This window comes from Vanessa tameamea, chromosome 24 (assembly GCF_037043105.1).
Source record: "Vanessa tameamea isolate UH-Manoa-2023 chromosome 24, ilVanTame1 primary haplotype, whole genome shotgun sequence".
Lineage (NCBI taxonomy): Eukaryota > Metazoa > Arthropoda > Insecta > Lepidoptera > Nymphalidae > Vanessa > Vanessa tameamea.
In genome coordinates, this window is record NC_087332.1 from 6044881 (window position 1) to 6105828 (window position 60948).

The 60948-nt window shown below is 31.8% G+C and overlaps 3 protein-coding genes and 1 long non-coding RNA gene across 10 annotated transcripts in view; 2 read left to right on the forward strand and 2 right to left on the reverse strand.

Annotated features, from left to right (window-relative positions):
• The window catches only part of LOC113402668 (uncharacterized), an 8706-nt gene extending 4066 nt beyond the window's left edge, over positions 1-4640 (forward strand). Inside the window, exon 2 of the long non-coding RNA XR_003369240.2 lies at positions 3799-4640. This is a non-coding gene — a long non-coding RNA (uncharacterized LOC113402668). The remainder of the gene's footprint in view (positions 1-3798) is intronic.
• Positions 4641-37546: 32906 nt separating this feature from the next.
• Positions 37547-45673, reverse strand: LOC113402637 (leucine-rich repeat-containing protein 15-like). Of its 6 annotated transcripts, none has more exons than XM_026642933.2 (3): positions 45550-45637; positions 42246-42320; positions 37547-39148 (listed from the first exon to the last, which is right to left on the reverse strand). In XM_026642933.2, exon 3 carries the CDS (start codon positions 39146-39148, stop codon positions 37856-37858), a length of 1293 nt encoding a protein of 430 aa, XP_026498718.2. In that variant the 5' UTR covers positions 42246-42320; positions 45550-45637; the 3' UTR covers positions 37547-37855. The 6 variants fall into 6 exon arrangements, with proteins under 6 accessions (XP_026498718.2, XP_026498716.2, XP_026498715.2 ...); XM_026642931.2 differs by lacking the exon at positions 45550-45637 and adding an exon at positions 45211-45460; XM_026642930.2 differs by lacking the exon at positions 45550-45637 and adding an exon at positions 42589-42832.
• Positions 45674-46427: 754 nt separating this feature from the next.
• Positions 46428-47564, reverse strand: LOC113402638 (uncharacterized). The gene has a single exon (XM_026642935.2). The coding sequence runs from the start codon at positions 47297-47299 to the stop codon at positions 46526-46528; it is 774 nt and encodes a 257-aa protein (XP_026498720.2). The 5' UTR covers positions 47300-47564; the 3' UTR covers positions 46428-46525.
• A 4067-nt stretch (positions 47565-51631) lies between these two features.
• On the forward strand, positions 51632-53082 carry LOC113402639 (uncharacterized). 2 transcript variants are annotated; one of them, XM_026642936.2, is made up of 3 exons: positions 51632-51914; positions 51987-52397; positions 52660-53082. In XM_026642936.2, exons 1-3 carry the CDS (start codon positions 51702-51704, stop codon positions 52801-52803), a joined length of 768 nt encoding a protein of 255 aa, XP_026498721.1. In that variant the 5' UTR covers positions 51632-51701; the 3' UTR covers positions 52804-53082. The 2 variants fall into 2 exon arrangements, with proteins under 2 accessions (XP_026498721.1, XP_026498723.1); XM_026642938.2 differs by having other exon boundaries at positions 51633-51914; positions 52669-53078.
• The last annotated feature ends 7866 nt before the right edge of the window (positions 53083-60948 follow it).

The following is a 60948-nucleotide window of genomic DNA, read 5'->3' on the forward strand; positions in this document are numbered from 1 at the left end:
AATTATTATAGCAATTATGACAAAATAAATATACCTACATGACACTAGTCGATTGGTATTCGCGAGGCATTTAATACAATGCTGCAGGCCTATTGAAAACTTTTACTACTTGTGTAATTATTTTAGTATGAAAATATTTAAAACCTTTAAAATTAATTCAATCTAAAGTATGCGCTATGTATATCAAAAACTCAAAACAGTAAAACTGGCAATCATTACGATTTCAGTTTTAAAAACTATATTTTTATCGCTTCCATTTTTAAATTTATATTTATACTAAAATAAAACTGAACTCCTTTCAGTTTATCGGTGCATATTGTTTAACTCTTTTATATGGAAATAAATTAAATCGAAATCTAATTTCGTAATATAAAAACAAATCTAATTTATATACGATCTCCTCGATAATCAACCCTATCTTGAATCTATGTAATGTTTTTCTCTCGGTGTATTCGTCATCTATCAAGTCATTGACACCACTGCACCAGCGATACCGCGAGATGATGAGAACGTAAGCGGTTCAATCAACTCTGCACCTACCTAATCAGAGTAATTCACCCATGCGGACTACCACGATCGGTGCACTAATAAAAAACTTGTTAAGAAACTAGTCTATAGGTTGTAAAAAAACGTCTACTATTTTAAATAATTGCATAAGAAATTGCTATAAAATACTTTTGTATACTAAACTATAATCAGTAATCACTAAAAAGGTACGCTATAAAGATGTTAAACTAATTCAGTTCTCATCTCTATCGATCTATGTTTTCCTAGTACCTGAAACATAGCAGCGACTTACAAACAACACATCAGATACACTTTCGTATGTGAAAATAATACACAGAGACAAATCGCGTACATACACTACGGGTCGCAGATTCTCATTCGTATTTTCGGGCTGTTCGTGTACGTTGTGGAAAATCTTTCCTCTTCGTATCTACTAACTAGACGCTCGTAGTAACTACATGCTAGTGGTAGTATCTCATACCAAAGGAACGTTAGCGTTAGCGAAGCTGTTTCCGCATAGGCAGTTCTAAGAGGCAACGAACACGTCAAGCGTGCCCCCGTGTGAGCACGAGATCGTCAACCTTACAATTTAGAAAAAAGTCGCTTTACGTCGTTCGTATCGTCACTTCTTAAAATATATCGTTCACATATTTGAATACAAAAACATAAAAAATATGATAATTTAGCTAAAATAAAACAATATTGGGATAATAAATCTTATCAAAACAGGTGACAAGATCGTCGCAAATGACAAAAAGTGTTGTGATGGAAATGGAATGCGTCAAAATGTCGTCAGTTGCTGTGATTGTGACGCGCCTACATGCGCTAACACACACCTCTGTACTTGTTCACAAACGCACATTTACACTGTATATAACTACATTGATACTCAGTACGTCATATGGTGGCCTCTCGCGTTATCTGCGAGCCTGGTACCTCGTCTCCCCGTAATAAGCTGAAGATAACTCGCTTTTCTTGATCTTAAAAGAACGACATTATTTATTTATTAACTTCCGCGTATCATTTCGCGCTTATTATATAAAAATAAAATAAGAATTTCTTAAGTATTTAAAATGTTTAATTAAATAACAAATAGAAAAACATATAAAAAATTATACTTTTGGCAAAACATAGGAAAACAATATTTTTTAACAGTTTTGTCTTCATTACTCGGCATTGACAGGAGGTCAAGGAAACCTGTCAGTATTTTTATGTAACTCTCTGACTCATTGACTGCCACTTGCCTAGAAAGAAGTAAATAAAACTACAACATGTCTATGATCTCCTGGTATAATGTGTTCTAGTTGACGATCCTAGCGATCACGAGATGAGGATGAAGAAGAGTGTATTAATTATAAAAACTTACCTTTTTGAATTCAAATTAAAAAAGCAAACTATTCTCCGACAGGTCAGTCAGTCAGTCATGTTTTTAAGAAAATTAACATTATTTTTTTCCAAAAGAGAAAATGTGCAACGTCGTGCAGCGCCATCTGTTATCGACTAGTTGAAAAATAAATTATTAATGTGGGGTTAAAAATATCTTGTGTATTGTCAGTGTGGCTTTCAAGATACATTATATTTGAGGCACATGTCGCCAGGTTTAATCGAACAGGTGCACAGAACCTACTAAGCCAAGGATGACCAGAGCCCGGTGCACTCTTGAACATGTGGTGTGCGCTTACAAGTTTTTAGCCACAATACATGCACTTCTATTATAATTAGTATCTATCAGACGTCTGTAATTGGCAAATTTAAATATATTAAAGATCTTTTGATATACAAATAATTATTTCTATTATACCAAATAATAAAAGTTACTTACATAATGGTATATTCTATAACATACATAAAAACAATACTTTTAGTTCATAATGACGGCAATTGCAAGAATTTATGTAATAAATACGTAACTGGCTATGAACTTCCTTTTCACATAGGCTAAGTGGAGTCTTTATGTCATCGGTCGACCGAGCTTACATCGAGCTTGTTACGTCCTATAAAAAAGAGACGGAGAGATTTTTTTTAATTACTGTGAGCTATTTCATAACATCGCCCTTTAAAGGGACCGCGTTCTAAAAAAACAATAGTTTGTTTATGGTTATCCAAAAATGTTGCGCAAACAGAAAAAAAAATGTTTCAAACAAATGAACACTTTTTGCAACTTTATGATAAATATTGATGCAAAAAAATTAAGTACAACCAAGTAATAAAACGTGGTCCGTACGCAATAGATATGTACTTTTTAACACAGATCTATTATTTGTGAATAAGTACCTTATTGTTTAAAAGTTTGCAAAGAATGCCGACACAATGAGAGAGATTCACACAATTGTATTCATTAATTTTTGTATCGAACAAAATTGCACATTCAAAAATCGTTTATCTAGACCCAACAGTTCAAACAAAATGCACATCTAAAAACTTACCTTAAAAAAAATAAACATGATAAGAAAAATAAATAAACACTAGAATATATCCCTTTATAAAAAAATAATATTTAAAATTATTATTTTTATTTTACAACCTAGTTTATAAACTCTTAAAATTTTACTCTTGCAATTATAGTCAGAAAAAAAAAACTGACAACTATTTCAATGTATAAAATATCAGCTGTTTAAGTAGATCACATTAAAAATGAATAAAAAGTAAAGTTATCCACCTGACAAGCTATAACAAGGTAATAAAAACCGGACGGGTTTAGACGGTGTTATTTACAAATTACAATATGTTCGTAAAACAGGACCTATGATGGATCAATGACTATGAAATGAATTATTCTCCATATATAGGCCAAATACATAGCCATGCATTTTTTATTTTTTACTCGTTTTTATTTTATGCCAGAGAATGAGATAAGAATTTAAAGACGATACATGCAAATAATATACATTAATCTATTAAAGATTACGGAAAAATGTATCGTAATATTCATTTAGTATAGACAAACTTTAAACATTTTACACAATTATTATTACGATTAAACGAAACTAGTGACATACATACATATTTACTTATCGTTGGGCTTTTTGCAAGCTCGTCTAGGCAGGTATCATCAGTTACTCTGCCGCTAAACAACATTTTTTTAGTATAGTTGTATTCCGGTCAGGCATATGAGACATAACTTGTCACTTCAGTTCCCAAGGTTGTTAGCGCAGGGACGATTTAAGGAATGGGTAATATTTCCTAAAGCGCCAATGTCTATGACCATAGGGTAACCTGTATATCAATCTACCTAGGTTACAAATAATTTAAAAATAAAATCCCTAATATTCTTTTTCTTTTCTTTTCCAGATATATTCCCGCTTCGCTCAGCAGCTTTCGTCTTTACTATCTCAAAAGAACTCCATAAAATGTTCGATCAATACTCACTAGTTTTAAGTGCTATTTGACTGAATAAATGATTCTTTTTCGAGAACTAACATATCTTTCATGCATTTGTATTTTATATAAATTATTGTATTTAAAAATATATATAAATATAAGTTGATGCGGCTTTGTTGACAGTTGTAAAAGAGGTTGTTGTTGGTAGGTAAGAGATTTATTTTTTTCTAAATATACATTAGACATATTTAAGGTACAGATAATATACGACAATCTATATTTTCTGTCAATAAAGTAGCATCGAATTGTAGATCTTAAGGTGATTAAGGACAAGCAAAAAGAGGCAAAGGGTTTTTTGAATGGTTTTCTTTTTCTGACTGTATATTTTATGAGAAACCTTCAAAAATTACCATATATAAAAATTATATGTAGTTATTAGTTAAATACTTAGGTTTCTGCTACTTATTACTTTCCGCATAATTCGAGTTACCAATTTGATTTTGCTTAAACAAAATGTAAATAAAATAACGCTTACTTCTGCTTCTATTTGTGTTTTTTTTAAATATAATATGATTAAAAAACCATTTAACTGATAAGACTGCGTCTAGCCGTCTGACAAAATTTTAATTCAGTGTTGCCATTTAAGACTGAAAAAAAATTAAATTAATTTTATTGGAAGGATGTCTATCACCTTTTTTATGATAAAAAAAGTCCAGAAAGGATCCCACCCTAGCGTACATAAATTATATACCTTTGTAATAATTATCGTATAGTTTTAGGGAACAATAAAGATGTTATATATTATTTCTAAATATGTTTTTTATTATGCCTAAGTTACACCTTTATAAAAAGTATTTATTCGTAAAAAATATAATTGAATAGCATGTAGTGTACTATAAAGTATAAAAAATGGCTTATACGTATAATGATTTTTTTATAATAAGTAACATTAACATATATTTAAGAAAAAGGATGAGAAAATTCCATAATATTATCAAAATAGTAACAAATTGTTGATTTCATAAATCCTTTAAAATAATAGACATTCATATAAGAAGACCGAAATTAAAACATTTCACAGTTAATATTAAATATTTATAACATTAAAATAATAATGTTTATTTACATGAGAACTATTTACATTAAGGCCTTGTTTGTGTATACAAAAAATAATGAAAAGTAGCTACTGTAGAAACCATGACCGCGTGGAATAGTGGCAAGAATGTTAGCATATCAATAATATTATACTTGTATATTTTTGTAATCATAATAAAACTTCACACTACGACATCCATTTATCCTCTTTAAAGTCGATATTTCAATATTTTTTTGAAACGAACATCAGGGAAAACTCTTTTATAAGAACACATTACCACAATAACTAATTATATATGATCACCGTAAATTGTAATTGATATCGAAATAATATATATTGTATGTATTATCTGTACTTCCTCGTGTAAAGTAAAATGTCTCTCACTTATACATTACAGACATCTCTCAGTAATAGTAAGATATCCAACGTTTTTAGTATACATATGAAATACATAAAAAAAAAATACTTCTTGATCGATTTCATGGCTGGTCTGATAAAAAAAAAACAAAAATATTTTTCAATGTAGAAAGATAACTTTGCCCTCATTATATACTACATACAAGTAATAAATTAAGTTAGTCTTGAAATAATTCATTATTAAAAATAGTCGGAACTATTTAATCACAGAATTATAAAGACTGATCGATGTTCCATCGGTACTACAAATTACTATATAAGTACATATACAATAAGCTATTAAAATAAAAGGGCCTGCAGACTATAAATATGTAAGCTTAAAATCAAATACTGTTAAAGAATTTTTATGAAGAAACATTTATGCAAAAAATAATTTTAACAATCTCGCAACGAGTGCACATAATATAGTAACAAACTTTACGAAAGAGCGAATGTCAATAATTAAATGTTAGTATTTTGAAATGTACAAAAATAACTCCGCAAGACAACCGATGTGATCCCGATTCCGAGTACGTGAATCATAAACAAAATATTCTAGATCTATCTATTGTAGATTATAATTCATTTCCTGATCGGAAGTAAATAATAAAATTGTCAGGAAAATCTACCAGATGTGTATCAACCAAGCTGCATGTGTCCAACATGGTGGAATAAGTTCCTAATATTCTCCTCAAAATGAAAAGAGACTTTAGCCCAACAATGGAACTATAACAGAATGTTACTTTACTTTTTCTATACAATAAGAACCCACGAATCAACTTTTAATAAAAATCATACCTCGATCATTTTATTGTTATTTATTTTTTATCTGTGGTCTGCGTCATATTACGTAACGAAAATTTAGTGTATAAACTATAAGTATAATTAACAATTTTCTAACGTAAGCACTATTAACAATTGGAGCTTTAAAAAAATATCCAGGAAATTCCAAAGACGTAACAAAGTTTCTTTTTTTAATTTATGAACATAATTAAACGTATACTGAGAATACATATAGTTATAGATAATTGAAGTTGTAATATGACAACATTCGTTCACTGAACAACAATTACCATTGAATAACATTATGCCACAATCATCAGCGCCTACCTCAACGAAGTAATACGCACAGTTCCTTATACTGCAACATATTATGTGTCTCATATAATGTGATGGTTATATTAATATATATATATATATATATATATATATATATATATACGTAAAATAATAATGTAATTCACATTTGTCAATACCCTAAGGCGAAACTGCGAAGCGCAACTACTTATTTAATAACATGATCTACTAAAACGCAATGCATCTGTTGGTGTAGTTATATCTTAATAGTTTTTTATTTATTGGTACTGATATTATGTGTATAATAGTCTATGTTATTTCACAGCCTTTTCTATTTAAAAAAAATACCAAGATGTTTATTGGTAGGTAAATTTTTCTTTGCATTTTTCTAGACTAATAATTAATAATAAATAAATATTAAATTAATATTAATTTCATTAAATATATGCCTTTTTACAATGGCTACCTTAATCAAGCATGAACTCGTGTATGCACAACGTGCCGCTTAAGCACTCTGTATATTTTGTTATCTGTGTCATCTTGGCTTATAATGAAAATAGAATATTTACAGATCAGAACTATGTTAACTATATATTATTATTTAGTCATAAAATAATCATTCAAAGCTGTAATTTTTTTATTACTTCAAATATCAATGTTTGTGGCACTTTTCTTTTAAATTTTATGTCCATCTGATACATGGAGATCTTTTTTTTTTTAATTATCAAAGACTCTTATTTAAATATGACCAAAGTTATCTGCATCTAATACAATAAATAAAAAATCATCATTGTCTTACCAAACCCAAAAAGATGCTAAGCAATATTAAAATCTACTAATATTTAGTCTGTTTTTATTTATCCTTATATTATAACAAAACAAAATTATACTGTAAGAGTTTAATATTCTGACAAGTAAAGAACTTAAGGTTTACTCAAACCAACCAACACGATTCTGCATTCTATCCTTATCTAACATAATTGGAAGGTTTGATCAAAAAGGAATACACGAATACTGTTTATAATTAATTATACATTATTTTATATAGCGGCATCACTTTTACCGGAAATTTATACTGGGCCAGGTGTTCTGGCTTATTTTATTATAAAATATATATTTTTTTATTTAAATACAATACATATTTTATAATGGAAACCCCAATAATATTATCCTATTATAAATAAATGAACATTAGAAAAACTATAGATATTACCCGTTTTTTGCTAACGACTTTAGCTCATTTATGTATGTTTGTTATAATTATTTTTAATTCATTACACAATCAATTGCTAATTGCTCAATACGAGATAGGCTTACGTCTATATCAAGTACCAGAGTACCATAAATCTTAAGAGGATAACATACACCATAAAGAACTGTACCGTTACCACCTACATTCCAAGCCTATATGGCGTAATCGCGACATACATATAGATTTAATAAGATACTACCGAAGCACTAACATTTGATGTATCGCCTAGCGGTACCTATGTAAGCTAGCCAGCTATGTAGGGCTGGAGACCCGTTAAACATTCTACTAGTGACGTGACATTCATTTCTACTAATTTTATCGATACATTTCGTTTTGTTAAGATATATTATATAAATTTTAATTGAATAAGTGAATTAAACAAGCTTTGCATGCAATATTTTAATTGTAATTTAATCCACCGTAACCTACATCAGTATAAGTCCATGAATGATACATTTTTTTACCATATTTAATACATTTTAAGAGCATTACTTAATTAAAAACACACGTATTGAATGCCACGAATAGCAACGCATTACTTGGTCACCTTTCGAAAGTTAAGATACAAAGAATGCAAGGTTTTATCTGTTTACATATCAACCGCAAACTTTATCGCTTACACAATGTCAAAACTCACCGAAAAAGGACAAGTAACGCCACCTGGTGTTGAATAAATAGGCTGTCATAGACTATTTCGTATTACATGACGGCTGTATAAGAGTATTCAACTTGTCCATGTATTTTATTGCAACGATACGACAAAGACAAAAAGGACGAATGTAATATATTTCGATGAAGTACTCTCCAGGTGTTCGCTTAGCATCTGTTTTTTAACTTAAATTGACTCGAAAACAGGGATATGCTATTGTGTCAAATTAAATGCATTATAAATCTACAGTGGGAATAAAATAATCAGCATCGTACTGACGTGTGACGTATGGATCAATTATTTAAAATATTATATAATTGGTTTACATTCTTTTATCATAAATTACAAAATACACGTTTTTATTGATACAAGTTAAGCTGAATCCTGCTTAAAAAACTTTATTATTATCTCTAATTTATATTCAGGATGAATAAAATGTATATATACTTTCGAATACATACGTGTTAAAAGCGGATTGTAACCACTTAACACTATCTATATAAAAGGAAACACATCTTGCATCCCTTCTGCATCCTCAACAATTTTACTATGAATCAGATTCGACTTGTGAGAAAACTATTTTTTTAAAAAAGAGTTTGTCCAAGGAACTTAACTACACAGCTTAATTTTTTTATATTGATCAGCCCTTAAATATATCGTAGATATCAACAATCTAATAACTTTTATTATTATATGTTAATAAAGGTCACATATTCCAATATTATTAACAATTATATTTATGCGTTTATGTATACTAAACACCATATTTACATTTAATTACTGATTTTATCGCCTGATAACGATTTAAATAGCTTTAGAATGTTGCATTAAAATCTAGTATACTTTACCTATATTCAATTATTTTTGTCACAAGATTTAATCCGATAATATAATTAAATTACTAAAGTATAATGTGCAAATGTATACATAAAGTCATTTAATCTGAAAATTGTTCCAACCAATTGAATCGTATCGATTAAATAAAATACAGGTAAATACTAACGCGTAGCACTAAAGCGTATTATATGCGTCTATATATTTTCTATCGACTAGTATCGACTCGCGCACAGCCCGCGGCAGGATCAGGGATACGCGGGCAGTGGCTCAGTGGGTCGCCGGCCGGCAGGAATGCGGAAACTCATCCGAGCTACACCACGCGCTACACGGGTTTATCTTGAGATTTGTCTATGCATCGATACATGTTTCACTTTGTTTGATGTTTGGTTAGATTCTGTATGTGTATTTGAGCAGTGTAAGTATGTGTTCGACTTATAAATGTATCCTTAAGAGTGATTTATTTGCTCTTTCCATAAAAGCGTACAAGTTTTTAGTACTAAAAATAATATTATATTTTGATATTCGTTATTTATCAATGATTCTTAATAAAATTAGATTAAAAAATGTTTTCATTTAAAAAAAAAATCGTTTATAAATTTATTGATCTCAAATTTCATAATATCTCAAGATGAATCCCCGTGTCATACCATCGTCTGTATTCATATTTAACGGTACCCATATAACTAAAAATCTGGCGTAGAGTTCGATAAAAAATGGAGCTCTGTTTAAAAAAACTTTAGATCCTGTTACTTATGGGGTACTGACCTTAAGGGTGGAATGACCTATTTAGTTTGAATGATCTCATTATCTGAGGCGATATTTCAAACTTATTGTATTTCGAAGGACCATTACGTAACGTTTCATATTACGAAGAATTTTTCTATCAATATTTCTCTTCTTTATCGAATACATGGAAATGTACTTTGTTGTTAAGGACACTGTCTAGACAACTGTATTTTTATCTAAATATATTCTCGTTTACGTATATAAAATTTATTTTTAAGTCAGTAGTAATGTTCGTATATTTATATAAATTTCGACATGACAAAATACGGAATTTGTTCAATTCACAAGACAAAATATTGTGCGTAAATTACACTTATTTAAAAATAACATCAATGAGCTCATTCACATACATATAAATCGATTATAATAATTTAAAAAAAAACTAATAAAATATATTTTTATAATGGTCAACACTAACATTAACTAATTCATATGCGACGCAGACATCTTAATAAATTATTAAGTATGATTACGGTTATTGAATAAAAAACTGAAATAAAAACAAATTATGTATTTGTTCTAATAAATTAGTTAAATATAATTAATTCGTGCAACTAAACTTTTATAACTTTCAATGTATATAAAGAACGTTTGTTTTTAAATAAAATAAAACAAACAAGATAGTATATTAAAAATAAAAATATTAATAAATAAATAATAATATTTATTAATACACTTAATTATTAAACAAAATAAGAATTACATCACGCTTTAATTTTAATTTTGTTTTGTTTTTGGTCATAATGGACTTACGTATTTATATTGTTTAAAGAAGTGGCACATACTGCATAGTGACTTAAACCTTTGGATCAAAAGGAAAATTGCAGCCCATTGCTGCATACCAGCACCAGTTATTGGAGAACTGTGGAATTTATATTACATTTTCTTTTCTAAATCATCTCTAATATATCAAATGCGTGTAATATAAAATAGCACTACAAATTATTTTTTCTCTGCCCTTTGAGTCAAGGTCCAATGAGACTTAACCGATGATTGCGGGCTCAAGCCGGAGCAAACACCACATTTATATTTTCTTAATCGGATGGAATCAGCTCCACTAGACGAGACCTTTGCCTATCGAGGGATATTTTCAGGCTATGACATTACTTTTTACTTTACTATGGTATAATATAATATGAACCAAGAAATCTGTAGGGGTTCTAAAATAATTATATTATAATTTTAAACGATTATTTTGCTCAGCTAGTTGCTAGGCTATTCAGCGTGTGGATTAATTTTAATTATTAAAAAATATATATATAATTAGTTTTTTTACACAATGTTTAAACTAGAGTATTGTGCTTAGATATCGTATTAATAATGAAGTTGTTAATTTAAAAAAAATGATAGATCGTAAACTGAAATTAATAAAAATCAACATTCAATTGTTTTTGATTCATTTAAAAAAAAACAAAACACTTTTGTTTTTAAATTTAATCAGAGCAATGATAAGCGAAGACGAACTATATAGAGCTTTAATCATTTTCGGTTTGAACTTAAATTATATCCATTGAATGCCGCTTCGCTAGTTCAATCAAAGACTTTAAATCCTTTACCGGTCTAATAAAAACTCCTATTAATTGCGTAAGCGTTAGTAATAAACTTTGGATCGGTAAAAATAACCAAACCAACGCACCACCCGACAGCCCGGGTATAAATTCTTAAAAAACATAAACTTCACAGACTGATATCGAGTATAAAATGACATAAATGTAAAATGAAGAATGATAAACTTCAAACAAATTCCGATCTTATAAGAGTCAAATTGGAATTGGCGACGAAACTGACGTGCGTCGTTTTCGTTCGGAAATCACTGAAATCTATGATTAGAAGTGGATTCTAAGACACAAAAAATAAAGTTTAATATAGACGCTGGGCGTCGACGCTTCGATCTTTACTCCGCGCCTCGATTCCGGCTAGGATATAGGTCATTGCTCCCCTAAACCTGCGGAGTAGTCAGGGCAGTTCATAAGTACTTCCATGTTTAAATTGCCCACTCGTATGTACTCTCAGTACAGGATACTCGGACATTGCGTACCCGTGACAGCCCGACAAATAACCGTCTTGCTGTGATACCGACGGGTTTTGAACGATCCTTCTGTAACGAACTATTATTACGAGAGCCCATTATCTTGTTACTTACTTCAACGAAAATATTTAAATAACCTTCTCAATTTATTTGAAGTATGTACGCAACTTAAGAACATACTTTGAGTTATACGATACTTTAGAACTTTGCTATGGTAACTGAGATTAAATAGTTTTGATTAAAACATCGCGGATTTACATTTCGTATCGTGGTATAATTTATTTGACATTTAAAATGCAAATCTGTAGCAAATAACTAGGAATAAAATCACCAATAACTCATTGATACATAAATGGCGCCTAGTTTACAATATCTACACATAATTAATTATGTACAAAATATCGACTCACAGACCAACGATTATAAACATTATAATGAGAGATCAAGACGATTAATCGAACATAACACATTCGAAATTAGAAGATCAAAGTCAAAGACAAACATCAAACACGGCTCGTTTTCTTTTTTACACACCGTAACATATTGCATTTTAAACTTAGAACAAAATTTATTTTATCATAGACAAAGGTAATATCATACGATATTGAACCTTCTCTCTCGGTTTTTGGAGATATTGTTATATTTAAAGTTCATTTTGTTTTAGTAGCAAAAACATTTGATGTATTTCCGGGTGTGAAATGTGGCCGGTCCATTTAGTTTGGATGCATTTGGCGTTGGAAAAAAATGTATTTCGTAACATCATAAGCGTTTCCGTGTAGCGTAGCGGTATATTTGGTTTTTGCTTTAGTATTTCACATGTTTATAGTCTGGGGAATCGTGCGTGAGAATAGAATATCTATGCATCTTGTATTCTAATAAGGTACGGCATGTCGAAGCCTTGCTCATAGAAACCGACATTTGTTATCTGTGTACTAAATCACGATGTATCCTTTTATAAATTCTGCTTGCGTAACTTGGCGTCATTTTATTATATAATATTCAATAAATACAGAAACATAAGTATCATGTTACTTAATGTGTGTATAACGCGACACGTGAACGCAGTCAATAAAGTTAATTTGTTTTCTATGAAATTCTGAATTTTTAGTTCAACTCCTAGATGTTACGAATAGTAATCTGGCCGAATACCGAATATTCCGGTACGCTCTTCACCGCGCGTTTTACATGCCTAACAATAAAATTATAATATTACAAAATGAGGTTACAAAAAAATATACTATTTGAAATTTGTTCGCGTAAAAAGGACTACGAATGGACTTAACAAAAATCGATCAATAGTTTTATATGAAATTGAGTTATTGACAACATTGCGTGCATTTATAATGTCAATTCGTCATGTCGTCACCTAATAAATAAATACGAGTACAGTGACAGTTTTAAAGATAAAAGTATTATGATAAAAAGTACAATCAACGTTGACAAAAAGTACAGAAACATTTTTCATTGATCAAAACTCAGTGATTTTAAGTATCAAATGTATAATAATTATTGAAATAGATATAATTTTGACTAACATTTAATTATTAGGCATTCGATATTTGATCGAATACTATGAATAGGTATTAAATATGGCCGACTAATTTCCGGCATAGCGAAATATTAATTGTGGCATCGCCATTGCCAACGGAGCTGTGGTAGCGAGGATTCAATGCAACAATCGGTATATAGCTATGATATCCGATCGAGACAGATTGCTCTTTTATCTAAGTATAAAATTAAATGTCTTGACATTCCTGTTACACTACACTAATATATTAGTGGAGTATAAAATATGACTCTTTCATAAAAGAGATTTGAAAGTTTGGCTATAGAAAATATACTTTAGTTCACTCTTAACTTTTTTTTTTTAATCATAACTACCGAGCAATAAAACAAATCAAATTTATTTCCCGAATTAAATAAATCTTTAGTCAATTATAATTGACTATATTAACAATATGATACTTAGAACTATTAAGTATTGGAAGTGGCATGTTTGAAATGTTTCTGTGTACTCGGTTGGTTTCCAGTGGTCTCGGCCTCTAATTTTTTTCTGACATGAGGAGCCAGTGTGTCAATGCCTACATTGTGACACAATAGGGTGAAACGCACTTTAAGGGAACCAGTGTCACATCTATCGGTCCTTTTGCCATGATCACGACTAATTCCAGAGTGCTTAATAAGTTGAAACATCGGTGGCAGTAAGATCCCAATTTATAATATCAACTAGGTACGATTATATTTTTAGTTATTTAAAATTGTGCTTATTACTTAACAAGCTATTGCTTATATCGTATTTTACATTTAGTAATCATTTTCATAATTTAAAAATAAAAAATCTCACACCATGATTTTGTGGTAATTCATATATGATTAATGTCAATTTTCTTATGTCATGTTGGATGTATGGCCTTAAGCCTTTGTCTCATAACTTGCCCTCTTAAATTAAATAATCTAGTACTTCATTTGTTTGGCTCTTTTAACTCATGTCCGGGTTTGGTTATATTTGATTGTGTTGATAAAAAATCTTAAGCTAAAGTAATAATAATAAGTTATTTACAATAAAAACTATTTACTTTAAATGTGCAATCCAGTTTCCCAACCGTGAATTTCTCTACATATAAAACGCAAACACAACACCTGAGCGACGTGAATTTTTTGTGTCATGGGCTTCAATTGAATCGGTGACCATTACAGTAAGAGCCAGTTGCAGTTACCACTTAATCACGATAATGTGGATAATTAATTACTATCCTTATACAACTAATTAGTACAGGTGGCCATATTATTAACACATAGATACGAAACTTAAGCGGCAATTCTAGATTTTTTTTTTTATTTTAAGGTGTCAGTTTGAAGAATGACCGAATATTTTCATTATGAATATAATAATAAACCCCCATAAGCTTATAAAAATAGTCATTACGATACAGAGCTGCGATACTTTTTTTTTAATTTATCCCTCAAGGTGTTAAAATTGGAGTTGACGGATTATCTTAGGTAAAGTTTTATAAATTTCGCGTAGGTAAAGACGCAGGTTCGCCTAGTATTATATAGATTATAAAATGTATGGAGTTAACATTCATTTAATTTTCATGCGGAATTTACATTTACATGTATTTGAAAAAAATTGATACAAAAGTGTTGAAAAATCTATGTACTAAACTTGTTATCGGTTGTTTTCGACAGAAACTGTATTCTGATATAACGCTGCTGCAACTAAATTGAATTTTGTATAATATTAATTCGAATTAGACTTAAAATAATCATTGAACTTGATGTCGATTATACAAGTCATTTCTTACCTACCTGTTCATAGGCAGACCATAAGTTCCTTCATAGAACGAAATTAATAAATCAACAACAAAGGCTACATGAATTTTTCGCGTCAGCTCCCGATATTATCATCGCATCTAAAGCCTCTAAAAACTATATGATTAACGATACGGAGGCAGGTGATACTTTATAAAGGTTTTTTTTTTAATGAACGTGCAAACATTTGTTATCGCATTTTATAGTTTTTTTGCTCAAAATTATAAACTATACCGTGAGTAGGCTCGTTTTATATTCGACTAGTAATTGTGCAAAGTTAATAATTAAGTTTATGAATTACCGTAATCTGATGTTTACAATTTTTCACATGTTATATATGTCTAACAACTGTATTGGATAAAAAATATACAAAAAAATTTAAAAATAAAACAATTTAAATTTTTGTGCATTATTCAAAACAAGAGCCGAGATGGCCCAGTTAGAACGCGTGCATCTTAACCGATGATTTCGGGTCAAACCCAGGCAGGCACCATTGAATTTTCATGTGCTTAATTTGTGTTTATAATTCATCTCGTGCTCGGCGGTGAAGGAAAACATCGTGAGGAAACCTGCATGTGTCTAATTTCATCGAAATCCTGCCACCTGTGTATTCCACCAATCCGCGTTGGAGCAGCGTGGTGGAATATGCTCCTAACCTTCTCCTCAAAGGGAGAGGAGGCCTTTAGCCTAGCAGTGGGAAATTTAGAGGCTGCTAATGCTAATGCTAAAAAAATTCAAAACAAATGGACGACTGGCAAAATGGGATGACTCGATAGTTTAGTGGCTAGCTAATAAAGCAGATACCGAAGTCGTGAGTTCAAATTGAAATTCTTAGCAGCTAGAAAACCCATGAATCAATTGGTGAAGACCACTCGAAGATAAGTTTGGTTGTCTTAACTTTATCGCATTCAAATGCAGAGAGGATCTTTGTTTTATAGTATGTATCACATACAATACGTTACAGTTGTACGGCCGTCAAGATTATGCAAGACCTAATTATGAAAACATTTTATACAAGCATAAGCATAACATACATTATTATCTGAATTAGCCACTAATTAATCGGTCTAACTGAAGCAACGCTTTGTACTCTGCTCACCAAGTTTCCCCGCAAAGCAATACATCCTTCCTGTGACAACATATTCGTGTCTATTATAAGATATCGTATTATTGTGACTATTAACCTTATCTATCTTTTAATACAAGTCTAAATACGCATTAAGACTTTCTAAGTCCAATGCATGTTTTAAGTAGCATGTACATAACACCTTTTGACGCTAAATATGGCATAAGTATCTATTTATTATAATTGTTTGTATACATCTTTTAATACTTGCGTATGTAATATTACTGTTAATTTATATTATATTCATGTATTCAATATTTTTTCTTATTGTCATAGAGTTCACTTCCAAACCGCTGCTACTGCGTCCTATGCCCAAACTAAGGTTGGAAGTCATCGGTTATAATAGAACCGCGTTTTTACATCTTTCCTAGCCATGTTGTACAATAAAGGGTATTTTTATTAATTAACCTACTCATATATAGCCATCTGCCGTACTTTGAAAATCATAGACAGCTAAGAGTAAAGCTATAAACCAATCAAAGACAATAACAGTGGAAGTCTTCTGAAAAGTAACCGGCCCCTTTAGGGAACGACTTATGTGATTTTCTTACCCACTAAAACCACTGCGCTGGCAGTCCTCAACTCGAATCGGTGAGACTGCAGGATCGTGTCGATATAACGCATTAACTCTTCGCTCATCGTTCGGTGGAACTTTTCCTCAGGGGGCGAAGTCAAGTTTTGTTGTATCTCCTAGCAAATTTCAGATTCTCGATGAACTGTTAAATCAGTACCTCAGATATGTATGTAAGCTAATCTGTGTCAAAAGTAATACCATTCATAATTACTCTACGTCTCAATATAACTAGCTATATCCTTAAGTTGCTTTATCATTGTAAATAATTGTAACTCTTGCGATATTACCTACAATAGAGAGGTGTAAACATTTATAATCAAATGGCATTTGCTTTTGTGCCTTCGACTGTCAATTTAATATAAAATTATAAGCGTTGCATACATTAAGATCTTTATAATTTAAGTAAAAAGCAAATTCATTAGGATTAACTTAATTATAATTGTGTAATAGAACATCTACTATCTTTACATCGAAATATAATAATCGTCACATAGATAAAATAAAAAAGAATAAACACATAGAACCTTGCGTAGAAATATCTTCGTAATAACGAGATTATAAAAAACGGCAGTTATACGATAATCGTATGTACAACAGTATTCAAATAACATCCGATGGCGTTCCGATAATATACAAATACTAGGTAGCATTAAAAAAGTTAACAGGTGTATGAAATCAACATGCTTTAATAGACTGATTTTGACAAGTGACCAAGCACAGCGACAACCATTGAGAAGACATTCGTTCTAAATAAAACGTCAATAAATATTATTGAATGGTATAAAGATGTTGTTACAAAATATATTTAAAATAAAAGTGCAATATGTAGACCTGTTTTAATTGTAAATGTATGCTTAAATGTCCAGCTTATTTTATTAAAATATATTGATAATTTATTTTGTAGTTATTTGGATAAAAATTATCTCAAAAATTTAAAAACAATATAAAAAAATATTTCCTAAATGTTATTAAGACAAAATCGTCTCTACACATTTCGACAGCGCGTGCCATTGAACATGTGCTAAATAATTACAACTGCAATTGTAACACTTTTTTCGCCTTGAACTTTATTACGAAGCGATAAAGGCCAGTTTATTGAACACTAAACCGTATTGGATAAGGTTTCATATGGTAGCGAATCACCTGTGCCAATTACGAGCAATATGTGTCCCTTAGCGATATATTTGCGTGAACACGTCGTTTGTATAGTGACCATAAAGTAGGATGTTCAAAACCAAGCTTTAAATATTTACCAATTAATATGATATTTAAACAAAGTTTAAGTAGGGTCATATATTTTATTTGTTTCAATTAATAATTTTTAAGAAAAAATATTACTCATGCAACGATTTCGTCGATACTTAAAACGAACTCGCAATGTCAAAATACTTCAATCTCAGGAGTTTTTCTTTAACTAGCTGAACAGCTTTACTTACACGAAAGCTATAAAACATTAGCTAGCGCACATATCACCATTCCGTCAATCACCATTATACCCCTTCAAGAGGTCAGTAGGTAATTTTCCAAAAAGTAGTCATTAAAAAAATGTACTTCCCGAGGAATCAAACTGTGTTCATACTAATATCTTCTATTATTTTTTTTATTATTTTGTCCGGGTAGACATATGACTCCAGTCCACCTGATGGTAAATGGAAGTGGAGTCCAAACGCGATCTATATAATATTCTAAATTGGTTCAGCGATTTAAACGTGAAGAAGTAGCAGGCAGTGTTACATTCGTGTTTATAACATTAGTATAGGTTTAATTTCGACAAAATCAGTAAATCTCAAAGATCAGCAAAAATATGCAAACATTCAGATACGCTTTACAATCCCGTTCTGTAGTCTGAACTGACAGCAATTTGACATAGCAGATCTGGCAAGGGCTTAAACCTTACCAACATCACCAACGCCTTAAACGTACTTTTTGAGACACATTTTTGACGCTTTCAAACACGGGACTTATGATTTTTAGTCTTATAAACTACTACTGTAACAATCACTAATCCTTCTAATTGGTTAAAAAACAGGACTGTTCCATCGAAACGAAACAAAATGAGACATCCTGTTCAAGACATATACGAAATAAAAAGACGTAAGGTGCGTGCAACGCATAATTAGTATAATTTTATCAAAAAAAAAATACATATTATGTTCTTAGTCTATAAACCTAAGTTATATTGTGCATTTTTGTAATTACTTTAAAACTTATAAAAATATATTTTATCTATGAATATCTCTTTTTGACTTTTACGTCAATGTCAAGTATACTTTAACATTCTATCAATAGTTGCAATATTAGATTTTATGTATAGATTGAATCATTCTATTTGTATATTCAATTAATATTAATCAACGTCCGAAAATTATATTTAAATTGTTGCGATAGTCTACAAAACAATCTTGATACAATCTAAAATTTTCATAAGTCAACCAGCGAAATAGCGTTTAAATGATTGTAAATGTAACACTTTCGAACTTGTTCCACCAACCTGTATAAAGCGTGTTTATGGATACACATGTGACAAAATTTCAGTCAGCATATATTTTCTCTCGCTTTCATTCATGAGCATGATATTAATTATAAACACAACCATATGACAACATAGTGCTTGCTCGTATTTGAATCCGCAACATTCAGGATCAATAGGTCAACATTCATTAAGACATCACGATATTATGAATATCAATGGAACAATACATTTATAAACCTATTTATTATTAGACTATTAATTAATTAATATTAATAAAACACATTCTCAGTGGCCTCGGACCCGTTGCTGGAGTGAACTTCCATGTGGGTGCTTGGATAATTACTTCCACGCACGTGTATATTATGAAGTGATCTTTCTGCAGAGGTTATCCTGGAGCGCTTTAATATGGGAACTTTCAATTTTACCTTATCTGATGGTAGAGACTCAGTCTAAGGTGGAACGCGCTTATCTAGACGCACTCTTGACTTAAATACATTCGGATTCTAATGCTCAGCAAACTTAGATGCACATATATCACAGCAGGAAAAGAGTATACGTTGACGTTGACCAAATAATAGGAACAAATGTACATAACACGATAATTGTTAGAACTTTGTGCAAGCCCTTCTGGGTAGGTACCGCCCCCTCAACGTATATTCTTCCGCCAAGCAGTAACTACGGCCAAAAGTGATATATGTTGGTTTTCGCTGCTAATGGCGCCAGAGCGATACAAGGCATGGTTAGAATTCATACTATAGACATTGGTCTATGGGCTTTGGTGATATATTATCAAGTAGCAAATTGTCAAGTCTTATCTATTCAATCAAGTCTAGCGACCATTAAAAATGCGAACCACTTGAATATTGTTGAAAATTCACTGCAACGGACTGACCGTGACATTTTCTTATTATGCCATTTATGACAAAATACATTATATCAATAAATATCTTTAAATACTATCATGCTCAAAAGTGCTTAAGAATAATATAGTAAAAACTTTTTAGTGTTAATACGTTTTTTAAAGGTAAGGTAAAGATAAAGGTCTTGCGAGCAAATTGTCCAGCTCATGGTACGAAAGTCACTCTCACCCTGTGACATTTTTTACATTAAAAAAAAAAACAAGCTTCACACTGCGAATGTGCCGCCAGCCATGGCTAAAAATGCGCCGACGATCTCAGACGTTATGCCCCTTGTGTCTGCAATTAAAAGACAAATTAATGATGTTTAGCGGCAGATTAACTGATGGTAATCACTTATGACGAAGTAAGTAACGTGCCAAAAGCAACTTACTACTTATTTCTTTTATATATCTATATTCAACAAACGATTCGTTTTGCTTACTGATGGTAGTATTACCTACGAAGTAGCATCGCAGTCGAAGGAATCAGCGATTATATGTAAATAACAAAAACCATATATTACTGGTGATCTGATACATAGCTATCTATGCGATTTTAAATGCGAAAGTAACTCTGTCTGTTCGAATTTGATGAAAATTGGTACGACGCAAGCTTGAACCCCAAGTAAGGATATACTACTTTTTCTAACTAACACCTGTATTCTGTGTTATATTTCATTCAACACACTTCATCAAAATAAGTATTATAACGAACAAAATAAAAAATAAAAAAAATATTATTATTTCTTTAATAGAAGATGGTTATAACACTATTTATAGTAGGAGTATATTTATTTTAGGTTAATTCTGTCTATTATAATAACGTAATTATATAAAAAATATTGATTATTTTATCAATCAAATACGTAGGCACAAAAATCCAACATTTAGAATGCACATCAACATAATTTCCTTCAGGCACATTAAAGCATTTTTCGTTGCTGACTATACCGACAAGGAAACACGAATTTTAAACGGACAAGTCAATGCTATCTGTCAGCTGCAAGGCAGAACGCAGTCACATTGCTCGAATTATTTCTGATCGCGTCTACACGCGACTTTATTGCATTAAAATGTATTACTGAAATCATTCTCTAGAAATATTTCGTGTGTACTAGTGATACAGGTTTTATAGGAATGTCACAGAATTCCGTAATCAATAATTCAAGTGCCATAAACTTTTTTTCGGATTTGAGTGTTTTCTTGCTATTTACTCGTATTACACATCTGTAATTATGAAATCAATTGTCTTCACAGTCAGGTTATCACGCACAACTTATGGGAAAAAGTGGGATTTAGAACAAAGGTTTTATTTTATAAAATCACAGCATCCGCTAAAAAATGTTAGGGAAGGTTAGTAAACGAAAAAAGTTGGAGTGGTTGTACGAATCCGTACGGAGTAGAGACGGGCAGCTAGTATCTTTGAAAATAACCTTATGATTTGCCAACCGAAGATTTTATCTATTTAGATTTTCGATGCAATAAATATTGCAATAAAATTCTACTAACAATCTCCTGTCGTAATAGCACCAAACAAGTTTGAATTTTCATAACACACATGATATTTGCAAATAATATAGATATTTGTAATGATGACTTGTGGTAATGGTATTTATTTGATTTATTTTTACGAAGAAAATAATATAGTACGTTTATTTAATGTCAATTTTTGCTCTTCCATTCTCAAATAGGTTAGTCGTCTCGGTTAGTAGTCATTAGAAGGCAGGACGTTTTTTAGCAGATCTATCGCAATCCGCTTGAATATTAAGGTCGTACTTAGAAAAAAAGAAACAAATGAACACTATTTATTTTAATTGTACAATAAATAACATAATAATAAATTAAGATTAATTGAAGATGTTTGTCGGAATGACTTAAATATATCTAAATTGTTCTGTAAAGTGCAACCAATAAAAATATCAATAATTTGATAATTGCTAATTTATAATTATTATTATATCATTTGTCTTATTATATAATGTAATAAAAAAAAACATTTTACATTTATTTAAATAGAGAACTTAAATAAATATACAATACCAACTGCACAGATCACGAACGCATTGAATGCTGCCATTAATTCCATCAGAATTTCCCCGCTGAATTGAAATTCTGATTATCTGTTTGAAAAACGAAACAGCGTCACCAGAGACAATAAAACGGCTTATGAAGTATTGTAAAAATACTATTATTATTAATTAATAGCTGCACCCGAGAATTCCTTCTAACTTTTAAAATAAATAATGGTGAGATAAGATACGAACTGCACATGCGCCACATGAGATCTGGAAAATAAATAACGTTTTAATTTATTTAATCGATATTCATCAATTGCATCGATAGCAATTTGAATATTAAGTGTTTGCCAATTACAGGCACAAAGGACATAACACCTTCATTCCATTGGTTGGCATTGACAGTGTAAATTATATAATATATTTATTGCCTATGGGCGGCGGGTGACTATTTATTATTTGGATACACTATTTGCTTGTCTGTCATCCTAACAGAAATCATAATTAAATAAAAATAGGTAATCACACGGGTAAATGGTATCACCGCTCATACACATTGACGCTGTAAATATCATATAAAATATATAGAATACTATGTATTTCTGTTTGGCGGAAAATCAGATGATTGCACCTAGACTAGTTTGCACAAAGCACCCCTACCAAGTAAACGATTCAACACGAGAATCTAACTAAAAATACAAATAAATTTTAAGTATATTATTAGTACACGTATTTACAGCAGGTACTTATGTACATACATAACAATGAATATTCGCGACAATTGTTTCCAACAAGTTTCGAATTCCTTACAAAATGGTTCAAAGGCGTTAACCTATCGTCTGTTTTGACCGGCACTAACCGTCTCCTATATAAGGAGTTGTTGGAGATTCCTCGCATGATACATTTTCGGTGGGACGATTGATTCCAGATTTAATTTGATCTCCGACATAGTTTTAAATACAATAGCCTTATTTTCTGTGTTTTAAAACTATTTGTAATCTATCTTTCGATATCTTATGACTTAAAAACCCCAACTGAATATGTTTTGTCTGACAACAAAAAAGAAAACACTTTGGTTACGATATTAGCAGTATGTCCGTCTATAGCTCACAAGTTATCTATTATACTTGGATATATAATGTATAGTTTATACATCCAAATATAATAAACTTTGTATGAGAGTCCCGCGTATCATGGGTTATATTATTTTAAAAGAACGGATTTAATACTTAACTTTAAACTTTAAAACGTACTTAATATGCCAAGCGATAAAAAAGGACCAATATTATGTCGAATTTGTTTGGACCCTGACGCACACTAATGACATTGATCTGAGTATAACGACTCAGAAAAATGTTTCAATTCAACGAAAATTAACAACATTTTGTCATAGACGAGTGTGAAATGTTATAAATATACGTATAACGTAAAATCAGTGACCAAATTGATATTTGTAAAGATACGGTTTCTTAAAATAAATAATGACACTTATTATCATTTTATATAAGCTACGCGCCACCTACGTTACGCACGTTAAAGGTACTATGCCATAAACATTTTACGCAAATGTCACCGACAACTATACAAAATTTGAACTCAATTGGATGAATGGCCTAGGAATTCATACGACACACAAAGCCAGACACCCACTACTGGGTATAGGCTTTCTATTGCTTGTAGAACTCCTTATCCTAGACTAGCCCCACACGGTCCTACTTTATCCAAAACAAAATAAGAAATATTAATTGATATCTTATGCCAACCAACCAACTAGTGAATCTTATTCAAAATATAGAGTACTTAACAATTTTGTTGTGTGTCTTTCACCGGTTCTTTTTGGGTCTAGGGTGTTTGTTTTCGATTTTTAACAATAAACACGCAAGCACAATAATGTTTCTATGTTGAATAAAAAATTCGATTTTACGCAATAAATTAAATCCATTTTTTGTGAGTCGTCATCAACCTTACTTTATATCTTTATGAAATCTAATCAACCTACTTAAGTATGCTCTCACAAATGTTCGATTCATCATTTTACAAGGTAATCACGACAATCAAACGTGTTTAATCATCGTACTTAGATCAATTACTTACAATGCAATCTATAAACAACATAACTATTATTAATATAACGTCCAATGTTAAGAATATCGCTGACATACAAAACGCCATTTTTTCCATCCATAATGTCTACCATAAATTATTTTAGAGCTCGATCTCTTACCAATTATGTAATGTCAATTAACGGCCTTTGTAAACAAAGTTTATTGTCATTGGAATATGTTATAGACAATTCTACTAACCATAAACAAAATGATTCTTGACTACAGTAAGAAAGTATTGAAGTTTAATCATTCGAAGGTATGAACTTTGCACTTTTTCCGAAATATCACTTTGAGAGGAATGCGAGTTAAATTAAGACGAAGCTGCCAAAAACAAGAGTACTTTTATTGGAATTACCGTGGGATTTCCCTTTCATCTCCGTACAAGGAGCTCGATAATAGAATTTACGTTGCATGCCATAGTATGAAATGTCCAATATAATTTGAACGTCCTTACTTTTACAATGAATCATTTAGTACCTTATTTAAAAGTGTTAAGATTGAAAATAGTTTAACATTTCCTATAAAAGGGTTTCCGATACTGGTAGAATGTTGATCGCTGCTCTTAATAGGTTTTTGTTCGTTATTTGGGAAGGACTTTTCTTTAGAAGGCGTAATGGCACGATCATACTTAAGTAATTTCGAATCCTTGTTATTTACAGTGCAAATTATATCGAAATTTTCTTTATGATAATCGATTTACAATGTGAAAGAAATTCACACGTTCAAATAAAATATACCTATGTTTGTTTTATTAATCAAAAACAAAGTCATGTAAACTATTTAATTTTTTATACTCTTCCTCTTGCAGGTATATATTTTTTATTTCTTTTTTTTATACAATCAACAATTCTCTTTTTGATTAATGGAACAATGTGAAAAAAATATCAATTTCCTGGTTATCGGTAGATCTATTTAACGCATCAAATTAGTAATCATGTCCAAAAACAACTCTTTAACTTATAATAGCGAATTTTGACAGTCGATCCATAACGGTTTATACCATTGTTTACCGATGCGTCCGCTATTTTTTATTGAAAATCCTATCAAACCCTTTCTATTTGTGGACATCTGCCGAATCGATTTTGCATTTTTTCGAATGAAAAACGCGGGTGCAAAAAGGTTGAATTGGTAGTTTTTAGGCGTTTGTAAATGGCAACCCTTTGATCAAATATGGCGGTGTGTAATCAGATTTCGGCATGTGCTATCTTTTTTTATTAAAGGAAACACGATAGTTCTTGAGTGGAGTGTGCCAAGCCTTTGTGGCTGACGAGTGTATTTGCTTTCGCCTCCTTCGTCTTCCGCGTAAAAAAAATCGCACGAGCCCTTTCTGTCATCACTAGTTTGTATTGTTAAATGTATGATAACATCTTTTGATGCACCTTTTCAGTACGTGCTCTTTTTTAATGCAATAAAATATTGTAAATATATAAGCACGAAGGTTTTATATTTAATGACGATTCCTTTTATAAAAATGTATTTCCTGGAAGATTATTTTTTTGCATCACTGGACGTTATGGGTTTCAGGGGAACACGTTTTGTTTCATTATCATATTTTATAATACATAAAATTTCACAAATTAAGTGGAGTTTCTTAGTTATTTTTATTAAATATATTAAGTTATATTATAGTTAAAGATCAATTTATTTTTTATTGTTTTGTTTCTTAAAATAAGCAATTTTTTAACAAAACATACATAACCTGGAAACTGATTTAAAATAATATTTAGTATAATTTATAGATATATCATATAGTTATTAGGTTATAATGTTTTAAATTGAGCATTATACACATATTAATAAAAGTTAAAAATATATACAAAGTTTTAAAAAAATACGTTAATAGATTTGAAAGCGTAACTACCTTCGTTTTCGTTTTAATTTTGTTCGGTCACTACGTATAATATACAGATAAACTTTATTGTGTTTAAACGATATGCTTTTTCAGAAAAATAAGACGATTGATATATTTAGCCGTTTGTAATAGTTTCTTTACCTACGATGTGTACAAGTGTATTGCATTCGTGAATGTGCCAAAGCATCTTAGTTTTAATTGTAGGCTAAACAATCCACATCTTTAGTATGGCATATACACGCCAAAAATGTTCTATAAACTATAGCAAACGACATACGAAAATATAGATATTTAATATTATGTATTTATTTCTCATTGTAACTGTATAATTTGTATTCGAATTACATTGTATTTTATTAATTATCTGTATCATGAGTGCGTTCTTGATATAAATTTAAAAAAAAAAAACATTTCGCAATACTAAAACACTCCTACAATAAAACACAAGTTCCGTCTGATTTCAGTAGCAGAAACTCGCGTATTACAAACGCACAAATACCAAACAAACCCTTTAGCGTCTGATGACCAGGAATAATGCAGTGAGTACATAATAGTTTGAGCATTAAAATATAGACGAATAGCCGGTGGTCAGGTGCGTGCCACCTTGCATCTTGTTTTGACAGGTGGCGTCGCCAAAGGTTTGTAATATGGAGACTGCAAATACTCTTTGTTTTTAGGATCTATTTTAGGATTGAGATGCCGACGTGTTTTTTTACCGTCGCATTACAATATACACGTATTTAATTATTATTAATAATCACATGGTTACGAAATTATATTGCGTACAATGAAACTAACGAATGTTTAAGTACGTTCAATAATGATTATGCTTGAGTAATTGCAGTCTAAATGTGTGTGTGATTGTATGCATTTGTTTTATTTAATTGTATAATATACAAATATCTTATTTTTAAAAAGGATAAAATGTAGTGAAATGTAATAATAGAACCAAAAAGTTTTTACGGTATTAGGTGTAAATTGTAATAGATTAAAAAAAACGTTTTTTTTTTTTTAAACTGGCTGTCTGATTGTGAATGATCACCATCACACATAGATAGAGAGATTAACAGTAACCATTCGTTAGATTGACAATGCAAATTGTCAGACACTTAGAACTAAGATGTTATATTCTATATACCTTCAGTGACGATGGCATACACTTCAAATCGGAACAGGTAGGTTATGTATTATATTTACTGGTACAATAACTAGTGTGTGTGGCACCTACCTAATTAAATTTGCACGAAGCCCTAATACTAAATGACTTAAGTATTGATCTAAAATTTGTAGTGAAGGAAGAAGTATTGTAATTTGGCAATTAACAAATTCTGACATTTTAAGGAGAGCAGTAAAAAATATATTTTAATCATTTTTCATATTTAATTATTTGTTTCATAGTTTTGTACGCGTTAAAACAATAATAGTCAAAATATTTTTATGATAATTATTAATTTAATAAAACTCATTTTTTTATTATTTCAATGTCTGGTCTTCTTTGCTCAGCCACCAATAGAGTCTAGGCTGACAAGACTACGTGAGCTAGAAAATCAAGGAAAAATAATACCAAAAGTATCATCATCAAAAGAAATAATAAAATACTCAGTAATAAATATCATTGGAATGCAAGTGCATAAATACAGTCCATTCATTCAGTCGAAATGGTCAAAAACAATAACATTCTTGAATTTTATCATTATATTATTTAATTCTGACGTAAAGCAATAATTTATGCCTTTGACAATAATTATAATGTTTACCTTACAAGCCAGTTGAAATGGAAAAAAGTCAATAAATAGATCCTTCGACGTCCACTGCGATCTCTTTTTATTTAATTTAAAAAACATCTTATGTATTATTTATAAATAACTAAGCCTAAAGGTATATAGTACTGGAAACACAATAGCGTCGGAATTCCTTCAAAACCTGGAAGGTTCATCAATATACCGACAAAAACTGGGACAAAAACAGCTCTCCCGATTTTTATTTGAAGGAATCTGCCCTCATAAGTATGAGAACAGTTCTCCACTCGCGAGAAACCGTCAAACGCGCCGCATCGGCAAAAATGTGCATAATTGGTTTCGATCTCAAGAAAAAACCACTCAAAAAGTCGACCTCTAAATGTTTTGAAAAAGTGCACGCATACAGGATGCTCGGAAAACTATAACTGTCATTAGATACAGATTTCCTTTAGGACACCAGGAGCCGTTATACAGGCGTATAAAATTGATGAAAATTTCAAATATAATAACAAAAGTATAATAGATTACTACTGAGATAAACAAATATAAATATTACACCTAAAATCATTAAATCAGCTGAAAAAAATATACTAAAAAGAATAAGTTCATTTTGTTCCTAAAGTATATTACAATAATATTCCGTGTATATGTTAAACTATTAGTTAACTCAAATATAATTTAAAGTTATATTGTTTAGTATACGCATAAGGGTCTTAGAAGCCACCTTTGCCCTGACTTGACATAAAGTACGTAACCAATGATGCAAATATATTTTGTTCGTATATTCTATTATTTCTACGCAACCGTTTATTTATTATGTAAGAAATCCGTTTCGTTTTACTAAATATTTCATAATCACTGAATAACAATGAGAGTTGTGGTAACACGTAAACAAACATCTACAATTTTTTTTTAATAGAGTCGAGTATATATATATATATATTAGTATATATTAATCTGATATAGACTAAGAATAAGACTTAATTTTATATCGATATTTATTAATAAATATAAGTCTAATATGAATTTATAGAATAGTTAAAAATTAATATATTAATGAGATAATTTTAATAATTCGATATCTCCTGTATAGTGTTGCATTTCTATAAAGGACTGATTTATTCAAATCGAAAAGCTTTTGATAGTGCCCTTGGCCGCAGGGCTAAGGTATTTGTTTTTGAATAGCAATTATATTTTATTTTATTAAACGCACCGTCTCGAATTATTTCTTTCAAAATACCTAATATTTCCGCGAAACACGTCTGATACCCTGCTAAGACTGAACGATGTTTTTATTAAATAAGTTTATACGGCATGCAACATTCTTGTAAGATAATTATGTTTTTGTTATCTGTGCCAGATTATCTTTCATTTTCATTTTACTTTTTTATTTTTTATTGCCATTTTTTCGCGCCAAATCTACTTATGATTTAGTAGCAATGTTTTCCGTTGTTCATTCATAACGAATATCTGAGACAACGTAACTTCAGGAACACAGTATCAGCTGACTTGTTTACTGCAGGCCTTTTTATGTCAAATGTAAAGCCTAATATCAATCTTTTGCTAATATATATATATATATATATAGATTTACATAAAAATAACAAACGTTCCTCTAAATAAATGATACGCTAATTTTAAAATTAGAACATCGATGTATCTAGTAAAATACAATTTAAGCTCTGAAACTTTCTACCTAAAGGTGTTATCTAATGTTATGCTTGTAAAATCTTTATGAGAATGTTTAGAAATATATCTTCGTTATCTTATTAAAAAAATAACCATTACAGTGAGTATTATTATTATAATATAAATAAGCATTTTTGAGAACGTTTACTTTTATAACAAATAAAATTATTTACGAGATTGTACAATCTAGTACATACTGGATTGAACGATCTCGTAACACCAAAAGAATGCGAAATATTTCAGTTTAATTAGTTGTAGTAAACTGGTTTGAAATTCAGTTGCACATTTAATGAAGAAAGTTTCTTCTCCCAATTGTACCGATTGCGGGGGCTCTAGAGGATGTATACCACGTATGTATATTTATTGGAGTGTGTTCGTATCGAACCTCTTCTTCAATATATAGATAGATCAAAAGGAATATCTATTATTTATCTTGCAAATCATACTTAAGAGCTAGCTAAAATTATGTATAATATAGGTAAACATAATATAAATAAGCGAAACTAGATAATATAGTATAATTAATGTGAAAATAACAATATTTACGTAACCCACCAGAGCAACATAGTCACCCGAATGACTCAGCTCTTAAAATGAGAATAAAAAAAAAACAGTTGCAAGATTTCATTCATACATAAACATAACATACCTAATCAGCCTGTAAATTTCCCACTGCTGGGCTAAGGCCTCCTCTCCCGTTGAGAAGGTATGGAGCATATTCCACCACGCTGCTCCAATGCGGGTTGGTGGAATACACATGTGGCAGAATTTAGTTGAAATTAGACACATGCAGGTTTCCTCACGATGTTTTCCTTCACCGGCGAGCACGAGATGAATTATAAACAAATTAAGCACATGTAAATTCAGTGGTGCCTGCCTGGGTTTGAACCCGAAATCATCGGTTAAGATGCACGCGTTCTAACCACTGGGCCATCTCGGCTCTCATTCATACATACTAATATTAAAGTTAAAAATCTTTGTAAAAATGTAAAACGGCATTCGTTTTTTTTAAATAGTACAACGATATAGACATAGATATACAAAGAGAAAATGATAAACAAAGATGTTAGTATTATTTTGACAAAACTTTTTCATATCTCTGTATAAATTGTCAAAGGCAGAACATTATTCTACTCTGTTTCTCAACCGATTTGCATTAATTGTCTGTAGCTGTTGACGTAAGCAATAATAAAACGTAAGAAATTAAAAAATATTGAAAAGATGAAAATTCATAATTTTTTTCCACAAATTTACAATTCAATAATGGCAACACTAATTAAATAGGCGTTTATAGCCACGATGCATCAGACCATGTAGATCTAAGTGAAGGTACGTTTTTAAGTGTCAAGTGTTTCCAATTCATCAAACTCTCAGCAAAGTTAATCTGTACGAAACATTTTTGACACTAGATACTCGACTTGATTATAATACCAATTTTCCGATTTTAACCCCAGCCTTATTTATAAATATTATTTAGAGGAATTAGAGAAACAATGCTGTATTAAAAAACTCAACATTTAAGTGTGTGTAAGTATTGTATATAGTACATATTGTCTACGGTACTTACACGTAATATTCGATTTTCGAAATAATCGATATATTTTTTTTTTAAATATATATAGTATATATTCTTTAATACATATTGTTCAGTAATTTTTTTTTAAAGTATGATCTTTGAATTTTGTAAGTTTCAACTTTGAAGTATGATCTTTGATCTTTGAATTTTAAGACCATAAATCAATAGAAAAAAGGCCATATAAGTATTTGGTTATAGATTAATGGTAATCTATAATCAAATACTTATTAAACAATGTAAAAAAGTAAATATGCAAAACATCTGCCATCAAAAAGGCAAAACAGACAAACCACTAAAAATCGCACTTCCAGAAAAAAATGTCATCTGCATACAACATCTGGTCAATATAAAAACGACACATGCCGATAAAAATTGAAAAAAAAAACTGCTAAAAAGCGCAAAGATCAAATAAAACTATGTTTTTTTCTAGGACCTTTAATCGCCGCATGTGCCAAACTTCCGCTGATATAAGTAGTCTTAGTCAAGAGTAGTTTATAATGAGTGCAATTGTTTTGTAATTTTAAAAATATTATGTAAGCATTGATTCACATGTATAATATATATTTTTAAATATTTAAATTAGAAGATTTTTAATATTTTCTATACTTGTACTGTAAACAATTGACCTGCGTGTATTTACAAATTTAAAAAAAGTTTTACCTACATAAGGTTAAATTAAATACTTATTAAAATTAGAAATGAAAAACAAAACTACATATTTATATTCGACTATTGAAAAACAGATATGGATAATCTAATAAACAATATAATATAATTTAATATTGTCAGTACAAAAAATATATACCTAAAGCAATAAATATTTTTTCCTAAACCTGCGCCATGTTTTATTACATCTGCGTATTGCGAATCTTTGTCATTAACCACATGTCACTTAAAAAATAATTTCACTGCGTTTCAACTAAATAAAAAAAACAAAAAAAAACATACTTATGTTTCCGTAAAAAACGAGAGTCTGAGCACGAGCCATTTTTTTTACAATTTCCCTTTTCATCTCACAGACGCATTATAGTGCAAACAATTGTTGATCAAATTAAGAAAAAGTAAGAACCTTGACGAAAGAATTGTGAGGACAATCTCGAAATTTCTTCGTGACATTAATATATAAGTTTTAAGCATTGCAATTATTACAATTGCCAAGAATATTAAAGTGTTATTAAGTTTTATCGTGAGAAAATAGTTGAATGTGAAAATATATAAGGTTACAATATTGGACGTAACAATCTCTTAAAACAAAATGAGTGTAATATAAACATATGCAACACATATATAATATGGTCACATACAGTCTCAAACGGTCGAAAACAAGATATATATGATAACAATTAGTTAATCTACGTCTTGACAATCGTATCCATATTAATTTCATGCTTGTTGCAATCCACGGAAGTAGCCGCAATATGCCGCCTCTTCCTGCCTTACCTTCCTCGCTAAATTTGTTTTTTTTTTTATATTTTTTATAATTTTCGACAACAATTAGGAGCGTATGGCTCGTGCCAGTCAGCTGCAGATGGACAGAAACTTTTGCTTTTGCTTAGATATTCCTATTTTATCTTACCACAGAAAAAATATTATTTTTTTATAAGCTATGCACTTTTCTGGGGCTGTTTGTGTAACGTCTTTGTCATTAATGTCAACATCAGTAGATTACATTTTAACAGAGACTTTATCTTAACTAAACGAAATGCGTCAAATCATATTAAGACAAGACTTTTTTTAAAACATTTTCTATCGAAAGTTTAAATTAAGAGCGTTTCAGAATTGACAGCTGCAACTAATATTCGCATTCTTTCACCGCAATTTATTCCTAATTAGGCCTACTCTAAACAATTTTAGACAATTTTATACCCGACACAAGACCGCACAGGAGGACGCAAAAAAATCTCCCAAAACACGTGCAAGAAATTTTTAAAATCAACATCTGCGAAATCGGTATTTTTTATCAGAATTTCTTTTGGTGTACGGTAAAAAAGTTGAAGATCGGATGGTTTTTTTTCATATCACATATCGGATAGATTAAATGCGGACAAGTTCGCGCGTTGCCTTTTGTATTCACGGGGTGATTATGTTCGCTCAGCACATTATATAGTATAATATGTATGTACACATCCCATAGGTAAATTTCATTTCAAAATGCTATGCTATGCTAGTAAGAATAACCACTGAGATGTAGAATCTACATTCCGAACCTATGGTATTAAGCCTATGGATTTGAAAGTGCTTTTAAAAGCCTACTTGATAAAGAGTTTTGATTTGAAATATATCCCTCATTAAAATAAAATATAGCAACGATTTTTTCGTAATATAACAAGACAAAAAATATAAAACTTTGTTATTCAATATAAATGAAGCTCTCTCATAACTTTACAATTTAAGCGTTATTATTAACTGTAGGTAAGTAGCTTCTAATAAATTAACTATATTTAAACAATACGAATGATAATAAATATGAATACAAAAAGTTTTTTTTTTTTAAATAATAATTGAGAAAAATGTATAGTTAACGATGAAATAATTCATCTTTTTAGAGCAAATAAGAACGATTGTACAAGAACAAATCTGAAAAAATAAAAACTGTTTATTTTTCTATCAAAGTAAGTTATTAAAAAAAAAAAAACTAAATGTCATTATTGGATCCGCCTGTAGCTGCCAATAGTTTGATATGTCAGGTAAGGCGAAACGTTTTTTTCTAATAAAATGATTCCTCAAAGCCTTAATTATCTGGCACGAGATCGCCGTTTTTTACCAATTCCGCTCGGCCCTTCCACGCCATTTGGCAGAACCGTGATAATTTAAAATTCTCTATAAATTACAAATATAATATATTGAATTACTTGCAATAGCACTATATTAACCGATTTGCGTTTATAATTTTAATAGATATATTAATAGATATATATTTAATAATATGGGATTATGTTATTTTGCTGAAATTAACGCAGCATTATAGCTTCAAAGTGATTTTTATATACCTTCATAATTGTTCATATATAAAAATGATGTAAACATGCCATTTAATACTAAGTACATCTAAGAATGACCAGTTGGTCTGTTCTGTTTTGGTTATTCTGTAACAAGAAACTCGAAATTCACCTCAGAATACGAGCATGAAATGTCAGAATATGATTTAAGACATCGACTATAATAATTATAAAATTTATAGGATACACGTATCAAACGAGTGAGATACGAAGTGATTTCTTGCAGAATCGAACTGCAGATATTTGCCAAACGCTTTAAACTTAGTTATTTATCGTTTATATGTTTTATATGATATGTAATGTAGCATTGTGAATTAAATAATAATAACTTTATTATTTTGATATTGTGAATCAAGAAAAAATCATAACAGAAATTTTGTAATTGATTATTACAACAGTGTTGTTGCGAACTTATTATGATCTATTACGTACCACATACGTAGCGACATCTATCGTATTAGCGGCGTACTATTATGAATAACAAGCTGTAACGTATTGTGGACTTAATACTACGTAATGATACAAGACGCCAATAGAGAGCGCTTCACTTAACATAAAAAATACTTTTATTTGATGTTATTACTATTTTGTAGATCTCAAAATCAAAGTCAAAGTCAAAAATCTTTATTCAATATAGAAGTGTTTACACTTGCTTATTGATTGTCAAAAATCTACCACCGGTTCGGAATTTAGCACCTCGGACCTGAGAAGAACCGGCGAAAGAAACTCAGCGGGCTATTTTTTTTTTTTTTAACCCTTATTATGTTATGATAAAATAAGTAGAATACTGTAGTTTCAAGGTTTAACAATTAAATGATATAATAACTAACTATGCTCACGTTTTACACACTTTAAATTTACATTATACATATGTACCCGTGTATGTTACTTATAATATTATATATATTATACTGTTTTTTTCTGTTTATTCTATTCTATTTATATTTATTACTAACTGCCATTCCGACTTCGTCTTGTTGATATAATAATTTTATATCTAGATCGACGCCATCTACCGGGTCAAATCTAAACCATCATCCATCATGGAAACAAAAGTTTGATGATATTGTGATTGATTAAAAAAAAATAGCAATTTCTCTCAAGCGCGAATTTATAATGTATTTCTCGTAGTAGTTAAATATAATAGTCTTGCAACAACGACATTCAAACATATAATATGCTGTTTGTCCGTCCATGGATTAATAATATCTTATAATATCTTTAATCTTTAATCTATAGGTACTTATTAATAATACTATCCTTACATATTACAGTTGTATAAACGTTAAACTTTGAAGTTCCACCTGAAATGAGACTATATAAGTATACTTGAATAATCCATAGAATCGATAACGCAAAGTACATACACTTCCCCGATTGTAATAAGTTTAGAATTTCATACGATTACGATATCAATGACAAACAAAGCTGACAGTTGATAAACACTTAAAGATAACTAATAGTGAGCGGTCTGTCTGAATGTGCAACAAGTAATACTGTATTCTCGTTTACCTTTGCAGTTCTAGCAGAACAGACGCATCTCAACTCAAATCGTAAGCGCGTATGAATGATTCGGGGATTTTTTGTTAAACGCATCCAAGCTAAGAGTACTTGCAAAGATTCGAGTGATCTAACCACTTGGATTGGTCTCTAATATGATTCGGTCTAGTATGGTTGCGTTAAAGTCAAAAAAATAAAAATCAATTTAACAATTATCAATCAGATATTCATGCACGAAACGTGCCTCGATACAACTCCAACAGCCTATAAAGTCCTGCCTCTTTCCCTTTCTCAGAATGTATTCGTATTGTTACTTTGAAGGCGTGTGATTTTTTGTTTAATTTTACTTATTGTCGTTTTCATTTAGATGGAAAAGAGTGTTGATACTTGAACTCATATTAACACGCAATGTTAGCGTATCTCTCGACTGTGTGTTCTTCTCCTAGAGGGAATTAGACCACGCTGCTCTAGTGTAGGTAGGAAACATGGATTGAAAACGTTTTACTTTACTGACGAGCAAGACATCATTTATAACCAAAAAATAATCTCATGAAAACTATGCTACTTGTCCAGGTAAAGCAAATGTCCATTTTACACGCAATGTTCGGTTAAGACCTTGGCATTCCAGGTTCTTCCAGAGATATTTCCACTTGGGATAATTTACATATTCAATAACTCTATTTTTGGAACTCACAAGATCTTACTATCATGAGAGCTGCTGTGTAGTCATATTATAATACGTGCCATTTCCTATTACTACACAGGTAACATTTTTCAGACACATTAATTTAAGTCAAAATAAATCATTTAAATTCACATCGTCCACGATGATAAAATTGCTATGAATAACTGCGTGTGGACAATTTGGTTAACCGCAATTCGACGATAAGATATATTTTCAACAAACATACGATAATTTATACATACATATACATATATATTATTTTCAATAAATAATATATTATTTCCATGTCTAAATACTACCTGTAATAAATTTCATTAATAACAATCTAAAAACAACTGTAAATATTTAATGGTATTTGCGACATTTGTCAAATAATGTTCAAATAGCCTAAATATTCGTACAAATTTATATAATTTTTATTTCGTAATTTCTAATTAATAGCCAATTTAATCCAGTATTACTTGGTGGTAGGGCTTTGGGTATGCCGGTCGGGATAGGTACTACCCACTCGTTTGATATTCTTACGCCAAACAGCGATACAGTGGACTCCCGGTAATCCGGCTCCTGGCTAATCCTGCACCCCCTGTAATCCGCCGTGTCTATTACTATTGAATATTTTTTTGACAATCTTCGCTTATGTAGACAATGCATGATTGAGCAGGCTACAACCTGTGCGCCACCACTATTGTGCTCAACGCGTTTTTGTTTTGATTCTGATTGCTTAGTTTGAATTTGACTACATGTGATAGCTAGACTTTATACTTTACAGTATAACATATAATAATGTAATTTGTCGGATCACAAGGTACTCTTTTGTGAAATATTCCGGACTATTGGCCGTTTTAGACAGTACTCTATAATTGGACAATTTCGATAGTCCGACACTGCCCTGCAAAACGTTTGTCGGATTACCGGGGGTCCACTGTACTTAGTATTGTTGTGTCCGTTTTATTGAGCCAGTGTAACTTTAAAATTGTTAGCTATTAAAATTATATTCTATAGAATGAATACTGTAATAAATGAATTTAAAGTAACTAGGAATAAAATAATCAGTTAAAGGATAGATCATTTATTACACAAGCAGTAAAATTATAAATCAAAAACAATCTTATACTTACATAAAATAAAAGGTAATTACTTGATACATCGTATTTCTATTTTAAAATGTTAATGAAGGCAAAAGGATAACTCATTCAACAACATATTCAATAATAAATAATCAGTCATTCACGAGGTCACTTACAAAGTATTTGATCTGCGATTAAATGATTCACACATCCCTTATACCAACGATATCAGTCTTGAGGCGAAAGCTACTTAGCTTAAACATTTAATAAAGAGGTATACGTAAACTCCTGGTTCTCAAATTGGTTCCTCAACAGATTTTCCCGCTGAAACTATGTCGTCATATAATTCCGTAAATACTGCGTTAAATGTATCGTGTCTTTTGCAAAAGACATCTCTCGTTGTCACGCAAATCGGGTACTTGCCATCATAATGTAAACTATTGTAAGTTATTTCTAGCTTCTTAACTTCGCTCAGTAGAGCCATTAGGCATGCACATTGCCAAGGATTTTGGTTAAAGTAGAACTTTGTCAATTTCGCACCAGAATTTCTCAGTTCCAAAGCAAAATTATCAGTCAAATATGTGAACCTATTGTTTGATAAATTTAAATTCTTCACAGACGTCCCACGAAAGGCATTGACGGGAACCGTATCTATTATATTATTAGATAAATCAATGTTAGCTAAATTTTTCATATTTGTAAATAGATTATCTGGCAAATATTTTATTTTGTTAGCTCTAAGTACTATAACCTTTAATTTTTTTAATGGTTTAAATACATCTCCATGTATTTGTTCCAAAGCATTATCATTTATGTTAAGTTTTTCTAAATTTACTAAGTTTATGAATGTTGTACCATCTCCTAAGTCTGTAATTTGATTAGTAGATAGAATCAAATGTTTCATTGTTTTAAGATTCGCTCTAATTGCAAATTTTGGCACTTCTTTAAGAAGACATCTTTCTAAATTCAATAATTCTAGCACTTGGACAGCATCTAATAGTGTATGTGGGGCATCGTTCATGTCATTAATAGATAAATCTAAATAACGAATTTGAGTATTGTGACCAAAAAGAAATGGATCAAGATCTTTACCTTGCAAATTGTTATTTGAAAGATCCAAGTGCCTTAACTTTGTTAAGGGATCAAATATTCCTAAATTTAACATTAATCGATTCCCCGACAAATCAAGTACATCTAGGTTGGGCGTTTTATCAAAAGAGCCAGGCTGTAACTCAGAAAATAAATTATGAGAGAGGTTCAAATATATTAACTGCTTGGAACTATCGAGAGAATCTAATTTGACTTTAGATATTTGATTTTGTGACAAATCTAAATATTTCAGAGAGTTTAGGTTTTTAAATGAATCATTATCTACATCAGATAATCTACATCCCTGAAGGGATAAGCTTATTGTTCTATTATTGTCAGACACAAGACCCCGTTTTAGAACGTAGTTTGTATCACCATTTTTATTACAAACAACTTCGACGTCTCGGCTATCAATGTATTTACACGTTGGAATCGTTTCAACTAAAACGGAAATTGTAAACAGGACGTAAATACTCCAGTACTGCTGAAGATAAGCCATCTGAAATAAAAACATCTAATGAGAAAAATAAATCAACAAGGATGACACCAAAGGAGATAAACCGGTCGCGTAAATTTTAGTTTCAAATAACTTCTTTGGGTCGCCAAACTCTTACTGCGTCGTCGTCTGGCATCAGTCCGACTTTTACTGAAACCGAATGCAGTATAAAGAACGGTATTTACGCCTCCAAAAATTACTATCGTTCAGCGTCAGCCTAAGCACATTTAATTTTTGTCCTATCAACGTAAAAATCCATAGCTTTTATAATATATTTGGTCCTTTGTTTAAATTGCACAATAGCATTTCGAGACTGGGTTGGAGCTGAAAGGGCGCTCGAGTTTTTGTCTTACTTTCTCGTTGATCCTGTTTATTACGAATATTACTATCGGTTTTAAAATAACAGTTTGACAAGTCAATCCGATCCGTATGGCAATTCAAATTAAAATTGATTTCGCCTGATTGCTAGTTCACTTCGACCTAGAAAATTGAAACTTTGAAGTACATTTTACTGGATCACATGCCAATATTAACTTGATTTCATGCCCGTCGATTTTTTTGTACAAATTAATAACTATTTGGTACAAATTTGACAAATATCGATGATATACTCTTGGAGCTGCTATTTAAAATCTACTGCAAAATTTCACACATATCCATGTCCTTAAACGCTTATAAAATATAAAATAACTTCTTCTACAGATTCCTAAACCCATACAGATTTTCCAGAATATAAATAATTGTGTATTTAAAGTAGATGTAAAAATACTCGAAAGATTTATAACGTGGAACTCAAGCCTTAAATAATTTATGCATGTTGCAATAGTTCACTCAGTTCACTAGCAATTTTATTGCACTTTAAACAACATGACTTACAGTAGTGGGCGTATTTCCAACGATTGTTACGCACACAAGTGAGCATGTTAGGTACATTGGAGCAGACGCTGCTGTCATAACTCATCACGCTTGTTGCGAATGATAGGTTACAATAATATTTAAGGTCAGCGGTGAACGTTATATTTTTATTAAAAATTATCTCTTTATATCAATTAAAACTAAAGTTATTTGTACTAATAAATGAGCGGACGTTTGTGTTGTTATGGCTGACTGAAAAAACAATTAAACTAATATACATAAAATTTCTACCAGAAGATATACAAGTAACTGCGCTTCACTTATCACGAGAGACTTTAAAAAAAGGCTATTCACGTGACAAGTATAAATTTCATAATATTGTATTCAATATTTATCGTAACATGACATAAATTTAAAAATATATAGAAATCCGTGTATGGTAAGGCTAAAATGCTAGTCATGTTAAAGTATACGAGTACGTATAGCTGTATTGACTACATAACATGTCCTTATCTTATCGAAAGGTTAGTTTCTACTTAATAATAAACTATAAATTGCACATAGCACTCAGATAAGAAAGTACATATAATAAATTAATTTAGCTTATATTTGTCCGACCGCGACTTTTCTCTCATGAATTGTTTTAAGAATAAAAAAAAAGAGAATCTTTTCTATTTAGAATTTAATAAAATAAAAGTGTTACTTTTATTTTTTTGTTAGCCTGTATATCCCATTGGCTATGGAGAAGAGCTCCTCCTGAAGTGGTGAGCTTATCCAGTGCGACTTGGTGGATACAATTGTAGCGTATTCTCATCCGACACATGCAGGTTTCCTTACGAGTCACGATGTGCAAGAGATGAATTATAAACACAAATTAAGCACTTGATAATTTCATCCGTCGCTTTTTTCGGTTATAATTTACTTTTTCAAACAACGTGTTATATAAACATACATAATTTGTCTTTAGTGTGGGACTTTGCTTTAGTGTTTAGTGTTGGGGCACTTTGTTTTGTAATCTGTAGCGATGGTATGAACGTTAATTGTAGATCCCTATTCTACCCGTACGAAGCCGGAACGATTAGCCTATTAGTACTAAATATATGAAAGTGCCCTGATATACTTCGAAATTTAAAATATCTATATTTATTTACCCTTTGCCTCTGACTTATCTATTGATAATATTACTATCAATATATACCTCAACCAGAACGAATATGATAACAGACTACACATAATATATTATGGACATTTGTTTAGCACATAGGACATTTGTTTGACAAGCTTTGTTACAATTTTAGTATATACCTACAATATCAGTGTCAATCATTATCATAAAATTCAGTGTCAGTCATTGTAACAGGATGTATATGTTTCAGCAGCAATGTGCACAGATGATAAATTCAAACATACATACTTTTTTTATTATTTATAATCATATTTAACTATCGTATATTTAAATAGGTATTTGATATACTAAAAATATTTCATAAAATAAAAAGGAAAAAGTAATGTTTTCCTCATTCGTTTCGCTTTGGAGGTATATATAATATATAATCTCATATCACATATTAATAAATGAGATGTTTTTTATAATGCCAAACAGATAAAGTATCAAACACATAAACTCGCCCAGAAAATACTAAGCGTTTCGAATGTTTTGGGATATGCATAATATTATTATTACGTCGAACTTTAAACAGTTTCGCTCGCTTTAAATTTAGACTACTTGAAGTGAACTCCAGATATAAATATAGATATAGATTTTCCCGCCAAAATTGAAATGTATTATAATTTTTTTTATTAAAGTGTAACTGCAGTAGTTCTTCATTATTATTTTGTATTTTAAAAATATAAAATATAAATATAAGAGAGATATAGATTATCCCGCCAAAATTTAATTGTATTATTTTTTTTTAAAGTGAGACTAGTAGTTGTTCATTATTAATTTTTATTTTAAAAATAATATTTTAAAAAATCAAACGTCACTTCATCGATACATTATTTATTTGAATAAATAAAATTAGATGCGATTTTCTGGAAACCAGCGGTTTTTTTTTAAATTTCCCGCCTAATGTTGCTTTTGAACTAAATTACAGATACGTATTTATTATTAATTATTATCTATTTTTAAATATTTCAGTTTTTTGTTCCATTTTCTTTATTTTTTTTTTATGATTACGATTTTTGCGTCATGTTATTTTTTTTTAAATATTTTTCCAGGCATATGTATACAATGTAAACTCACCGTCACCTTATTGCTACTGATGATATTGATGGTTCAAACCATGTTCAATCGTTTGTCACTCATATAGCTCCGAAACTGCAAACCAATGACACAACATTCAAACTTTCATAAATTCATTTTTTATTTTATATTTCTTACAAACATTTTGATTTTTTCTGTGCATGGCCATAGAATACTCAGATATTTATCATACAGCCAAATAAACATTGCCACTCATACAAAAAATAAATTTAAACTGCCTTTAAATAAAGACAATATAAACGACCTCGGGTCACAGTAGTTTTAATTTTGTTTTAACAATTACCCATAATATTAATTCACAATGAATAAAAAAATGACGAACCACTTTTGGTCGGGAAGTCCACTTATACAAGTACACCGAAAGGACGTCGTCCTGTATGATGGGAAATAATGAAACTGAGGACGATCTAAATAGTCACGGGTATTTAGTGGTATTACTAGTTATCGACCCCGACGTCAAACGATAAAATAATATTTATAGAATTATTACTAAATCATAACATATAAGCGAATATTATATTACAATTAAATAAACCCGTGATCTCTTGTAGTGCATTTTTATTTACAAATAACTTAAATATTTATGTAATTGTCAATTTTAGACATTGTTGTATAGGTATTTCTCTAGACATTTTTAATATCTGCAAACAAAAAGTAAATAGCTTGTATTGCTTGTATAATTAGCATGTCAAGTGCATGAACCGATATCGTCTTCAGCCAGCGTGACGTTGACATCCACAATGAACAAAAAAATAAAACTTCTTTAAAATAATATAATATACATCCTCCCTCCTAAAGTCCCTCGTCCCATAAATGTTGAATGTTTGTTGACGTTTGTGTTTAGTCCATTTTGTTCATTCTTATGTAAATATATCAAATGTAATAAAATTAAATTGTGAATAGTCCAATTTAGTCTCATATTTTATTATTATATATTATACTAGTATTGATTAAGCGATAACGATGACATGATAACGTCAAGCTTAATGCACTAGATAACACTTAACAAGCGACGCATTGATTATTATTATACTTCTTAACCTTTGTAAGTATAATAATACTAGACTAATTTGAATTGCCTCGGTGCTTATACGTTACTACTCGAATTATTAGTAATTAGTTTTAATCTTCTTTTCAACATAAGGTACGTATTTTAGTAAAAATTACAGTCTCAGTCTTTAGTATCAAAGGTTTTTCAAGATCAAAGAATATTGGCTCAAAGTCTCTTTCGGACTGTTGATCCTTTAAAAGAGGCGTTCGTCAAGGTTCCATATTAAGACCAAATAGCTCCACATTATATGCTAAGGATATATTAATTGTACTGTCGATATCGATACAGCTCGGATATACTTATATATGGGATATAATAAGGGTTACTTTTATAGGGAGTGTAACTTGCAGATGCAGGTTGTAAATTGCAGATATTGTTATAGGAACTGAAACTACTTGCAACTCAATCTTATACGATTTATGTATATCTTTATTATTATATATCATTCTCAAACACATAGCAAAGAAAAAAATTGCATTAGAATCATAAACACATGCTAAATTAGACCGCTGTGTTTTGCTGTCTGCTGATCTCGCGTTTCTTCACGGTGGCTGACGTATTGATCCGTATAGTTTCTTTTTTTTTAAATGCATTGTATTTTTTTTACTCTTTATATTTTATTTGATTTTTTTTTTACTTTTTTACTTGTTATTTGTTTTTTTGAATCATCACGATTGAAGCATTTTGTGATGATTATTATTACTTAGTATTTTTTTTTGTTATATTTTTTCCTCAGAAATATCCTTAGTTTTTTTTTATTCCGTTTTTTTATAAATAATATTGTACTTTATGTACAATTACAGTTTAATATCTGCAATACATTTGTACCCTAAATTATTAATTTATAAATATTTATTATTAACGCTTGATTTTAACATAAAGTAACATCATGGAAACTTAGATCTAGATTCAAAAATAGAAGAATCACTAATGAGAATGTCGTCGCAGTCGGCAAGTAATAAAATCGAAACCGTATTGAAACTGAACAGCGAACTTCGTAAATTAGGAGGATTGACTTCCTGACCTCCGAGCGCAACCGACTGAACACGAGTTCTCCCGACAGTCGGAACTCTCGCTTACACATTCGTAGTGGAATGAGATAAAAAATTACATCAGCGTCGCATCGCCGCAGCCTGACGCACACAATAAATTAACTATTCATCGTTGGTTTTTTTTGCGATGAGGATGTAGTACACACAGAAAGCGAGGCAGTAATTTATTAATTTTATAAAATTTGCGATATTATTTTGAAAATACATACATGTACTTAACATATAATATAAGTTTATAATATATTACATTATGTGCTCTGACTAATGCTCACATAAGGAATACAAGGTCGAATTTAATTTCATAATGTTAAATAGAATTTGCGATAACTTTTGTAGGTATTTTTTTGCTATGGGTTTTTTTGACTACTGTTATTCGACTTGTACCTACTTCCTTCCAGGATATAGGATTTTTGTTTTTATAAAATTGGAGGAAGATCATACCTATCTACCCTATGGAATCACGTATTACATGTTAAATTAATGGTAATGAATAGTGTTCGATCATTTGAAAGGACAAAAAATATAATATCTGTATAAATTATAGTAAACGTTCAGCTAATATTAGCATGAGCTGGATTTAGTAATGCCGAACGCTAATATTTATGTTGGCATTGGACCAACTCCGTCTATTCTTAAACACATAAGCAAAGACATATACATAAATAAAGATTTTTCTTTATAGTGAATTGCACAAAGTATACTAATATTAAAACATTAAAACATTTGTACAGTATTGATATTATTTCATAGTATTGATTTCAATAAAAAAATAACATCGCAATAATAACAATTTAAATAAGGTAACCTATACATTTTACATACAAATGCAACATATCCTTACGTTATTTCTTTGTGAAATTCCAAGCATCATCCATCACTGTTTCAATGTTTAAAATATCGTTGTTTCGTCAATGTTTACACTTTAAGGATACGTAATTTCACTAACCACCCATTTTTAAAGTTTTTTTTAAATACAAATCACCTCTTTTAGTCATTATAATCGCTTAACGTAGTGTGCGAGATACATTTCGAATTGATCCAAGACCAAGTCCGCTATTATAACATTTTGTGCATACTATTTTGAGACACTGTAGACACAAGATATCTACTGAAAACATAGTGTCTTTAATTATGGTATTGTGAAGATTAATTTATATTTATAAATGAAAAAAACACTTACATCTTTACTTAAATCAGTACTCTCGTGACAATTATTTCAAACTCTTTAAAGTAATAAAGCTAACTAAACTAAATACGATTTTCGTATAAGTTTTACCTTGTAGCTAATAAAACTCAAACTGGTTAGGTTTAAAGTAGAACTATGTAGCATTGTAGCCGTCTCATTCTAACCTATAGCATTTGATTCGAAAAAGAGGCGAAAATAACGGTTAACGAAACTGACGTCATACTCAAGTTTGCCATTGCTAAAAATTTTATAACAATTTTATAATTACACAATACGTCAAAATGTATTGTGTATAATTTTTTATTATACTGTATCGATACAACTGTAAAATTTAAAAATCCTTCAGGAATTTAAAAACTAACTACTTTTTAAATGATGGCATTCCTTGTATGAAACGATGGCCTTTAAATTCACGTTTGTTAAACAAAATTGTTATCTTTCTGGAAAACACAAATCCGCAGAATATATTTTGCCCGTTCTACTAAGTTTTGAGGTATTTCTTCCCGGACTTGTTATATTTTTGATAATCAAGAAGCGAGTATTAAGTTTCTATTAAACTTTCAACATAACAAATATCAACATACATAAATAGAATTACTTAAAAAAAAAGAAAAAGAAGGTTTATTTCTGAGAAAACATTTTGGTGACGTACTTATTTGGCGTTAAAAAGAATGAATCAATTATATTTTTAAAGAATACGTTATTCATTTTGTCACCAATATTACCTAATACGTCTTTTTTATTATTTCTAGTAAGTATACAAAATATTATATTATTTTATGTACAAAATTATATACATATAAAGATAATAATATATTCATACAACACGGTTGGTACGTCAAGTGTATTTTGCTGATGTTAATAAAACGACAAATGTTTAACTAGGTTTATTTACATATAATTGACAATACAAAATTCAAGTGCAAACATTTTTGAACACGTAGATGATATTTTCATGAAAATGTTACTCTTAATTATTTATTGCATCACAAAAGTTAATACTTCTCGTTTGAAGTGTTTGAGTAACGTCTGCGTCACGATTTATACACATTTCCTTGAAATTAATCTCAGCGCCTGAATCATCCGAGTTTGAAATATTCCGTGACAGATCCAATTCACTCCTCAGTTGCTGGATCGACTGTATAACCTCGTTCTGGAAATTCATATTTAGCTTGTATAACTGCTCTGAGTAATCTTTTTCTTTCCTTATTTCGGTTTTTAAATGAGTGTCCTTGAACTTTTCGTATTCTGACATTATTCTTACTTTTGACTCGTAAACATGTTGCACCATAGACACTAAAGTAAATAGCTTCTCGATCACCTTCTCCTTGACTTCTTTAGAAATATTAGGATCTGATTCGAGGTCTGATTTCGCGTCCAGAGCTAAATCATTAGCAGAAGACGGAAAGCCTAGAAATGATTTGGAACTGTGTCCATTATTTGCTTTAGTAGATTGTGCGATTTCAAGTTTAGGTGACTTTTCTTTTTCCACCTTCTTTGACGTGAACGCTCCATGAGTAACCACTTCAGTAAACACTCCCGAACTTGGTTTATTTGATTGATACTCAGCCGTTTTTTTGTTAACTTTTTGCAATAATTCGTTGTTCTTCTCCTTTTGTATATCATAATTTGTCTTTTGTAGCACTTCATCGTGAACTTTTCCATCTTGTTTGTCGGTATTATCGGTAGTGTTAAACGGACTTCCGGTTCTGTTGGTAAAATTTGTTACATTTAGCTTAGACATGTCTATGCCTTTTAAGGTACAACGTAAAAGGTTTCGAAAGTTTTAGGCCACTGAACTAATTTTTCTATCACATAACTCTGTCCGCCCTGTGTGGTGACGATCTAAGAACTAAACGGTTAGTTGGTATTGAATTATTGCATTCTCCATATGAGTGTAGGTTTCGCTCCATAGTTTTGGTTTGTCAGCGCTTCCTAAGTGTGGCAATGAATTTATGATTACGATTGAGACCGACGCCAACTCTGCGTAGGCTTTAATGCAGTTTACATTGAATATTGTTTATGTTGTAAGGTATTTTTTCAAGTGTTCAAATACTTGAACTGCGTATTTGTGTCGAATGATGTAATCGCAAAACCGGTTAATGTGAACAATACATAAATTTAGGCTTATTATTTTCATAGATAATAAACGCATGTTTTGAATTTTTTTACATTTATTTCGATATGAACAAATGAAATTTCTTTTTAATATACCTATATATTCAAATCATGTCATAGAAATAAGTGCAGGAAGAGAAAAATAATTAAACTCTGCAATATTAAACCAAACTTTTAGGTATGACAATTTAAATTTGAAAATCGTATTATTAAATCAAGATCAATAATGTCTATTCAATACTACCCGATAAAATATCTCATGTGAAATTCTAACATTAAAAATGGCCATCTTCCATAAAAAATCTCTCTAAAAAATTCCCCGGAGCCCTGGACGCCGAGTGCGCCCAGGTACACCGGGTTTACCCACTAAAAAACCAGCGGTACCCTCTCCGTCTTTCGGCGGGCACCACGGGATCGCTTGCGCATGCTACCGTGACGCCCTGACGGTCGGCCCACCTATGTGAGCCTCCAACACCTAAAGGGGGTTCTCGGGGTAATGAGACCCCCTCTAGTCCCTGCGACGCCTATTTAGCCGGGGGGAGAAGGTGCGCGTAGCGCTTCTTCGTCCTCCCCGGTCGTCTTCGGCGGAGCGGGTTTGCAGCGGCATCCTCTTCCTGCTCCCGTTCCGCGGCTTCCTTCTGCGACATCACGTTTTCGCAGAAGGAGCGCATCTCCGACCAGCACGTCTCGCTACCGAGCATTTAGTTGACGATGCGCGGCAGCGAGAGGTCTCCGCCCATAGTCGCCGCCAGGGTGTGCTTCTGGGGCCCCCACGCAGCACACTCACTCGGGGTGTGGTGCGCCGTGTCGACTGGCGCACCACACTCGTGGCAGAAGGGTGGCACCTCCCGCCGCGCTATTCCGTGCAGGTACTTACCGAAGCCTCCGTGCCCGGTAAGTACCTGTGTCATCCTGAAGGTGAGTGTGCCCTTCTTTCTCTCGACCCAGCGACTCAAGTGGGGACGGATCGCCTCCACTGTCGCAGCTGCCGCCGTGGGTAACCCCAGATCCTCCTGCCATCGGGCGATCAGGGCTTGCTAGGCTAGAGCCCTGATCCGCCCGACCTCCGCCTTTCCTTGACTTTCCGTGGACCGTGAAATAGGAGGGCCTCCGTTTTGGATATGGAGACCCTCAAGCCCAGCATTCCTATATACAACATACGGTCCACGGTGAGAGCCGTTCCGACCTCGGCGAGGCGAGCCGCCTCCCGAAATTCCCGCCCAGTCGCCGTGACGAGGGTATCGTCAGCGTAACACAACACCCCCATCCCGGGAAGGACGGGAGCTCGCAGGAGCCAGTCGAAACCGACGTTCCACAGAATTGGGCCGAGAACCGACCCCTGTGGAACGCCGCAGCCCACCCGACGCCGGACCAACCTCCCATGGACCCCCGCTCAGAGGACCTCCCTGTCCTAGAGGTACGCGTCCAGCAGCCTCCTGAAATAGGTCGGCACCCTATGGTATCGGAGCGACCTCCTCGAGGTGCTGAACGAGACGGGCTGCGAGAATCTTCTCGAAGAGTTTCCCCGTCTCGTTCAGCAGCACAATTGGCCTGTATGGCGAAGGCGAATCCATCGGCCGACCTTCCTTCGGCAACAGGACCAATTTCCCTTCTTTCCAAGGCTTCGAAAACTGCCCGCTGCACAGACACTCGTCGAACAGCTCCCGAAGCCTTGCACCCAGGAATTCCAGGGCGTCGCACAGAACACGCCCTGGAACCCCGTCCGGACCCGGCGCCGTGTTCTTGGCCCTCAAGCGGCCGAGGGCCATCTCCATCTCCCGTTCCGTGATCAGTGGTGGAGCCACTGCGTCTTCGATCACGGAGCGGGGGGCCATCTGTGGAGGGACATGCTCGCCTGGAAGGGGGAAGAGTAACATCAGACCCCTATTCTACCCCTTAGTAAAAGCTGTAAGTCAGGTAACATTCATAACTAATCTATATTTATTCCTTATAGATACTAATGGTATTTACGTACCAATTTCTACAATTCATTTATTTTTTCACAAACATACTTTTAGGCCAATATCATATATTGCGCAAATACTCCTCTTCTGACAAAGATCGTATTGACATCAGTTACATTATGCCAGAGCAGAATGCCATGGGACATTATGCCTAATGCCAAATTTCGAACGTGAACATATCACGACTACCGTGACCGTCAGTAGTCCACTGGTGGGTAGAGCCTCCTCAGAAACTTTGGAGACTATTCCGCCACATATGAGTATACACGTATACCAAGTTGGTAGTACCTGATACCTATGTTATAGGCTGATTCTATAAGTACTATTTTATTCACCGCTAAATACATATAAAATGTTTTATAAATACAAATGAAACAAATGAAGTCTATGTCTTCTTCTCGGATTGGAAGTTTAAGCCCACGATCTTTCATAAGATCTTTTTAGATCTTTCTAGTTTTGTTCAATGAACTATCTCGCCTCGTATCAGGCTCAAAATACTCTACCAAATATGCAAACTATTCGTGAAACTGTCGCATTCAAATTGTATATACAGGGTTATTGGTAATTCGACGTATTCTCGTTAGGAGGTGATAGGAGTGACTATTTGCGATTATTAAAAAAATACAGGATTCTTGGCAAACCAACAACTTTCCATGAACCTTCCTTACATCGCCAACGCGCCAACAATCTTGGGAACTAGGATGTATGTGCCAGCAGTTACACAGGCTCACTCACCCTACAAATCGGAACACATTTATACTAAGTATTACAGTTTGTTGGAAGACTATCTAATAAGTGGGTGGTACCTACACAGATGTGCTTATACAAAGCCATTACATTATGAAGATATTATATTATCCTCAGTTATCCTTGTTACGAGTATCAAAACATTGTAAAAAAAAAGTTATATTTCCAGTTAGATTGAAGAGATTATTAAAATATCTCCCGAAACAAATTAATAACTACTATAACATTAGTATTGTTTTAACAAATGACTATACACAAAAGGACGAAAAATCTCCTATCCATCATTCATAGAATGTTACAAAACGAAAATTTATAAAAAAAAAATATAATTGACTTTAGTGACAAGTTGGTTGCTTTGTTTCTCACCCAAAGAATCGTATATGCGATTCAATGGGCTTGTTGCCAATCCTCTTGCCAATATTCCACGCAATCGTGATTTGTCCCTTTTTTAAATGTTTTAAAGTGAAGCAGAGAAATTTGTCAATTCTGACCTGTTGGATAACTTAAAGTGTAGGAACAGTTAACAGCCTGAGGCATGTGTCTATAAAGGCATATCCTATAACATAACAGAACTTGTAGCTGAATCACGCATGAATACAAAACAATAAAATACAAATTAATAGCTTTTATAAAGATAATTTCACTATAAACCAGGTGATTAAAAATTGTCTTATATCTTCCTAGATACTTAATCAGCTGTCCATCAGTGAACTAACACTTTATGGAACTGAATCAAGTTATTCTGAAAAAATGAAAATAATCGTAACATTGAACTTCACATTCATCGACGATATTATCTCCGGAGTGACAAGTTCAATGATAGCAATTTAAACACTATTATGTATGCAAACGGCGCGTGCGCTGCGTCTGCACATCCATATCAAGCAGCTTACCGCTATATACATTTGACATCACTCTCTAACATCAAAAGTTTTCCTTCGGATAGAACAGGACAGGACATCTGGATCACGTATTCGCCGAATCAGGGTATGGTGTCACAAACAACAGAAAAGGCGCCTTAAGCTCACGTTTCTAAAACGTCTGTATATCAAATAGCGTCGTTAAAACTTAGGCCTCTTTGAACTCAGGACTGTTAGGAGGATACGTATCAAATAGCTTTCCCTTACGCTTCCACCTCCCACTAATAAAAGATCGTAAGTACACGATTGAGTGGTACATACCAAGACAATCCGTACCGGAACTGCGAACTACGTGCTGAATTTGAAATAGCTGTATAAAAGCCATTGGGTCCTTGTCGAAACTATCACAATCTCACCAAACGTTCTCCAGTGAACACCAGGAGTAAAAAAAAACAAAATGGCATCAATTAAAGTGGTGTGTTTGTTTGTTGTATTATTCGGAGCGGCCATGGCTCAGCCCTCCAAAGAAGGATTTTGGAAAGGAACGCCCATGGACGGCATGGTCGAGGAGATGAGATCTGGCTGCGCTGAAGGATCCGACCCAACAGCATGCATTAAATACAAGGTTATGTCCTTGTTAGACAGTATCTTCAAGAAGGACACTTTCCAGGTATTTCTAATAATATAATCTTTATGTTTTCTCAAAATATAACAAACATTTTCTAATTAAAAATCATTCCAGATCTCAGATACCGTCGAAGTCACTAAGAACGGTGCAGGTAACGAAGCCACCGGTCGTTCTACTGGCGATTTCATGGACTCCATCGAAAACTACATCCAATCTCACGATGTTACCTTCCAATTGCCTATCGCTGACACTAAGGTCACAGTGAGCCCTAGAAACCTTGATAGCGATGAACTTAGCCTAAACATCAAGTTCAACAAGGAAGGCGCACGCTCAGTCGGCGAGGCTCGCAAGGCTAAGCTCAAGAAGATCATTGTCCCCATCCTGGTGTTCGTTCTCCTCAAGGCCATGACTCTCATCCCTCTAGCTATTGGAGTCCTCGGTCTGAAGGCTTGGAACGCTCTGCAGCTTTCGTTCTTCTCTTTCGTCGTATCCGTCGCTCTGGCCATCTTCCAGCTCTGCAAGAAGGTGAGTTTAAAAATTAAATGATTACATTGATTTTGTTAAATATAAACAATACACTTTCTCGTGTACTATTGACATTGCACAACTAGCTGCCGAGTTACAAAACGCACAATTTCTTCAAGCACAATAATCACATATTATAAAGTAAAATTTTCGCACTCTTTGCCTTTACACCGGCTGCAAAATTAACTTTATTACTCTAAGGATCACTCAGTTGATTCCGCACTAACTAACCTTCAAATTTTACCCTTGAGTAACGTTGTAGTTTACCCAGATTGCTGCGGACAACTCGCACCCGCAGATCGCCGCTCACGGACCATGGGATGCCGCCTACGCCGCCACTCGTCATAGAAGAGACGCCGAGCCCCAAGAATTGGCTCAGGAACTCGCTTACAACGCATATCACTAAACAGTCCTTGAAGACGATATGAGGGAAAATACCAAACGAAGGAGACCTCTTTTAGCATATTTAAGGAACTGGCCCTCATATCTTCGTATACTGGATAACGATAACCGACCGATGATAACCCGACAGCCGTCTGTTTGTCTCCTCGATCAAGCAAACGGGTACAAACCAAAAAGGTTTTTCGAAACCATGTATGTAAATAGTGTGGAAATATTATTTATTTAATTGTGTGCGTGAATGTGATGTGTGATTGTTATTTATTGTTTAAATAAATCATTTTTTAAAAAAAACCATAATTTTATTCCGCCTTTCAATAAAATTTGTAATATTTTTATTTCCCCCTAACAAAATACTTTTTTTTTTCGATTAAAAAAAATACATTAAAAATATTTTAATATAAAAACTAATAATAAAAAAAATATATTTTTAAAACATACAATGTTAAAAATTACAAATATTGAATCGAATTTCATACCACACAAGATTAACAGATAATAAAAATCAATACCTGTACAATTTTTTACCACTGATAGTTTAAAAGCAAAGGACACAGTATCGAGTATCTCTTCAATCAATAAAGCGTTGAGTTGGTTAATAAAATAAAATGTTAAACATTTCATAAATATATAAATATAAACAGAAATAAAGGAAAGGTAATTAAAAGTCTTTTCACATCTATTCGCGCTTTCGCTAATAGAAAGTCCTGTTTAATTCACGTCACACGCAATACTGTGACACCCTATGTCTCTATGTATCGTTTCTAGTAACTAAGGATAAAAATACTGCTTTCCAAGTCAAACATTGATTAATTATACATTAGTATAATATTCCAGTCAATTCGATTTTCGAAAATGTTATGGTCATAAATTAAAATATATAATAAATATATAATCTTTTTTTTATATGTATTCAAAGTGAGCAACCTTTCAATTAAAATTAGAGATGAAACGGATAGCAGTTTGGACGGATACCGGATATTCGGCCGACCATGTGGCCGGATAGCCGGGTATCCGGCCGCCGAATATCCGGTGAAACTTAGCCGATCGCAATTGCGACCCTTATTCTTTGTGGGCAGCTAATGCCAAACAATACCCAAATTTAACAAAGTTTGCCAAAATCTACCTTTCTGCACCTTGCAGCAGGATGTATAGCGAAAGACTTTTTTCTGAAGCTGGCCTAATTTATGAAGAGAAACGCAACCGCCTGCTGCCTCGCAATGCAAAGAAATTAGTATTAGTACTAATTCATTCATTTTGTTTGTATTACATTAATTTCCTATTGTGGGATTAGAAATACTAACTAAAGAATTACTCAAAAATATGTTTCTTTTATCCAGTTTTTTTTATTCAGCCGGATGTCTATCCGGTATTCAAATAGTAGCTATCCGGTATTCGGCCAGATAGTATTATGGCGGCCGGATAGGCCGGATACCGGATAGTTACCGGATATCCGTTTCATCTCTAATTAAAATACATTAAAATATATGCGCTTGAAGCCAAATCACAGAAGGTCCTTCTCGTAGAACAAATCACTTAAGTTTAATTTGCAAACTATGGTTTGCTATAGATGTCTCAATGTAGTTTTCAATAAACTATACAGGACAAATACATTAAGAAAAATAAACAGTAATATTATAACAGATTTTTTTATCATCATATCATTGATTTCAATTTAATGTTATACTTAACTACTTATTATTATTTTATGTTTCTTTGTTAATAACATAATAATAATTATTATAAAACCCGTTTTCATCGCCTCCACCGGTGACGGAGGAGTTGGATCATTTTTCGACCAGATGTAGAATCGGAAATGCGACTCTTAGCTACATTCCACATTTATGCATTGTACAGTAGTTATTTGTAATTTTAATTTATATAATTACTGATGCCCTCTTGTACTATATTACTACACATTATGCCTATATACCTACCATCAGCCTACCTTCAGGTGGAGTGGAGTCATAAGACTTCCCGGAAAATACAAAAAAATAATGTTTATTAAATACAGCAAATGACTGAGTATTGATTCGTTAATTATTTTTGGGAAGACTCTAATTATTTGAGTCCATATAATAGTTTTTATTTTTAGCGACTTTCTTAAAATTGTCGACGTTCACAATTCGATTGTGTTTTTTTTACGTTTTTTATACATCAGAACTCTGTCAGTTTTGATTTTATTTTGATGGGAGGAACTAATTTTTGTTTTTAAACAGGTATCATGATATCATCACTGAGGGTGCAAAAATACGATTTTTATGGCCTCGAATTTTATTTATAACTAGTAGTCGCCTGCGGCTTCGCTCGCGTTTTAGGGGTTGGTTGTTATGTGTTAAGCAAAAAAAGTAGCCTATGTCCTTCCTTGGAGTTCAAGCTTGCTTCATACCAAATTTCGTGAAATTCGGTTCATTGATTTGGCAGTGAAAGAGCGACAAACAGACAGACAGAGTTACTTTCACATTTATAATATTAGTATAGAACAATTTGAAGTTGATTTTAATGATCATAACAAGCAATATACATACGCACATTAAAAAAACAACAAAAGTAGAATTTCAATGAATTATTTTGTTACTTCAATTATTATTATTAAAAAATACAATTGCCTACAATTAACAGTTAACAAGATAAATAATTAATAAAGCTTCTACTAGTGGATTTATTTAGTGAAAATAACATTTCCTACTTCATGGCACAATTGTAACTAGAAAAAACATAGCAACCAAGAAACATAGGAAATAATTTGAAGATAACTGTAGCATGATCATAGTTTCCCCATTGCTGTACCGTCACCTTACAGATCGGGAGAGACTGATTAATAAAACGAGAAATAATATAGCACTTTCATTAGTCTTAATCGCATTTGGTACACAACGCAAATATTTGAAGACGCTGTGCTGTACGTAGCGCTACGCCATTACGCCATATTCTGAAACCACTTCTCACGAGTAAGTCATAAATAGTATCATAGCAGCCTGCAAATGTCTAACTGTATGCCTAAGGCCTCCTCTCTCTTTGAGGATAAAGAAGACTTAAATAATAATTTGTAAACATACAATTGTTGACTAAATTATACATATGTCAATAAACTCGCATAGTTAATAATTGAAGAAATCATTATACAGGGTTATTGGTTATTCGACGTATTCCCATTAGGAGGTGATAGGGGTGACTATTTGCGATAATTTTAACACCATATGCATAATGCAAAAGTAAACCATTTTTGAATTATCGCGTTTTTTAGATTTTTTCAAAATAAGTCAAAAATGCAATTTCAAAAATTTATTAAATAAAAGTATCAATTAAAATCTATTTTTTATTATTTATTTATGTATCTAAATTTTATTTTAAATTTGTATTAAGTAAGTAGGTCAAGTAAATAAGTAGGTTTTTTTACATTGGATATTATTTTAAATCAATTTTGTGGGAATTTTAAAGAGCGACCTTTTGTACGAATTCGGTCATGTTCGAATACGAATTTCCACCAGCGTCCTTTCTGATCATTTTATTTCGGTTGCTTTGAAATAAATTCCTAGTTTTTATACATTTTCGGAAAGCTAAGTAAACGATTATGTTTTTAAAATAATCTGCAGAACAATTTCAGGCATAATTGAGGGGAAAAAAAAAATAGAAAGAATATCGTTTTCCGTCTCGCATTTTTAAATTTGGACCGATAATTATTGTCTAAATATTCCACGATATTCCTACTAGTGGTAGTTGGTGGTAAGGCTTTGTGCAAGCTCGTCTGAGTAGGTACCACCCACTCATCAGATATTCTACCGCCAAACAACAGTACTCAGTATTGTTGTGTTTCGGTTTCAAGGGTGAGTGAACCAGTGTAACTACAGGCACAAGGTACATAATATCTTATAGTTCTTAAGGTGGTGGTGGCGCGTTGGTGATGTAAGGAATGGTTAATATTTCTTACAGCGCCATTGTCTATGAGCGGTGATGACTCGTCCACCAACCTATACAATAAAATATTCGGTTAACATCCACGCAGTAAGCACAATATATTATACTCAAATAAATAGCTATCGTTATTAAACATTCCAATATAATATTAAAATGGTGCTTATTATGATAATGGAGTAAATCTATTCGACTATATACGTTACGACCCAAATATAATTCATGTTATTTCATATTAATGACCTTTAATATGATAATCGCGGCCAGACCAATAAAGGGACTCATTGGAATTCTAAAGGATACGTCAGGATACGTCGCCATAGTCTGTACCCTCGTGACCCACTGGCCACGCGTTAGCAAGGATTGACATCAACAACGACCGATTAATAGTAAGGACGACCGCAAGCCTTACGACTAAATAGACAGGAAAATTGTCGTAGCAAACTGTTAGAAATGTATTAGTAAAAAGTAGTAAAATTGTCTATGTCTAAATCCCATTGTCTCTGATTACACTAAGGACAATAGTGATACTTACACATTGACATTTAGTATCTAAATATTTTTTAAAAAATAATTACTCCTTTTATGAATATATACTCTTTTTATAAACCTAGTTCATAATTATGTTAAAATAATTATATTTATGCAGCTTTAATTGTTAAATAGCATGATGCATACGATTTTGCGGTTCTTAATCCATCTTATCTGAAAAATACAGTTTTAAATTTGAGTAAGCACTATAGACTTCATTTGTGTTTAATCTGTATTTATAGTTTAGCTCGTGCTCGGCTGAGAAGGAAAACTGCATGTGTTTGACAGTATTCTGCCATAAAAGTATTTCTTTTAGACGAAAGGATAAATTCGAACAGCAGTTGCTATTAACAGGCTGTAAATTAAAGATTGTTGGGATAGTAGATTATTATTTGTGAGATAACATTTTAAGCTGTTATCTCAGCATTTAAAGCTAACGTTATATATCGTTTTTTCAATGTAAGGAGGAAAAAAAGTAAACAAACCATATATTTACATATTCCATAATATTTGCTACTAGCTCTGATATATTATCAACTACAAAAAGTTTTATATTAATATATCTATATTTATAAAGCAATAGTATTTCTCCAAATTAACTCAATTTAACTTTCAAAAATCTGATAATAATTTTGCCTACGTTTGACCAATAGAATCAAATTTATATTTAGTCCGTTAAAATTACCTAAGTCTACGGGAGTGATTTGCCATCAGGTGGCGCTTTGCATGTTCACTTAACTATTAAAAAAAAAAAAACCTATTGCACGTCAACATTTAGACTCGATGGAACAAATAAGCCACGCCTCCATTGTTTATGTTAAATATTTTTTACGATTACTGTTTCATTTAATCAAAAACCATTTTTTTTATTATTGTAATGTAAACATTAACTAAATCGGATAATCACCTAAGTCTTTAAGTATATTATGTACAAAAGAAAATTGCCATATTTAATAATTAACAAATAATAACATTTAATTATCTTCTCTGTTCTTACTAAACTACTTTTTAATTATCACCTACTTTAAGAAAAAATTGCATCGTGAGAGGAAACCCTTAGAAATTCCTTTCTCCACTTATGAAAATTAAATAAAAAATACACTCTATTACAACAGTACAAGGTTCAAAATGTATAAACATATAATATGAAATGACCACTGTCTTGTTCACTAAACGAAAATTATCTAAGATTTGGTTTACTTATTGGTATGTTCGTCACGGTGTCTGTAAGTAGACTAACATGTGCAAGTATTACCTAACATGGAAATATGCACATTAATCTTGTTGACAACACTAATTTACGACAACTACGTATTTTTTACATTGACAGTTTTTCTTTTTCTTATGCAATGTAGGTATTCTATTTTTAAATATAATATTTGTTTATAACAGTTTTATGATTTGCCAATAATCAGTTATCTTAGTGACATAAAACCACTTTTTTAAGTAATTAAACTAGTATGAGTACTATAATATTGTGCCAATATCTATGGGTAGAGGCTGCAGTTTTACCCGAGGTGTATTCCTTTCCGTAAATACGATACAAAATAAGATCTAGGCACATAGTGAAATCAAAATCACAACTCGCCATAAAACGTTTGGATGAAATTTGGATTTAATTTAATTGTGTTAATAATTATTCCTTACTTTTACTTATTTTTATATTTTGACAAAACCATCTTGTACTAAAATAAAAATTGATGCAAAAAAACGAATTTAATTAATACAGCTGTATGTCATGTATTATTTGTACATCCTTCGCAAAGTAACAGAGTTGGAAAATCATTTCTTTTGTGACCTTATTAAAGAAACGAACTAAAAAAAAAAAGAACTACACACGATGCCATAAAACATTTTAGACACCAAATAAATAGATTGATGTGTTTGTTAACGAATAAAACTTGGAATTTGTTCGACATAAATATATATAATTGTTATAACGGAAGTGAAACAGTAATTTCACAATCCTGACATGGCGGCAAATGCAAATGACGAGCGCGGAACGCATACAAGATTGCTTTCAACCCTTATTGCATAATGAGGATTGAGCAAAGATCGCGAGCTTTATGCTTAGCGATTCGCTATAAGTTTCACTTTCCTTTAAAAATACTTTAGTTTGTTAAATAATAGTTTATTATTTGTTTGTTTTCAAAAACACTAAATTTTTCATTTTTATTAAATCTTTACCTATGAAATTGCTTTTTATATAGATGAAACGAAGATGCCATTATTTTCAATTATCAATTTCAATTGAATCATATTAATGCCTTTGCAATAGAAATCCTGGAGACGGTAACCATCCAAGAACTTATAAGCCTTTTTCAGCGCCTCATTGGTTCCGGAAATTTGAACCATGAAGTGCAGTGCAATGAATCAGTTTCATTTTATCACTGACATTTACTGGCAAGTAATTCCGATGTGGTTTGATATTCATCTGCTTCTACTTTGTCTTAAAAATAATCGTTATCTACTTTCGTGTTCGATCGACCACGGCTCATTGTTGAGTCAAATCCGGGTCAATCGGAATCAAATGAAAAACACACCTTGCGTTCAATTGCGATACGGCACGACAAGAAAATAACGCGCAAGCCGATTCCAAGCAAACTCGCGAAGGAAACAAATGAACAACTGATTTTCAAAAGAAACACCTAGGTATATTAGATATAAGTTAATTTATAATAAAACTAGCGACCCGCCCGGACTTCGCACGGGCGCAAAGCTGATACTAAATATCCTACAGAATATCTTTATGTACAACGTTCACAGCTTTTTTTCAAGAAAGCTGATACAAGCCACTAAGTCCATGCATTTTAAATCCGTAAATATCTTACTCTCAGTAACACAGTCACAGTTTTTCAGTCACTAGACAATACAAACCGCTATGGCACTGCGTTTTAAATCTGTAATATCTTCGAAAATATTCATTAAACTACATGCTGTACAGAGCCATATTGATCTATATTAAATGCACAATGTATTTTAGGTACTTAATTGGATAAGGAATATTGTATTGCTTAAAATCGCTTCGTAAATAAGCCATTATTTCTCGTAAAAAGTAAAGGATATAAAATGGTTATTGTGAGAGATAAGACAACGACTTAAGAGATAGACGTATGCTACCGTAGACTGTTTTGTAGACCTTTTTAGGGTGTATAATACTGTAGCACATGATTCTGATCTATCTCGTAGCATTTAGTCAGCGTTTGTAATGTACGAGTAAGCGCAACAAATGTATTTATTTATGACATCACATTAAAAACCTCAAAAATTATCAGAAATATACATATAACCCTTCCTCTTGAATCACTATATCTATTTAAAAAAAACCGGATCCAAAACCGTCGCGTAGTTTTAAAGATCTAAGCTTAAATGGGGACAGACAGACAGCGGGTTGTTTTATACTATGTAGTAAAGATTAGTAATCTATGAAATTACAAACTACTGCATAAAGCTTCCGAGATCATCGAAATGTCAATCATAAAAAAAATTATAGCTGAATTTTACAGAGTTATGCATTGTAGAAATACTGATTAATCTAGATACTTTTGTATTGTTTCAGATATCAAATAAGCTCAAACGCAAAACGATTACTAATATACGATATTTGAAAAGTAATTAGCGTAAATCTTAAAAAAATGCTGCACTTAATTTAAACACATAAAATGAAATGTGTAGGGTATATTTAGAATTGTTATTAAAATATTTC

Coding starts and splice junctions, on each gene's coding strand:
- LOC113402637 (XM_026642928.2), bottom strand. CDS start 45,240: ATGATGCTTGGAATTTCACAAAGAAATAAC. Junction 39,149..45,210: donor GAATTTCACAAAGAAATAAC/GTAAGGATATGT, acceptor TTTTTATTTCAG/ATGGCTTATCTTCAGCAGTA.
- LOC113402638 (XM_026642935.2), bottom strand. CDS start 47,299: ATGTCTAAGCTAAATGTAACAAATTTTACCAACAGAACCGGAAGTCCG.
- LOC113402639 (XM_026642936.2), top strand. CDS start 51,702: ATGGCATCAATTAAAGTGGTGTGTTTGTTTGTTGTATTATTCGGAGCG. Junction 51,915..51,986: donor TCAAGAAGGACACTTTCCAG/GTATTTCTAATA, acceptor AAATCATTCCAG/ATCTCAGATACCGTCGAAGT. Junction 52,398..52,659: donor TCTTCCAGCTCTGCAAGAAG/GTGAGTTTAAAA, acceptor GTAACGTTGTAG/TTTACCCAGATTGCTGCGGA.